We start from the raw sequence: 72,089 nt of genomic DNA on the forward strand, positions 1-72,089 counted from the left end.
GCAAAATTTTGATGCTATAAAACGGAATTCATACAAAATTATTTATTTATTTATTTAAAAAAGTGGTAAGGTGTTCACTTCATATGTTTAGGGGGTCTGTAGTTCAATCCTAGGTCATGCCAACTGAACAAACACTATGTCTGCGGATTCCTTATACTTTTTATACTAATACTACCAATATGTTTCCAAGAAAAAATTCAAAACCCGTACATTAGCAATAGTGATTTAATACTATTTTAATAGAACTAGTAGTGACACCTATCGGCAAAAGTCATAATTAAAGATTAGTTGTGCGTTGAAAGTCCCGCAGTGCTGACGCGTGTGCGACTGATTTCCGTATATTTCTCAGGTGAGTATAGTATATATATGTTTTCATTGTGTAATAAACCATAGCACATATTCACTTCATTCAAATGCACATGCTTGTATATTCTGTTGGTCTTAATATTATATAAAAGTATTGAAAATCAAACGCGTATAAGTAAAACTATTGGGTTAAATACGGAATATAAACCCATGTCTTTCAGTGACAGAACGAGTATTTACTTAAGTGGTGCGGTACCACATCATTTCTGGGGTATGAAGCCCAGTCTTTCAGTGAGGGACCACTACCTCCTCATTTCAGGGGGGATGACCCCTCTACTAGTATTGCTGCATACGTTTACAATGAAATCCTAGTGCCAAAAAAGACGGGGTAGAACCGAAATATCTCACTGCAAAATCCATATATAAAACAAGTAACGTTCAGTAATGGGAGGCATTACTCTTAAACACCTGTATAGTCCCCCTCTTCTCTACGCAAAAGAGTGCATTCAGTAATTGAAAAGTTATGAGGGGAATTCAGTCCGGGTATAGTCCCTTTTCCCCACGCAAAAAGAGCTCGTTCACACTGCATTGGATTCTCTTTCTGCATCCCTAACAAGATATTATGTATTTCATTTTACATAGCCAATATTTATTTTTCTCACTCATTACCTTGCTTAATATAGAGTTAGTATGTACAAAAACCATGTGACTACCATATGATTAAGATTCTGAATACTGCAACACATGTTTAAAATACGCAAGTTCATATTTCTTACCTTTTTTCAAATATATTCCCAACACTTATTCAGAAATAAAGAACATCTACCTTAAATTTCTCTCACTCAATTACATTCGTTTATTCGTCATGTCTTGGAAAAAGAACCGTTTGAGTATTCACTACGTTTCGTGATAGCCAAGCTATTCTAACGCGTATTTAAAGGGAAAAGTCCACCGCTATGATCCAAAATGAATCAATGAACGTAGTTCTTTTCTTGCGAGTCTAACTGTGGGAAAGAAAAGTCTACACATTTACGTAAATATGCAATATTCACATGTATCTTGGAAAATTGCATCCAATACAACTAAGAACTCTTTATATAAAACACTTAATACTGACTGATTTTGTAACTATTAGGGATACAAGCAAAACAAATGTCTATCTTTTCTGTTGAACTTAATTATTTTACACTAAACAATATATTTTGAACATTATCTGTAGTAAATATTAAATATGTATCTGTTCTAAAAGTGTTCTTTATGTGTAAATTGCTTATTTTCCGAAAAGACTTCCCAATATGAATACAGATTCACGACAAATCATTCAGACACAATGTATTTATATAAAATCTACCATCAAAAAAATATTGGACAGTACGCAATTCTGTTTAATCACAATTTCAGTTATAAAGATTCAAAGAAATTGTACACTTGATTTTTGCCGTAAAGTCCGTCAGTGGCGGGTCTTAAGGCACATTGCCAAACGTTTCTAAAACTATAAAGTGTCTCATTGACGGTTCTTAAGGGATGTCACCACGCATTTCTAAAATACCAACTATTATGTATTAAACTATAAAGTATCTCATTGACGGTTCTTAAGGGATGTCACCACGCATTTCTAAAAACGTCAAAAATTCTGTAGTAAACTATAAGTCAATCCGTCATTGGCGATTCTTAAGGGATGTCACCACGCATTTTTTTTCTCTAAAAAGATTAACACTGCCAAGATATTTTCTCGTGTAAAGTTCCCCACATATTCTTAACTATAATAATAATAATGCTAGTTCCATTCTTCACTCTTTCCTGTGGTTAACTTGTCCAAAAACGCAACCGGAACGGAATCAAAACTCAAACATAGTCTTCAAACAAAAGTTTAATTATTCGTAAAACAATTCATGGTGGCGCTAACACCGTCAACTAATCTCTTTTTTAAAAAAAGCAAATATTTCGTTCCTTCGTGGTGACCGTTCAGGAAGCTAGCTTTTCCCGGTGTTGGTAAACCCAGTGGGCGTTATGTCCCATGTATGGTTCCCCCGGTTTTGGCAAACACGGAAGGCGTTATAAGTCAGACGCGGTTCCCCTGTTTGGGGGCCTATGGTCCCCCACAAGTTGAAACATATTGACAAACTCTTAGTTCGTTTCTACACTATGTTAATTATTTTCATAAGAAAAACAATATGTGTTAATTTTCTAGGGGGAGTCCCACCATTCGATACTTATGCAAATATATCTAATCAATTATAATGATATAAAACTTACTTGAATATGATATCTTCTTCTTTGAACAGGACACAGAAAAAAATCCAGAAAAACACTAAAGAAGCAACGCAAAAGCCTTCGCAAGCAAGATTGTCAATACAGAAAATGTGTACTGCACTTATATAATATATTTTTATTTATTTATTAACATATGGGGGATGGAATAGGGGGAGAAAAAAATAAAGTAAATGAACTTGCCTTGTAATACAGCATTGCCTCACTCTGCAAAGAAGAAAACAATTGCGGTATTTCGTTTGTCGGTATCTTCCCGAATCGAAGGAAATATTTCTTTCTTTCTTTTTCTATAGAGGTAATACCAGGGAATTTTCACACAATGCCTAAAGTTTGAAAAACATCGCCAGCATGTCTGAATTCGTACCTCAAAGACGCCAAATTGTCGTATTTTTCACGGCATATAGTTGTTTACCAAGCAATAAAATTCGTTAGCTGGGTTCAGGCGACAATGTTCCTAGATTTTAAAATTCCGGCTTTATTCAGTAAACTATATAGCTATCATTTTCAACATCTGTTTCAATAACTTGTATTTTGCCGAAAAGAACAGCACAATTATTTTATGTGGCAATACACAGAAACCGTTCTACAGGTTTTTGTGTGTTGTTTGGCAGTACTCAATATGAGGCTATCGACATTGAGTCCAAGGCCAGTCTGGCACCATCAACTTGTTTGTTTGTCTGAATGGGCGGGAGAAAGGTTGTTGTTTCCAGAACCAACCACCAGAAGTGGTTTGAAGTAAACATCCTTTGTGACAAGAAATGTATGTCAGTTGTCGCGGGTGGGGAGAGGGTAGAAACCTGTTCACACAAGATGAAGCCAAAAAGAGGCGGGGAAGGGTGGGGACAAGAAATGTATGTGAGTTGTCGCGGGTGGGGAGAGGGTAGAAACCTGTTCACACAAGATGAGGCCAAAGAGAGGCGGGGAAGGGTGGGATCTCCCGCTCACTCAAACCAGAGGGAATGATTGGCAGGTAACTATCTCGGTTTGGTTAAACATTGAAGGCGGAACAACTGGTCTTTCCTGGCCAATCATATCGCAAGGTTGTTTGCATAGGGTGTGAGAAACTGAACTTCATTCTTTCACCATTCAGTCATGCAATGGATGTTGGAGAGAACACAGGACCTTGCGTATCTGCGAATTTTGTACTGAGCACCGCTAAAAATGACAAAGTTAAGAACCACGCAAGCTAAACGAAAGAAGTGCAGTTCGCAACAAAAAAAATAAATGAAAATAAATAAATATTTCTTCCTTTCCTTCCTTTTTCCCCATCTTAATACTTTACTCCGTAAAACAAAGCACCATTAAAAATCATTGCTAAACATTGGAGCTTAAAGGGTGTAATCATATTCATTATTCATAATTTTCTAGTTCAAATAAGAGTGTTCAATTAGTTACGAGCTTTACAAGTCAGATCATAATTAAATTAATGGGGAAAAACCTTGTGGGAGCTAGGGACCGCGTTTTAAGCCATATACTGAAGTTCTAATTATCTAAATCATAGTTTTAATTCTAATTTAATTATAATTTCGATTCAAGAAACGTATTAAATCATGTTTAAAGCTAGGAACAGCGTTCAAAGCCGTATCCTCAATCAAAAATCGTGTTGGATCGCGTTTGAAGCTAGGGATTGCGTTCAATGACGTATACCATTGCTCTAATTATCTAAATCGTAGTTTTAATTCTAATTTGATTATAATTTCGATTCAATAAACGTATAGGTTCATGTTTAAAGCTAGAAACAGCATTCAAAGCCGTATCCTCAATCAAAAATCGTGTTGGATCGCGTTCAATGACGTATACCATTGCTCTAATTATCTAAATCATGGTTTTAATTCTAATTTAATTATAATTTTTAAAATTTCGATTCAAGAATCGTATAGGAGCGTGTTTCAACAAGAAAGAAGGTCATTCCACTTTTCCAAACAACCTCTATTGCACAACTAATAAAACCACTTCCCCCAGAAACCTCCCCCAAGGACGGGGCAACATCCCCAAGGCCGACACGGCCATATTGACATCAAATGTACACTGTCATAAAAGCAATTAAGGGGGCAATAAAAGCTATTGTGGTGTACAATCCTAGACAAGGCTACTTTGGCTTGAACAAACTTTTTATTGTTTTTTTGTTTTCAAAACGGTAGTTTCCGGACACGCCTCGTCATTGTTTCGTGAAACAACGTGTAACAAGTATATACTCAGTACAATTTTGTTCTGAGACTATACCTGTACTTCTTTCTACTGGAATATTATTCGCACAGCTCTCCAAATAATTCCATGGAACTAGAAATACCTGCTGAATCCACCGCTTGACAATTCTTCATTAAAATTACAGTGATTTTGAAAAGCTCAAAATTTCTCAGGCGTGGAAACAATAATAAAATATAATAGTTTTTTTTTAAGATCTTGTATCTCTGGTTGAACTACAATCAATTAAGCAGATAAATTCTAGATCCAGTGTAATCATTTTTTTCTGTAACTGGCATGAAATCAGCTAATCTTTATTTCTTCGGGTATGCTGATAACGAAAATGTTAATGAAGATGCAAGATTAGCTCTCGTTTTGAAGTTACAATAACTTTACATTATTGCCTTATAAGGTTATGCATGTATTTTTCTTGTTATTATTCCTCGGAGAAAGGTCACTGAAAGCGCAACCGGTTTGCCTGGTGTTTGTAGTTTTCTGCTGGTGATTCCCTGATTAGTGTCCAGCAGTAATCGGCTAACATTGATGCACTCCACTTTCCCTGGTATCTCATTTCCACGTTTGAAATTTGCTGGTGGAAGAGTTCCTCGTGTTCGTCGCTTACAGCACCATAGTCGTTAGGAAAAAGTCCTTTTGGGAATCTAAGAAATGTAACTTCGAGGACACATTGCACCCCACTCTATCCCAGCAGTGCAGAAGATTTGCCTCCAGATCCTTACAGTTTCCTGCCCTCTTATTTCCTAGAAAGTTTGTTGACATTTAAACAAGGGCAGGTGGGATAGGAACAGGCAGTCCGTCTGCGTGAGGCACTGGTCGCATGGCCGACGGTATGTTAGCATATATGAAGAAAGATTTCTCTTCTTGGAAATACCTTGTTAATGGAGTTGTCATACAAAAGTAACAATCATTCATATGGTTTGGTGATTCTCGTCAGATCATGGGAATAGCAAGCCCATGGAAGATCCTTTACGATTCAACCACGAATGAAGACTAGAGAAACAGAATTGCAACATACCTGAGGTGCCCAGAGCTTGTCATGGTCCCTGATTTCACAGCCAAAGTACAGTCTGTACGCGTTCCTAATATATGGCGTTATTAGTCTCCTTTGCGATCTCAATGTAGCCTGTCTGCTCTAAAGCAAAAATTGTCAGCACTGTTTACATATTTGCGAGGCATAATGAATCACAGCAATTAGTGACCATACACACTAACTACACTTCAGTAAATCCTTTTTCCAGAACATGAACAGAACAGAATTTGTAACAAACTGAAACTACGCTTAAAGGAAACATGCTCCGCTAGTTGCTATGAGCCTGGGCTAAAAATAGCAACAAAATACACATAGCTATTGTTGCCTGTAGGAAATTTAGTAAGTCTGTCTACCATCATCGAGAATTCGAAGCCTAATGGGAAGGGATTGTCAATGAATGCTAATAAAATATAACACTTATAATTAAATGCACCTCCCCCCTTTATCTTGGAAATGAGAGCTAATTCGAATTTTTCATTGTCGTTTTCGTTATCAGCGTGCTCGATATAGTTAACAAACATCTATTTCATTCCAGTTAACATTTTCACTGTTGGCTAGTGTAATGGAGAGTGAAGAAAGAATGACGCCCTGCCGGATTCTTAGTAAGTTAGGTAAATTAGTTGTGATTAAAATTCACATGTGACAGGTGTGAATCATAGTGTAAATTTAATTTTCAACCCATTTTTCTATTTAAGTAAATCCGCTCATAACATAATTGAATAAATGTATGTTTGAATGTACATTTTGACTTACTAATTCTAAAATATTATTGAATATTGCAGTTTAATTTTATCAATCTCTTCATTTATGACACTATAACACAACCAGCGAACGAGTGCGGGCGGCCGGTTTTGGAACTAAAATGCAAGCAGCAGTGTTTCTAACCGGACTACTTGTAATCAATCTATCACAGTTCTTTCTGTCTTGTTCGTAATAAACCACTTCACGCATATGCTCAAGTCAGGGGCGGAGCGATCGGGGTCTTGAGTAAGAAAACTCTTTTGCATTGACATCATATTCGGATGTACATCAAAAGTTTGGTGAGAGAGGGAACTGATATCTTTCACCGCCACACTCCTAACCGTCTCCCCAGGGGTCCTGGGTCCACCCCTGATTGAGATGGTACATAAAGATAATTTTGTCTAATCTCTGTCATTATTTAGCATGGTTTAGTAATTTAAAAAATATATTTCTGCCACATTTTGAAAACTTTCAAATAAAGTTTTCAAAATGTGGCAGAAATATAGTTTTTTTTTAAAAAAAAAAATACTAAACCATGCTAAATAATGACAGAGATTAGACAAAGTTATTTTTATGTACCATCTCAATAGGGGTGGACTCAGGACCCCTGGCGAGACGGTTAGAAGTGTTGCATTGACGGCGGAGGGGGGCGATTAAAATGGGGTGCCTGATAATTGAAGGTTCCTTATAACTCCAGTAAAATTCAGACAAAATTTTTGAATTACGTAAAAAAGAAAACATACGAAATACATTTTCAGGGTAACTCTTACAGCCATTACGTTATTCTAAGATTAATGTTACTTCTGAAATTGATTAGAGCGAATATGTATTTGAATAACAAAATCACTTTCATAAGTTTTTCAAAGTATCAAGTTTGAAAAGAACGAAGTTTGTCTTCCATTGTTATCTCATTGCTCAAAGATATCGGTGATGAAGTAATTGGCTGGAAATCAATCGGCCGTTTCTTACATCAATTTATAAAGAAGATGAGTGCCAATGTTAGATATGTCAGTTCAGTACTTTAAAAAAAGCCACCCAACCTCTTGCAACCATGCGTAGCGCATATTAATACTTACACTTGAAATAAAAATACAACTGAATAAAGACGACTGACTTTGCCTTTGAATTTCATTGTGAATAACAATATAGGATTTTTCAGATAGAGGACTGGGAGGAGCAGGTTTTATTAAACAAGACCGTACATCTGATATGTTTGAACTATAGGCAACTTGTGTTTACGGGCTAAACTCAGTCCTCTGAAGTCAATCGACAAATACCTTTAAGATGTTCAACAGAATAACGTATCAGCATTATTATATACTACAGACACAAATATAACACTAGGCTCCCAAGTTTCAAAATTATATTGTGTGAAAACAGTTAGTAGATTAAATTCTTTGTGACCTGATAGCTAAAACCTGAGAGAAATTCAGAGTTAGTCCAGAGGTAATTTCTTAAAATAAAATTTATTGTGTGCTGAAGCAATGATACTTCCTCTTACACTACCCATACGCTGATGTTTTATCAATACTTTTATTCGAACTCTACGAAAGGGCTGGATTTCTATAATGATCCTAAAAGAAGGGTGCACTGAACCAAATTGTACAAATCAATCTCTAAAGGCAAGCTATCCAATCCCATAAATCTTTAAAAAATGAAGGAAAAATTCCTTCACCTCCTTTTCTCCCAAAGGGTTCATATTTCTCGAACAAAAAAATGAAATTTCTTTATTTTAACGTCCCATGATTATGTTGTTTATGCTAGAGGAGACAGATGATTAATGAAAGTGAAGGATTGTAAAATTAACTTTTGTTCTCTCAATGGGAATCAAACCCAGAACCACATACAATAAAAGCACATGCGCTGGCCAATATACCAGCGGAAAGGACTTTCACAGTTCTCGAGAAGAAACGTTTCGATATTCCTTCCTGGCTAAAACTCGAAAAAATAATTTATTTGTCAATTGATAAACATCCACTTAAACAGCAGCATCATGAGCCTTAACCTTAACTTGATTTAAACTTACAGTTACAAGATATTGCACAAAACTCTAAGCTATCAACCCAAAATTAATCTTTTAGTCACTGACATTGTCATTCCTGCGTTTTACAGGCTGCTATTGTTTTATAATGAAATCGAATAAAACGTAATCAATTTTTATACAATTTGCTTAATACACGGTAGAAGCTCACTGAATTGTCAATTGTGCTATGTTGTTCTTAAATTGGTAATTTCCATTCATAAATCACTATTCACAATACATCTGCATTACTTCAGGAATGGTTCACTACAATACATACATAAGTTACGGCGTTTTTTTTTTATTATTATTAAGCGTAAAGAAATTAGACTATGCATAACATCTAAACTGCAACTTTAAAAAGCCGTTGGATACACTGCAAAGTGAAACTCTCCGCTCCCTTGTCCCACCGCGCTTGCCAAGAAGCTGATGTAAACACAACAGCAGCGCCATCCTCCCAAAGCCGCACAGCTATCCTGGTCAGGTTATACCAAGATACGATTAAATATGGCTAATGTACCGTACATAACACAGTTAAGGAGATATATCCCAAAATTATGTTTAACTCTAAAGTTGAGTTTCTTTTTAACTAAAATATTGTCCAAAGATGAAAAAGTCTATCAGTTTGACAGATCACTCAAGTTCAAGAAAATGCATATTTGAAGGTAGATTCACAAGAGTAATTTTGGAGAAAATGAAAAGGAAGCAGGCAAAAATACGCTTTTAACTAGCAGATTGTATTTATAGCCATTTGTTTTCATCTAATGATGACTCACGCTCCTAACAGAGATATTAGTCTTTATACCATCTTTGCCTATTTTATATTAAAAAATAATGTACTAATTGCTGAGTAAAGCAATTTAATTGTAGTATAAAACTAACTTGTAACAGTTTTGCCAACTGAGCACTTGGTGATAAGTTTACTAATTAATCCTAACAGTGACACACATGCTCCTAAAAGTTGTGCCCATACTACTTGTTATAACAGCTGTATATGTATTTTGTTATATTTATTTTTATGATTAAAGTATCAGATTTTGTGATTATTTCGCGATTCGCCTCAACACAGAGGACTGAAGCAGAGGTCTGTGCAGTTTATCCTGCGTGACGTCACAACTAAACGATAAACTGCGTTAACTGCGCAGTGTAGCAGGTTTTCACGCAGTTATTTGGACTAAGCAATGGGACGACTAGCAACGATAAATTGCGCAGTGTGAACGTACAATTCTCCCAGTTAGCATCCTGCTTTTATCATGATGGGATCTAGTAAAAAAAAAAAACGACTTACTGGCTTTTATTAAAACGTACCGTTCACTCCCAGAACAATGAGACGTTGAAAATCCACAGTATTCCAACAGCAATAAAAGCACAGTAGCGTATGGTGTTAAAAATCACAAATTTAAAAATTATTTTACCCGACAGTGTTATTAAAAAAGATAGCCTCCGATCAGTCTTAAGGAACTAGTTGAGAAAGGTGAACAAAAAAAAAAAAAAAAAGATCCGAAACCAGTGGGATAATTTATACGTTCCAAAGCTCTGATATGTCAAGGAACTAATTATTGTTTTTGATAGATCAGCCAGCTGCTGAACCCAGCGTGTCCACTGGTACTCTGCAAGGTGATTTCATTGACGACGCAGATCATTGAGACCAGTGGCGGTTCTAGCTCGGGGCCGGGGATCCTAGGCCCCCCAGTTTTTGAATGACAAAAATAATTTAAGCTATTATTTATATATTTTTGGAAGTGTATAATAAACTCATGATATACTTATCATAATCTGGGGTCTGGCTGGTCCCCAGTTTTTACCTTCTAGACCCGCCTCTGATTGAGACAATGCGTTCAGCAAATGGTAATCGGCTCTGTCAAATCAGTTCATAATTGTTTTTGACTACTTTTTAGCACAATTTGACAATACTGCAAAACTGAAAGCATGGTGCCCTTTCCGTTAACCGGAGTAATACTAGAAAACGAAGGATTATTTTTCATTAATTCAATTTATCCCAACAAATATCTTACCATGTGTTATAATTTTGATATTATCTAGAAGCAGTGAGACAAGCGAACCCGGGAAACAATCCAACATGCAAATCCTCTTTATCAATTACCATGCGCATCATTCGGGAAAATATACATAAAAGTAGAACCTATTTGTTTGACCACATAAAAACTGTATGAAACATTGACTCAAATATAACTTTTTGGGTCACGTGGTCATGCTCTTTAGCATAAAGATGACAGATGATGTAAGTGAATGATAATGTGGATTTGTGGAATAAGAATTTGGAGATCCTCAACTAAACTCATGGGCACAATGTTGCCTACCACAAACCCACTTATCCCGGGATCGAACCAGAGGCCTGTCGCACTAGAAATAACAGGTTTGACGCTCTGTTCTCTACCCTTCCTTTCGCTCATTGACCCAAAGTATCTGTACTACAACTACACGATTGGGGACTGAACGAGGGCTCGTACATCAAACGCCTCAGTGCTTACCTAGATACAAAAAGTAATCACTAAAGTAAATATTTACATGGCAAAAAGTATATAGATCTGTAATGTAGCTGCGAAGAAAGCCTCGGGGTATTATTCAAAATCAAGTGGAAAGAAAGAAAAAAGTTTAGTCAAAAACCTTGCGTCTCTGGTTGCGGCAAATAAATGACCTGCCTCTTGCCAAATACTGTTATTTCGTAAAAATTAAAAAAAAAGAAAAGAAAAACTTAATTTAAACCATATTAGCAATTTTTCTCATATTTTCTTATCCTTCTATTTCGTCAGTTCTTCCATAATGTATTGTTTTTATTTTACTAAAATAACTATCTTTCTTTTTTCTTTTTAGATCGATCAAAAGAAAAATATAACAGAAATGAGAGCTTGAGTAATTGCTTTATCTGTGAAACCGTGAGCCACTTTTTGACCTTTTTCCAGTCATTTCTCTACAAATTATGGAGCTGCATGGCACGACCTCAGTTCAACCAATAATTATATACTCCTTAATGAGATTTATCTCTTCAAATGTCTCACACTACTTTTTTTCACGATTCTACTGTCAATCAGACACACCTCCCAGTTATGATATTTTTTTCTGAAGTACAAATGTAGTCTGACTTTCTTAATTCGTCAAATACAGCGCAGTAGCTTAATTTTTTCTGAGCAGCAAGTATTAATACGTGTATTTGGGCCCCCTAGAAAAGTTGTTTTTCTAATTCTTGGACCCCCCTCTTTCCATCTTTCTCTTACTCTTTATGGGCGCCCCGGAGCCTGTGGCCCCTCCCGTACGGCAAGGTCTACGGGATCGTTAGTTGCACCCCTGGACCCGTTTCATACATGACAAATTAATTAAGGGAACAATATTGCGGCAACTCTCAAAGGGGTATGAATAAACACTATTTCTAGGGCCCCTAATAGTATACTTTTTTTTTTTTTTTTTACTAAAATGGACTCACAACTCCTTTTTGTTTTATTTACATGTTCGTATCGAATATGGAGTAAGAAAATTTCATCTTAAAATGGGCCCCACTCGAACGACGGGGAGCTTCCCTGGGGGGCAGTTACGGCCCTGGTAAAATAGTTTACTTTATAGCTTCTATTTTTACTATGAGAAGAACGTTGGAGAGTAGATTGAACAGAATTGTACAATCTGGCTCGAAACAACTGAGAAACGATTTTGCCCTGATAGCTGTCTACTTGTGTCTGTAGACAGCATAAAGGGAAAATTAAAAGAAACGAAGAAGCTATTTTTATTACTGTATGAACTAGATTACCTATTTACTTAGGGTATTTACCTTGTATTTTGATTTATATTAGGGTAACTACTGTGAATATCGCCATCAATTCAGAGTAATGGAAATAATCAATCCATCTTCAACAATAAAGTTAAAATAAACAGTGCATCAATTACCTAGAACCTTGTGCTAAAATGACCACCAGCTGAATGTTCAGTATTTGAATCCAATTTGAATTTATTATTGCTTTTGTTACAGTAGGTAAAACGGCTTTATTGAAAGTATCTGAATGTACAATAATATCGACACTTACAAATCTTAAGATTTAGAAAGTACCTAGGTAGAAACATATATTTGAGTGGTAGGTTTTCAATACTTTTCTTCGGGAATGTAGTAAAGAAATATAAACAGCAAATTACAATACACAGGGGGCTATTAACTATAACAAATACCCGTGTACCAAACAAACAGTATTAAAACAATGAATCTACTGTGTAAATTCACATAATGCAGAGATATTATGAAGCAATATTTATCGCCCAACAGTGCACAGCTGTCTCTATGCCACTCGCAGAGTCCAGTTTCTGATAGACATCTTCCTTAGTCAAAATGTTCGTGAAATTACATCTTGCATTCCATGTATTAAATCCAGAAGCTTTTGTCTACTTGTTGGTAATAAATCTCCCTACAATCACCACAAAATTATATTACCGATGGTGTTTCTTTGTAGTAGGCCGATTTTGACTCATACACACGTTCGGTTGACGAACATCTCTTTCGAAAAAAATGAAATGAAATCTTTAGTTTTACGTCCCACGGTTATGTCGGCTAGGCTAAAGGAGACGGTGATGATGAGCAGTGAAGGAAATGGTGAATGAAAAAAGTTTGAGGAAACGGGATAACCTACGCATAAGGTGTTTGTTCACTACGAAGTTCACTTGGCGCGAGCTGGGATCGAACCAAGGTTCTTATGCACCAGAGGTGAACAATCTATCACTGAGCCACCGCGGCCCCGAACATTTCTTTCGAGTTGTCTGGGCGTTCCAGCTATGTTTAATCTTCCTTATTTTCGTTGAAGTTTATGATTAACCATAGGAAAATCCTTCAAATTCTACCGGTAGTTCCCGTTTCAGACCAACTACTTTGTTGTTAACGATTTTCTGCAAACGTATGAGAAGTTGTCCTCGGGAGTTTGTAAGGATCCCTGATGTTTATCATGATATATAGGATTCTGGGCAGAGGACCCTCTATGCAGTTGGACGTTTTTTAAAGTGGAATCTGTAAGGTTTCTTTTTCTTTTTTTTCAAATCTGCTACAGTCTTTGAACATCTTCCGATATCTCGGAGATTAATCTAGAAGTGAAGGCAATTTCTATGAGCAAGTTTGAATCGTAAGGATTGATTTCTGTTGCTTTAAACTCTGAAATAAGTTTTGAGGAGTTTCAGCCCTCTATCTTGTTTGAGTAAAATGTCTAGAAAACGGATTCCGCAGGATACATTCGACGAAATGTGTTAATGGTTTACTGTCTATATTGAACTGTAGGTATATCCCTTTGAAGTTCACCACACCCTTCTGAACGTTAATAACGTCAATTAATCACATACTTCCAATAGTTAGGAATGATTACAAATATACACTACTAGAGTTAAAAATGAAAAATACAGCAGGGAAAAAGTAAGGAAAAATAACAAATGAATAAACATGTGAAAATCAGAGGAATAGATGCGCACTTATCAACAAAACAGTAGCATCTTATTGCATTTCGTTTTCCATGTTACAATTAACTTGAATAAAGCAATCACTATTTTATTGACAATCCTTTGTTCAAACAAATAACTATTTCATTTTAAAAATGATTTAATCTGTTTTAATTTACTTAAATTGGTTAGTGGCTGACAGGTACAGCCCTTGCAGTCATGTAACAATACCAACATATGTAGCTTCTGTAGGGTTGATAGTTATAGTAAAGTAATATGTTATTATATAATAAGTAAATTATCACTTAATAGTGCATAAAATCTTTTTTTATTAACATGGAACAGAATGGACAATTAAAATAATATTTTTCAGTGCGAATATTTGGTACGTGGAAGGTGAAAGAATAGTCAAAGCATCTAAAAATAAAAATAATCTTAGGTCAAGGTTGTGTGAACTGGAAAATAAGTTTTCTCACAACAAGCTATAACATAACACCTAGTTGACCTCGATATTAGTACAGTAAAATTAGCTCCGAACCCGGGCATCCAAAAAAACAAAGGTTTGAGTGTTCCACATTGTTCATTACACTTTACTTTAAATGTGGTAAAAAGTCTCCGCCAAAAGACTGTCGGGTTTTGGAGGGGAGAGGGGGGGGGCGGGTGTTGGTATGAGTTGTTGAAATTAGTTTAGAAAAATGATAATATTGTTGATCAAAAGCATATTCATAATATAAGTAATACTTTAATATACAATCCTTGACATCTAATCTATATGCTTGACACCTATAAAACATATACAGTAAACTCTCGATTATCCGCGATCTTCTTTACTGAAGAAAATCTACGTAGGAAAATAAAATCACAAAAAGGAAAAGGTATTTTAACACTTAAAACAAAGCCAGTGGACTTTTTTTATGAGAAAGCAAATCAACAAACTTGTATGTTTAGGTAGTAATAATGTTATTTGTAGAGATTCACCTGTAAATTTTAATTCAATTTGACATTAAGAAGAGGTATTCATTGTAGCTCCACATAACATGTGTCTGTTTTCAAATGATCGATTAATTATCCAAAAGAAATTTCGTGTAGATGTATTCTTGTTTGTCTATTTTGTGCACTGTCCGGTATAAGTTTGCCGCGTTACCCAATTACAAGGATAATTAGAGTTTACTGTATGGAAAGCAAAAAACAAACAAAAAAAACATATAATTAGACAAACCTAAAACGAAAATTATTACCTTAACGCATTAAGCACAGACAGTTTTCATTTCTCTTCATCATTCTCATCACTATCTGAATTTGTTTCAGAAAATTCTTGCATATCCTCGTCATCTGTCAACACATCTTCTTCCGCATCAGAATCAGTGGCAAAATCTGTATTACTGCATCCATATCCAGCGCAGTTAGTACACATGGTTGTGCACTGAAGGGCAATTCCTCGGCAATCACAGTCGCTTAAACACTCTTCTGTGCATGAACAAGAGATGAGGCGTAGCAACCATGCTGGAGCAGCAGCAAGAGTTGTTGGTGTTGGACGCAGATATCCACTGACCCTCTTCCAGCCCCATTTTAGTGGTTTTTTCTTGAATCCATTCCACTGTTGCACTTGGTGGTAGACTCTCAGTGAATGTTCCCTTGCTGCAGCTTTCGTTGGAGGTAGAGTAGCTAACTTAAACTCACCCTGCACTGGCTGTCTTGCAACTGTCATTAAATATATCTGGTGACGTAAAGCATCCAAATTTCGTGTCTTGTGGGAATCATATAAAGATAGAAAAAAAATCATGGCCAGTTTCAGCAATATCGTCTGCCTGTGCATTAGGATAATTAAAAATAAGCAATTTTTTTCTGAGTTCCTCATCACTTTTAACTTTTTTAAATGGGGCTGCCTTACCTTTCCTATATATTGAGGACACAGAGTCACAGCCTGTAAAGGCATAATCACACAACAGAACTTCCTTCATATCCCCTATTTCATGCTGCATTTCTTGAATATTGTAAATTTTATTTGACTGATTTCCTTTACCAGGCACAATCATCTTTAAGCGTAAGCTGCAGTATGGGGGAGCAAAAGTAATTAACAAAACCAACAGATCAGTATCATCGCCTATTACTCGCACCTCCATCCCATTTTGAGCTTCTGCGATTGCTGTCGAAACAATCAAAGTGTCTGCATCCCATATGCTTGAAGCACATGACACCCTCTTTCCTTCAAGTGTAATGTCAGAAGGGATATTAACTGTTCCTTGTTGTTCTGGTTGGCAAAAAAATCGCTCTGCCCAAAGGTGACGTGAATGTGGCCTTCTACTTTCACATCTATGTTGCTAGCTGAGCGAGACCTTCGCAGATGTTCCTCATCTTTTGTGTTGAGTTCTTCCCTATAACCATCGAACACGACAGTAGCTCTTCCGTAATGGGAGAGAACATAGTCACTATACTGTCGGTATATTACTTGAAACGTTGCAGGGCGTTGCCAAACAACACGATGTAGAAGATGCCCTCCATCGACCACATATGATACCCTCAGTGCCATCTCATCATCAGGAGGTGGATTGGCTCCTGCACTTGGTAACACTTTTAGGATTGAAGACTTGGTTCCTTTCCTCATCAAACCAGTTTCATCGAATAGTGAGGGAGGGTATGTACATAGTTCATATTTAAATATTTCTCTTAAATGTTCTTCTGTTCTCACAAAACAAACCATGCGATCGAACAACTGGTTGGGGTTGACGTGAGTGGTGTCATTTCGAATGGTGACAGATTTTGTCACGGCTGCTAACGATTTGACGGTATACTTTCTTTTTAAATGGATTTCACTGAATTTCAGCCCTTCGATCTCTTTTATTGTAGAGTCAGCCAATACACCTGTAGAGAGAGAAGACAACTGAGGAGGTTTTGTAAAAGGGTTGTGCAGTCGAAACCAAGTTATTAAAACTTTTAGGTGCTTGGCATTTAGCTTCTGGTTTGCATCACGGACCACACAAGAAACACTGTGTTTTGAAGTCAAATGGAGCATGGGGAATTTGTCTAAGCTCAGGATTTGGAACTGTTGGGGGGTGGCTTGGGTTCTAAAGTGTAGCGCCTACTACACTCCTTATACACTTCCAACACTACTTCCTTTTCGAATTTCGCTTTCACACCATCTTGCTTAATTTCACTACACTCTATTATTCCATCTATCCCTTTTTGAGTTAACCGAATAAGTTCACCACCTTTATCAACACAAGGTTGCAATACACAACTCATACTTACAATGAATATCGTTTTCACGTCCACAAAGCAAATCAAAACAGTTATGAAACAACTACCGGTAATACCACTTCTTATACTTGATCAGTATGCATTTATTTGGAAGACATAGTAAATTATCAGAAATAGGTTTTAAACGTAAAAGGTAAAGTAGATACACAAGAGAATGTCGTTTACATTTTTTTAAACATTAATCTTAAAATAATAATAATGCATGTTGATTTAAAAATAACAATACGCAGAGGAAATGTTGAGATTTTGTAATTTAGAGACATCTGCGGAGCAAAAATATAACTGTATCTTTAACAACGAGAAAAATAATTTTCTAATCTCTTTCCTTCTACCAGCCAAACCTTTGTTTTTTTGGATGCCCGGGTTTAGATGTTTTTCTGCCTAATTTTACTGTACTATATGTGCATTTGTGATCTGATCTATTGTTTGCAAGAAAATTTAACAAAATATCTGATAATATTCTGGTGAACAAATACACGAATTTTCCAAAACTGAACTAAAAAAACAAAAATAACCAACATTTTATATTTATATACATAATAATATTTATCAAAGAACTATTATTTACTGGTCTAAGATTCAAAAATATAGTGCCAACTAGTTGTAACAAACAAGGACAATGATGCGTATAAAAATTAAAACTTCCAAAGCGAATCGATCATTCAACGATCATTCATTCGGCTTCCACCATTTTGGATTCACTTCGTTCCGTTCAAAGCTTCTACATGAAGTCTCTGAGTAGCTGTCATAAGGACATTAAATATAAACTCAAAAATAAAAAAAGAATAACTTACGTATGACAGGTTAAAATTATCTACTGGCAATTTACACGTTTTAGTAATTGTATGCTTCTTTCTTTTCGTGTTTGTTTGTGTATTTGACCTATGTGTAATTGTTTCTTTTACTCTAAATATTAATTACATTATGCATTCTTCTTATTATTTTTATTCAATCTCTTTTATTCTACTATCTGTCACATCTAAATAAAATGTCATAAATCATTTGGGTAATGGTCTCCATATAACAGGCAATACACTATAACTCTAATCCCACTATACTACCCGTTCCATTATTGTGGTATACTAATACACTTTACCTATTACACTGTTATGAATCAATTTTATATTTATTATTTCTCTATATATGTTAATGTAAATTCATAAATTGTTCTTCTTCTTGTTCACCTCAACCATAGGTTGCTGTGCAACATGGAAATTTTAAAACTTTTCTCAAATTTGGGAGAGCTGTTTTATACTTTGATAAGCCCTCTTCTTCGTAACTGCATCTAGATATTCTATTCTTGTCTTCCTCTTCCAGGTTTACCTTCTGCCTTTCCCTCAATCAGCACTGTAAAATGGCCAATCGTGCTGTTTCTTCGTTTCTCTATTATCTTCATGATTTGTCGTCTTTCATTAGCTTAAATTCATAAATTAATGAAAACAATAAAACTAAACAGCGAAAAATAATTGGGTGCACGCTAATAACAAGTGATTGGTGCAATGTAACAATAACTACAAATTAGGTAGTACTTAGTAAAGATTGTTTTTGTCTGTCACAAGTTTTTAATATATTTTTAATTTTTAAATAATTTTATATGATTTATTTTTATTTTACATTTTCCCATCTTATTTTATTTTTATCCTCTTCAGTCCATACATACACATATGTGTACCTCTGGTTTTTATATATTTATTTATTGCTTCTATTCTGAGGCTTGCATCGTAGTATAAACTGCTTTGTAACGTTTGTGTACTTTCCACCTGTGTTTATTACTAATCTTGTTCGTTAGATGGTTCAAGCAATAGTTACAAAAAGAAAATGTGGACCGCTTAGTGCCAGGACTGAAGAGGTTATGAATAAATTGTTAGAAAGAAGTGTACAAAATAGAACTGCAAAAATATTTTACTTTTTCAGGCCAGTCATCCTGCAAGAGTTCCCTCATCCATATCAGATAAATGCCGGGATGGTACCTGATATAATGGTCCCAGTCCATTTCCTTTCATCCCTATTCTTTTCTTCCTCTTCAATTCCGCAAGGTAGTGTGATTGACAAGTGACAAAACTATAAAATGGTTGTGAACTGGAGTACGTTTACTGAATGGAACTGCACCAAAATATAAATTGGGAGTCTCTCTCGCTATTCGAAAAGGATTAAGCGTTTGCCTCTAGGTAGCTTCTTCATAATGCTTGACAATTGATCTTGGTTTCACGTAGGCCTATTTGTACAACACTATAATGATGAAGAAATTGACATTCTACGTCAGGCCTGTTAAGCTCGTGGTCTTTCATTCAATTTTCTGCATCCTGTGGTTTACCTAGACTTATCTCTAAAGTAAAAATTAAGTGAACTGCGTATCTCCGAATTATACAATGTTTCCCTGCGCAAAATCCATAAATTTGCATTATAAGCGATTTCCATCTTTGGTAGTATGCATAAGAAGATTCTCATTTATGAAAAGGAATAAGTCTCTAGCGAAATTCGGTTAACTATTCATCCGACCTCTATTCTGAAAGGCTCAAGTGCAAGGAGTATGTCTCCAGATATCCAACAGTTGGATGCAGAATAAGGAGAATTCACACCTTCGTTGTTGACCCATTAGCAGTAAAGATGATTGAGAATTGACAGAAAAATTCACGTTAATTTTCCACCAAAATTGAATGACTTTATTTTACAAAAGCTTTTGTGCAAAATGTTTTTTTAGATAATATAGTGCACATGTGAGAACAATGGGGATCGGGGTGGATGTTAAGTCACTCTTCATTTCTGACCGACTTCAAATCCAAGGATTGGAGATTGTGGGTTTATTTTACATGTATATATCCATTCATTTTAAAGCCGTTAATATTTTTACGTTTCTAATCTCTAAAGTAAGCATGTTACTTACCCAAGTCTCTTCTTCTTCTTCTTCTTCTTCTTCTTCTTCTTCTTCTTCTTCCTCTTACTATTGCTACTATTATTATTATTTGTAATATGGAATTACATATTAAGAAACTCATTGGGTAAATTTTATGGAGAGGTTTCATCCCGCAACGCGTTGGCCAAGCAATATTTTGGTCCGCAAGGTTTTAGACGGCTAGGTTAAGACCAGGCGAAATTTTGGCCCACCAGGTTTTGGGAGTCGAAATTTAGGCCACACAAAATTTTGGTCCTTGTGGTTTTGGGCGATAAGGTTTTGGGCCCGCGAGATTTTGGGCGGCAACGTTTCGGCTTCGAAATTTTGTCTGTATCCCATTTCATCTTATTTCAAGTTAGCCTTTTTTTAAAGTATTATGTAATATGCAATCTAATGATTAAACAACTTATATATTACTTCTAGGTATAAGTATATTTTTGTCGTTAAAACTCATTTACTTTAGTTATATTCATATTAACCCAATATGAAAATGGCCCCTCACATTTACGTTTCTCCGAATTGTGAAGGGTACCCAAATTTCACTACGATGTATCACTGATACTGTCTTGACAAAAATTTTATAACAGTAAGGATCAAAATTCCTTGTTCAGGTTTTTGTGTTTGAATACAAAATACAGTTTTTAAGATTTACAAGAAAATATCTAAAATAATTCAAATTACCCCGTTGTACACATGGGAAAGAAAGTATTTGACAGTTGACAAATTTTCTTTTGCCAATAACTCGAGAACCAATTAATTAATTATGATCTTTTTGTTGTTGTCCTTAGAATAGTTATAATTTGATAACTTGCCAAAATCGGTACTCTAATAGGTTAATTTATTGTTGATTTATTAGCAAAAGAAATTTTGTTAACTGAAAAATACTTTCTTTCGTGAGTGTAACCAAATTTGTATTGCACTTTTAAGAAGCTATGGAAAGAGCAAAGAAAAATTAAGACTGTCAATATGTTAATCTAATCTTTTATTGTTTGTTCCATCAACATTATAAACCCATTTTGATACAGTGGAAGAAATATACAGATATTTCATTAATGAAACTTGAGTAGCTATAGTATCTATTTCAGCCGTAGTAATTTCCGTATGAAGGATATCCTCCTGGGTACCCAGTAGAGGGATAGAAAGGCATTATTCCTGAATTGCAGTATCTACAATAATTGTAGCAGTTGGATGGTGGTTGATAAAAAATTCTTGAGTTAGTGTTGCAATTATATCCACCACAACCTGAAACAAATTGAAAGAAAAAATAGTATTTTCATGGGTTTTCCATAAAATATAATTTTAAAATAAAGTAATGTTCATTGGAAAGTATTTGAAACTAAACTTTACGAAGTTGATTATAGAAAATTATTCTGTAGACTTACTTAATATGTGACTTTTGCAACCATGCAGCTGCTCAGTTCTGTTGAATTAAACAAAATTTTTGTTTTCATATGTGTTTAGTTAGATTAATTTGAGTTTTTGACAAAGGTAGCTAGAAAAAGCCAAATATTGGTTATTCGCTTGTACATTTTTCACTAATGAAAGAAGTTAAGAAAGCTACCCCAAACCGAATTGACGACATAATTTGCAACAGACTCTACAGTGCAAGAAATGAAGATACTACTTTTAGACACAGTAAGACACTTGACACTCTTTGAACACTTCCAAAAGACACAGATTCACCCCTTTTAGATACTGTGTTGTCAAAGTATGTCCCAGATCTATGTACAAAATGTGCAAACTGTATGTCATCCATTTGTTTTCGAACTGTTTGCCGAGAAGAAGTGTTTTAAATATGCCATACTGTTTTTAGAGATAAACACAGAGATAAACAGTTAACAGTAATTACACTAGCAATAAATATCGGTACTTCCAACTAGTTAAAAGATTTTGCAAACATGTGATGTAGCACTTCAATGTAAATGAATTTATCGGAGACCATCAATGTGTCTTTCCTTGTAACAAAAAAACATTGGATCATTTATTCTGTGTTGTTTAGATAATAGAGAACAATAGAAATGTAATAGATGCTTCCTTTATTATTTATATATTTCAAAGAACGGTATTATTATTTCACAAGAGTAAGACTGTACAATGTCTTTACAAAATTTGGTTTTCACAAAAATATTGTAAGGTTGGGCAAGACATGTCATGAATTCAGAAGTCAAAGAAGTTGACCTGCTCCATTCGAGATCCATAGCGCTCTGAATTGCAATGATGTCTCATTTCCTGTTTGAGTTTGGCATTCGAATACCAGACTAGTAATATTAGATAGAAGAAAGAAAAAAAACTAATAAAATAAAAATAAATAAAATTGAGCACCCTATGCTTTTAACTAGCTCCTATGTGTGGTGGTTACGTGGATTTTGAATTAATGTAAGAAGCAACCTTATCCACATATCTTATTAGTGTGACTCCCGATCGAATGTCTTATTAGTGTTATCTTTGACCGAATTAATTTTCAGTGAGATAATAGAGGAAGACAAGCTTCTCTCTTCTCACATTGTAGAACTTTGGTGAGATTAGCAACCCAGACAAGTTACTATGAAAATTTTACGTGATAATATTATTGTTTCTTAAAATCCATTTTTACCCTAAATAGTTTCATAACTTAATGTTATGACGTAATGTCTATGATAGTTCTCTTATTTCCCTACAAAATGTCTCTATTTTAAACATAATTCAGTAGCTGAATTTCACTGAAGCTATATAATGCTGTTGAAAAACTATTGAGCCTTTTGAGATCAAAATTGAGAACACATCTATTGTTAGTTGTAAATAACATTATGAAAACTTCATATGCACACTAATTTTGTTCGACGACTTCCTATTTTTCTGACGACGCCATAAATCCTTTGCTATAGAACTTCTGTGGTTTCTGGTCAAAAAATTGTGACATGTGTAAGGTTTAAAAAAAAAAACTAACATAATACTGTTCAGGAATTCTGCAATCTCCAGCGAGTTCCGCAATCTGCAATTTTCAGTCGTATAATTGTCTGAAGGTGCCAGGCGTCCAAATTAATGATGGATCGTTCAACACTATGCATTTCCAATGTGATATACGACATCTTTTCTGTTGACCAGTTCCAGCGTTTTCTTTTGAATGCTAAGTGTACTTACGTTAATTGTCGACAATACAGATCGGAGTGTATCGTTCTGTCTAGAGGCAGCATTTTGTGATTCAAAACACCATTCCAATCCCACAAAATACACAGCACACCATTCCTAGGCGTCAATGTTAGCTTTATCACAGACTATAAAGCTTATTCTTGATTTTGCCACGATTTTTCTCTCACATTGTTGTCGCAGGTTTATATCCACTTTTCAACACTCTGAAACCGTTTCAATAATGGCCCAATTTTTTTTTATTTTATTAGAGATTCGCATATTTAAATTCTACCGAGTAAATAAATTTGAGTCATATCATATAGTCCTCAAGGTGTCTTCCTGTTCTGCCTAATGACCCTCCAGCACTTTGTAACGCATTTTTTATTTAATCTTATCTCTAGGCAGAACAGGAATTCCTGTTCTGCCTAATTCACACAAAAAAATATATTTAGATTTGAGGGAAATTTATTAGTACCTATTTCCCCTTGATTTTCAAATATCATTCAAGAACTCTTTAGATTGAACACGCGAGTAGACCAAATACCCCTAAAAATCATTTTTAGTATAACAAATATAGGGAAAGTGTCCGGTATAATGTAAAAAGCAAAACACCACAATTACGTTGAGTAAAATGATTACACAGTTTATTAGAGATAAATACTTCCAAATATCTACAAAGGAAACTTTAGAAGAACAAAGTTTGCTCTAGAATAACAAATTAAAGTATTGGAAACGAAATACAGTTTTAACTTCTTAAAGTCACATATACATCTTTTCAATTTGAGAGAGAACAAAACTTCGAAACCCACACTAAACCCACATACAACCTTCATTGTTATAAATGTAAACTGTAAGCTACAACGTCTACATAGGAAATCAAATCCAATTGACCTGACTCTAATCCACTTTGCAAGGACTTGATTATCTGCTGAATCTGCTGGGTTTATCTTCATTGTACCGTCAAGATATGCAAGTTAGAAGGTGGATACGACGAGCTAGTGCTTTACCACTTGTATCCATTGATAAAATTGGTGGTATGTACTTACATATACAAGAAGATGCACCAGAAGTGCCGAATCGAGACGACTTTCACAATTATTTGGTTAAAACGTGGTTGGACGATGCAGATGCCAAGTTCACACCGTAAGTACTGTATAGTTAGGTTTACTTTTTCTTACGAATTATATAAAACATGTGTAATTAATATTGCAATATTTTTTCCTCATTACCGATTTGGGTTTAGTATATTGGTTCAAAATTGCAATAAAAAAAGAGAGACAAAAATATTTGCTTATGTTGATCAATTCCAGTGTTTTCTTCAACATATAGTTTTCGAAAATGGCTCTGATTGTCACTGAATAAAGTGACACTGACACCATTGTCAAAAGCCCGCAAATTAACTATAGTAATTCATATGAAGGGTCCAGGGGAAGAAACTGATAAGTCCAAAAATCGATATTTTTTGTTTTAGTTACAGTGTTGTTCTATGAAAACGGACGTTTCTGTTGATTTAATGACGAGGGGAACACTAAGATAAGTCCGAAAATATTTACGAATAAAGAAAACCTATCCTGGGGAAGAATATGTTAAGTCCACGACCTTCTGGGGAAAACGCTGTTATTATTGTGTTGTGCAACTGGCAGCATTGATATCTGCCATTTAAGAAATTACTTGTTCACAGTCTCCGTTCAGAACAACATATCAGAAGTAACAATCAAGATGGCGGCATAAATACGCTGCTAATACCAGGTCACGACTTTTCTCTGCATAGACAATGTTTTTCACATACCCCCAGAAAAAGAAATCCAAAGGGATAAGATTTATGCTGCCATCTTGGCTGTTACTCCCGATATGCTTCAACGAATGTGGACTTAAATTGACTACAGATTAGAAGTATGCAGAGCAACAAACTGAGCACACATTGAAATTTACTAAGGTTTGTACAGAAACTTTTACATTTTCTGCACATTTTAAGGCTAAAAGCATTGAAGTACCTTTAAGGGTTTGTTCATAGCAACTAATCAAAATTCCGGCATTCTTTTTAGATGTCCCTGTATTTAAAATTGCTCCTTGTAGTACGATTCATCAGATCGTATTCTGTTCATGATATATATATATCAATGCTCATTGTATATTTCCATCCGATTGTTAAATTAGGTATGTAGGATTGTTTAAATGCTGTTTTATTATTTAGTTGAAGAAGGTTATTTGAAAGACATCAAGATGCAGACGGATAATCATTCGCTGGATATTATTTTAGAAGATTCCGTGTCGAATTCGTTGAACGTCATAAAAATACTACTTTAAGCATTCAATTAACTTCTTAAGAAAATATTTTCGTCAACATTATTTACGAACGTCTTTTTGTTTTTTTGCTTCGTTTGTTCTTAGAAATGTTTCAGCTGTTGGGCAAACATGAACGTACGTAAATTATAATAACAATATTTAACAACATGATTGAATTTAATTGTGATATTACCTAATCCAGAAGAAGGATAATATCCGCTTGAAGTTCCTCCGTACACCCCTGAAGGTGCCTGTTTCTGGTCCAATTTCTTAGGAACATCTTCGCCAAATGTCACACAAATAGTTATCAAAAGAAAAAAGATTGTACAAACCTGAAAAAAACGAACAATTTATTATCTCATGGAGATGAAGTAAACACAGCATTAAAAATTACAATATTCTTATTTGACCATTATGTTAGTAATGCAATATTTCGCTAACGAGAATAATATTCTGATGTAAAACTAAACTAATGGAGCGAACGGAGTCTAGTAGTAAGATTTAAACATCATCCTTACTTCGTAATTGAGACATCTCGGGTTCGAACCCGGTGGCCATCTATTTTGACTGAGAATTTCTTAGAGTTCCTTAAGTTTCATCAGGCGAATGGTGCAAGGTTCTTTCAATATTACCCTTGAACGATTTCCTTCCATTTCCTTTCAAATCCTTGTTATTATCATTGGACATTGTTAAAATAAGAAGTTAAATTGAACTATGGAAATCGTTAAATAGAAACCCTCTTAGAAATCCTATTTTAAAAAGCAAAACATATCAATCTGTGTGTAATGCCAATTTCTAAAAGCAAATGTGAAGCTAATATGTGTCGCTACTTGAGCTGCCTGTCTGCCTAACGCCAATAGATTTTGCTTGCGTGCAGGTAATTTGCAGATTTAAAACTATTGTGGCGACACAACGGGCAAAACGCAACAACTATAAGCCTATATAAGAATAGGAGTTCTTAACTTCATTTTCGTGCAATTTCTTGAGCTGTCATGTCTCTTCTACAAATAACAGTATCGCTTTGAGGACAAGTGGGTAAACGCATGCTTTGTGTATACGGGAACCAGTATAAAGAAATTTGATGACACACACACACACATACACACACACACACACACACACATATATATATATATATATATATATATATATATATATATATATATATATATATATATATATATATATATATATATATCAATATTCAGAGGAAAGGGTTCCTTCTTACCAGTAGCATAAATTCAACTGTGTGAAAATTCCTTAAATTCTCGAAAATTGACACATCTGTTTTTCTTTTTTAATATTAGGCTTTGTTTCACTTACGCAATTGATTACTTCAAGTATGACTAAATCATAATATAAATGAATACAAAGCTCTTAATTCACGCAACTTTTAGATAAAGAAAGAACCAAGGAAAACGACGAAGAAATGAATTATAATCTGGCCAAATTTGTCTCTTCTTTGGAACTAGGACCTATATCACCCGGGGCAAACACAAAATTCAGTTCTTCCCCTCTTAATGTTTGGTAAGAAAAGTATCACTTAGTTACATTAATGCATTATAAATTACATTTTAAATAAAACTAATGTTATGTCGGTTTATAAGTATGCTATTGTAAATAATTTAAAGCACTCGTATATTACATTTGTCATTGATTTCAAAAGTTTTCAGAATTATTTTGTGTACTTCAGAATGGTTTTAATTTTTAAAAAAGTATAAAATTAGGTAGAAAATGTCTCAAAATCATAAAGTTGTCATTAAAAGAAAACATTTAGTGGTAAGAAATGGAATTCGCCCGAGAGGAAACTCATCAATATTATTCGCGAGGAACTGCTGATTTAAAACTTACATAACGCAGTTCAACAAATCTGACTCTTTATCTGGGCTTTGCATAAAATGTTAATTTTCTGAATAAATCGATTACACTTACGGTTTGTCAGTAATCTCCAACACGCAACTTTTTTTCTTTTGCAATCATAATCTCCATTACCATTATACAAGAAAGCAATTAAAAGAAGATACTGACAGGCCCGTATCCAAGGGGGGGTCTAGGGGGCCGGGTCCCCCCTAAAATTTTGCTGGCCCCCTCTAAAATTTTCTGTAAATGAACTATAACATGGTGATGAACTATAATATAGTTGGATCGGGCCCCCCTAACTTCAGCCGGGCCCCCCCTACATTTTTGGGCTGGCTACCGGCCTGGATACTGACACATATACAAGATGCTCATGAACAAAGTGACGATTCGTCGGGGAGTGTTTTCTGACATAGAACAAAGAAAAAAAAAGTAAACATAGAACAACTCTATTATTGATACTATAATTAAGTATACTAGTTAATTAGAGTGATTAGAGTTAATGTCTTTCGCTGGACAGTACATTTTCTAAAGAGAGATCCTATGTGGTACAAAGTCATAAATGAAATAGAGAAATGTTCTTCCAGAAATTATCGGAAATGGCCTGAATTAACTTAATTTCTAAGTTAAAAAATATTTTTCGCATCTATTACGCTCTGTTGTAAAATCAAAAATAGGAGAAAACAGCTTAGATTGATAAGGCATTGTTGTGGTGTCAGTTTGCCAAGAGAGTGTCGGTGGCTTCACTTTGCAACATAAGAAGGTAAGGTGTCTATTTATCTTCTATGGATCTGTCGTATGCACGTCGTATAGAAAGACGCACAGGCGTTTAGTCGGGAAAATTGTTAAGATCATTATCTTAAAGTACACACTATTATCGAACTGTTATTTCTCAAATCAGATAATTAACGTTGTAATTTTCGACATGATAATATATAATTATGTCATGAAAACGTCATTACTGTCTTAATTGGGAAAGTATTTAGTAAGAAGATAGATGCGTGCAGTCTAACATTCAGTGGAGGTGAGTAATTATGTCCAATTTACTATTCTCAGTAAGATTTAGGAATGCGATTACAGTACACTATAATTTTCATTCATATTGATTTTCAAATTGGGTTTACAAGTAAAAGAAAGAAAGAAAGAAAAAAAAAAAACTAAATGAATGGAAATTCGCCGTGACCGTAATACTGCAAATTATGGGTAAGTTATTATATCAAATATATCTTAGTACTTTCCCTAAAATGAACAAAATTTTTAACATGTGGGATCAACATTATCAGCAGACTAAAACCATATCCACGAATAGATTAACTGTTGACTGCAAAAGGGAATTCGTGTTATTATTCAGTCCAAACTCTTCTGTCTTAGTGAATTCTTTCGAAGAATTTTGAGCTATAATTACTCCGCTACACATAACTTGAAACAAATTGCCGAAAATATCACTAAAAGAAAAGAAAATATAATTTCATCAAGTATAATAAATAAGGAAAGTAGAGATGCACAATGCAACACCAATGAAAAAGCCCTTGTATTATGATTTTCTGTGGCCGTGCAGTTTATTCACTGTTTAGAGAAAGAGTTAATGCTGGAACCCTCACCTTTCACTCCTACTTCTACCACTATGTGACATTTTAAATATGGATAATTGTCTACGCCAAGATTTCGAAATGAAATTAAATAAAAGTTATGGGTTTACGTGCCACAGTTATGCTCTTTAGGTTAAGGGAGACGAAAGCCTAATGAAAGTGAACGACTATGAAAGAGTTAGTAGAATGAAAATGTGGTAGAAAACCGGAGAATCCTGATGAAACCCACGGGCACGTTGTTGACAACCATTAACTCGGAGACCGGAGATCGAACAAAGTGATCACAGTCACTCAGAGGGAGAGCTCTCCCAGAGCCGCCGTGTCTCTCACCCAGGATTCCCAGAGTGACAATGAACGTTTTAATTTCTATATAGTCGAGCGAAGAAATAAAACTGAATGCGTATTCTCTAGTTAAACTACATTCAATTGGAAACAATTTCTCATAAGAAATAAAACTGAAAACAATCTCTCGTAAGAAATGAAACTGGAGTTGTACTTACAAGTAACTGAAACAGGCTCATTGTCTTATGAGACATCCTTTTGGGTATTCAGAGCTAACTACTTACTCTCAGAGAAATCTTCAATGTTATATACTAGTAACTGGATTGTTGAGAAAATATGAGTTTCCATTGTATTATTACTCCACCCTGAAAGTACCTTCCGGTCAGGGTTTCCATCTATTGAGCACATAATAATATTCTCCAACGTGATGGGCGTTTGTGCATTGTGACTTAAGCAAGAGGTGTACTTTTGAGTATTTGGAAATGTTTTAAAACCACAATAGAAAAGTGAATCATCGTTTTGGGAAATTCTTTTATATTCATGTTGCTTCTATTCTCTTGTTTGAATATTTTAAATGTTTGTAATAGCGAGAAGACGCTATCTCTCTGTTTCGCTCTTCCTAAGCAAACTATAGTTGCTATAGAATTTGGGAAGTGATGAAACATTCAAAGAGAAACTATGCTTGACAAAGGTGGAGAACATAAAAAAGTCAAAGATTGCCAAACTAACACAATCATACACACAAATAAAAAGAAGAAAGCTCTCTTTCGGACGCAAAATGATGTAATGTGAAATTTTACCATTTTTTTTTTTTTTATCATTATTCAAAATATAATGTAGAAACGAATTTCAGGGTAGGGATCTTTGCTAATCAAAAATGGACAAAGTCCAGCTATATACAAGAAATTCACTTAACATTAATTTCTAATACACTACACTCTTAGTTCTAATTAAAAAATTCTCTTTAAGCATTGAATGTTTTCACATACGGAATGATCAGGTTTCGCGAATCTGGTTGTCATACAACATTTGATGCCATTAATTTATTTCCTAAATATGATGAATATGAAAAACTTGATCAAAATTTTAATCGAGAATTATTAATTATATTAGAAAATTATTACTACCTTATTACATCCGTTCCTCTGTATCGTTAAATAACCTTAGTTTACTAATTTCTACTTGTATAAAGTTCTATTCAAATTCAAAATACATTAAGAACACAAAAAATTAAATTAAACAAAAGGAAAATTGAAAATGCGCTCCATATAGTATAATCAATAACAGTAAGTATAGAAAACGATCTTTATTTGTTTACTGGCTTTTACATCTAACGCAGGCTCAAGATAGTCAAATATCATACAATCTAATTCAAAGATTAGTCATTATGATTATTTTACAATGTTATTCCATCGTAGTCCTGTTTATGTGTCTACATACATAAAACTGACTTCTTTGAAAGTTAGGCTGCCTTCACACTGGGATCTTGCAAGCCATCTCGCGTGAGCCGCTCATATGAGCCTGTAGTGTGAAGGCACTGAATACTTCTGGGCCGCTAAAAACATCGTGATACCAAAATGGCAGCCGTGGTAGAGTCAGAAGCTGTAGCTTTATTCTGGGCGATAAATTGCAAGAAAATAGGAAAAGAAAATATAGAACAATATGGATTCATATTATAAATCGATCAGGACTAGAAGAATGTTATTTTTACAGTCTGTTTTCTAAACTGAGAGAGATGCGAGCGGTTCCGGGTTCGATTCCCGGTGGGGTCACTCAGTCAAAAAAGTGTAACACGCTTTTTCAGGCGAGGCACCCTGAATGAGGTTTTTCTGGGTTTTCCTAATTCACACCAGGCAAATGCCGGGGTGGTACGTAACTTATAGGTCCCAGGCCGCTTACTTCCTTCCCCAATCCTTAATTCTTTCCCTTTCTCCGGATTCTGTGCTCGCCGAGGCACATCATCCCTCAAATCGTGAAGGGCTAAATGGCATTAGGTGCCGAAAGCCCAGAAATTTAAATCCTAAATCCTAAATCCCTAAACTGAGAGAATGTGGAAGATTTGTTTTTCAATTACTTCAGGATGTCTATACCTTCGTTTGACGAACTGTATAATAGTATAAAATGTAAATTTTATCAAATAACAAAATGAGAAAATTTTCAACATCAAATATCTGTACACTTTTCTTCATTCCCACTGAGCTCACGCTCACGTGTGAAGGGCTCTCATAAGACTGTGTGTTATTTTCTTGCCTGCCAGCAGCCCGCTTGAGCCAGCTATTGGCGGGGTGATCTTTATAGCAGTTCAGAGCTGCGACTTACTTCCACCGAAGCACGTGTGTGAAGGCGTATATTTAAGATTAGGTAAAGCTTTCAACTGCAGCTCACGCGAGCGGCTCACAGGTCGTAGTGTGAAGGCTAAGTTATTGTTTTATTACATGGAAATTTTTGTTTTTACACAAGAGATTCACTGAACAATTTTCCGAATAGACAGGATTAGCGCTTAAAACCGGGATTCATTACCCGCTAAGAGGTAAGTTGTAGGTCGACGTTTGATATAGCTTCGGTGCTGAAAGGGAAGTTTAATTAAACTAACCATCTAATCATAACAAGTACGTCTTTTGTTTCATCATAAGGTTTGTAGAGATAATAAAATACTGTAGGTTCTACTTCTTAAATGAGAAGTTATCCCTCGTTTATCAGGATAACGCATCTAATATGAATCCTATCTCTTTCGTTTCTCTTTTCAAAAAATAATTATATTTTGAAACAGTTTAATAGTATAAGTACAGGTGGTAATTAGAAAAATAGAAACACCTGTAGTTGGCAACACGTCAGATGTATGGGTTGGCAGTGGTGTCGTGGCGCCCGCAGCGCCGGACCGCTGGTGGTGGTGTATTAGGTCAGTCTCCATACTACGTCAGGCGCAGTGGAACAGCAGTGTTCAGTGGCTGCAGCAGACGGACGTAGTGTAAAATGGGAGACCTCTCAGATTTTCAAAGAGGGCAAATTGTTGGTGCGCGGTTATGTGGAGTGAGTGTGACGGCAGTGGCTACTGTGTTAGGTGTGTCGCGTGGGACAGTGTCGAAGGTGATGACGGCCTACACAACACACGGAAAAACCACATCGGGGAAGTGGAACAGTGGGCGGAAGAAAATCATGAGTGACAGGTCATTCCGGGTATTAAAGCGCATTGTCACGCAGAACCGTCGTGCCACTGTGTAGCAAGTGACGGAGGAACTCAATCAGAACCTCCCCCACCCTGTTTCGACAATCACAGTCCGCCGCGAATTACATGATATGAACTTACGGGGTCGTGTTGCACGGGCCAAACCGCTCATCAGGGACCATAACGCTTTTGCACGCCGCCGCAAATGGTTCCGCGACCATGCAACTTGGACCGTTGAGGACTGAAAATGGTCGGATGAATCATCCTTCACTCTATTCCCAACCACGGACCGTGTTTATGTGTGGAGAACGCCCAAAGAAGCTTATGATCTGCAGTGTCTCCGCCCAACTGTGAAACATGGCGGCGGCTCGGTGATGCTGAGGGCCGCCATATCATGGTTTTCATTCGGTCCTGTGGTCACACTTAGCGGACGAATCACTGCCATCGATTATGTCGCAATTTTAGGAGACCACTTGCATCCTATGATCCGGATGTTGTTCCCGGACAATGACGCCATCTACCACGATGATAATGCACCCATTCACACAGCTGGCGTTGTTGCAGCGTGGTTTGAGGAACATCGGGATGAAGTTCAACACCTCCCCTGGCCCGCCCAATCCCCAGATCTCAACATAATAGAACATCTGTGGTCTGTCTTGGAAACACGACTCCGGCGACTATTTCCACCTCCATCCTCTTTCACAGAACTGGCCGATGCCCTGCACGAGGAATGGGTTTAAAATTCCACTTGCTACCATTCACGACCTCTATGCCTCCATCCCACGTCGCATCAAGGCTGTTCTGAAGGCGAAAGGTGGCCCGACACCATATTAATCTGGTAAGTTGCAATTTCATTCAGGTGTTCCCATTTTTCTGATCACCATCTGTATATCCACATATTAACTCTATAGTTCATGAAAATGAAAAATTAATCATCGTAGAAACAAATGCCAATGACTTATTACTATACCTTTGCTTCAGTATATATATACCGTAAAACTTTGACATTTAGAGTTACTTTGACATAGAGCGGGGCTACTTTGACAGATGAGCAATTCGTGCTTCCTGTGAGAATTGTTGCATATACTTTTATAGATAAAGGCTGATATGGTGTCCACGGTGCGAATTGCTGAGGGGATGAGAGATTTCTCCCATTGTATTTTTACCCCATCTCAATATCCTTACTGTCCCTCAATATAAAATATAAGGACTTCTAGATCCGCCACTGTTTATTCCCCCCAAAATGAATAATCTAATTCGCACTCTGACGATATATATCAACGTGTTGTGGAAGGATGGAAGAGAGTGGATTCAATGTGTCCTGTACAAAAAATGAGTGTGTGGGTTTTGTAATGGTGGATCAAAAAATCCTCAGTATGCTTGTTACGACTGTGATGTTGACGACTAAGGTTTTTCTTTCCATTGTTACATGTAAAGATAACATACCGGTACATATGTAATTATGTTAAAAGTAAAGTAGAGTAAAAAATAAAGTAAGAATGTGAGGTAAAGCACCGTGATGTTCAAAGTAAAAGATGTTAAAATAAAGCTTTAGAAAAACTTGTATAGTGGTATATAATAATTTACCACAACAAAATAAAGATTTCGTGCGTATCAAGTATACAGCATACCGTACCTTACACATGACTAAAACCGTGTTTTATACACTTTACATAAATTCCATGTCAAAATAACTCCATACGTTGAGTAACTTTGATCTTATGCAGCAAATACATAAGATGTCAAAGTAGCCTCACCCCCGGGGCTACTTTGACCGGTATTTCTTAATTTATTCCCGCCTAAACTTACTTGTAGAGACTTAGGTTTAGTAGTGGATGTGATAGCCTAGACACCTATTGTTATGATGAGAATAGTATAATTCATTGTTTGCAGAAAGTGTCCCGTGTACACATCTAAACTAGTCCAAAACCTGTCAAAGTAGCCCCGTTTTACGGGATATATATATCTTGTGCCGGTGCTGTGTCATCAGTTATAGCTCAGAATACGAAATAAATAAATGCAACCAAATGGGGATGGAACTGATGCACAACACGGTACTTAACTGTAAAATTGTGGTTGAATTTAAATAAAATTCAAATGTTTCTAATTTAGAAAATGACTAGTTGGGGAAAAGAGTGAGAGAAAGAGAAAGGTTGTAATTAAGGAATAGGAATGAGCACTAGCCTGAAAGATCCAACGAGGCTGGCGTCGTCCTGGTCATCTGGAATGATGAATATCTTTCTCTGGAGAAGTCTGGATTAGCTGGAGACAGTCAACATCTGGATCTTAATCCTGTTGAACTGCAAGGGGCGTCGATAATGCTTCTTTACGATAATGTCCTTCTACATCTTCATTCTACTAGACTGCTGGAGCTTGTTGAATCTGCGGTGATAAACCAACAGAATGGTACTCTTTGACTTGTGGAGTCGGTGGTCCTCCAACGGTGGGATCCGCTTCTCTCGTCGATCCTGCACCTATCCTAATCGTGTGTTGAATACCCCTTGTTCTGTTCCTCGTGGTTTTGATCAATTCAAGAATGATGACTTAATCGGGAAGTATCAGGCTGTGCTTGAAGGTATGCGGAAAGGAAAGAAGGAAGCTAGTCGAGTTTATTTAACAAATATGCATTTACAACAGGTGTCTGAGAATGTACACTTCTAGTCAAAGTTTTCTTTCAAAGTTTTCAAAAGTTCATGTTTCTTTATATCCAATACATAGTTACTTCACAATATATAATTTTCGTGAAAAATAAATGCACTATATTTGGTTAATCTTATCATGAGCAGACTTAAAACAAGAGCACGTTGAATTTAGGTAAAATAATTTTCCTGCTCGAACTCTAAAATTTCTCTGTATAGGTTAATTCGAATTCTCACTTTTATGTAGCTTATTACGTATTTATAAAGCAGAACTTTTGATGGGTTTCCTATATTTATTCTTATTTCTATATGTGGGTCTTGTTGGATAACGCCAGATTGCGTTTGGAAAAGCGAAGAATAATAATGCTTGAGCATCCCATTTTATCACCAATAAGAAACAAACAGTAATTATGTATCTATTTGTATGTAAGTAATTTATTTTTGAAACTTCGAATTTGTGGATAGGATTATTCCTGTAGTCTTCTTTTGAAATAAAATTCTCGTACGATAATGAAGCGAAGAAACTACATTTTTATGTTTACTTAGTATCCCAAGGCAACAACAGATTTACTTCAATGAAAAAGTGAGTCGTCTATTTCCAAACTGCATGTTCTTAAAAAAAAATCGAGTTTGAGATATTGCCGTCATTGGATCAATGGTATTGATAGCTTTCATATGATATATGGTTTATAGTTCATCCAGTTTATAGGTCATCCAGTTTCAAACTGGCTCTTGTCCACGTGTAACAAACCAAAATGGCAGAGTAAAAATCTTTATAATTACAGACACAAACGGTTTCTTGTTATTTAGACATCTGTAGTATGTAAATAAAAACAATTTCAAAGCGACTCTCATCCACGAGTCACAGTTAAATTAAACAGAGAATGTAAAATGTATTCTTTTCTCATTGCACAGTAGATTCTAAGGACACTATATTACGTCATAACCGGGTAAGGACAGGTGATATCAGACCATTGTTTCAACTACATTTTGGAACGGATTATCAGGATATTCCTTCCTTGAAATTCTACATGGATTTCAAATGTGATGATACCCTTAAAAAGGAAGAAGGAGCAGAAAATGATTTTGACGGACGAAGAATGGAGAAATTTTAATATACAGCATACTTAGAACGAGACGATTGTTTACACATGTAATCTTTAGAAACTTGTTTACCATGCAAACACGCTTTGCTCACACGATCTTTTTTAAAGTTTCGTTTCGTGAAGTTTTAAGAGGAGTTGTCGTTTGCTTTTAATAATATTATCACCTGCTTCGAAGATTGTTTCAAACCAGTCACTGTTTATTTTATAAGTCGTTCTATTTCAGACATTACAATAATAATTTCTTTTATAGTTACCACTTTTACTTTGTGTCCATTATAATAAACAAATAATTACATGATCATTATATCACTATTGTCTCCGAAACTCCTTATCTCCATGACAAAATGCCTTCGTACAGTCCCAAAACGTATCTTGTCCTTCAAACAGTTCCAAAACGACTCTTTCTAAATTACTTTTTAATACTTCCTTCAAACTATTGCATAGAATTTGTTGAAATTTTTAGCAAACATTTATTTGCCCATGATCAATACTTCTGATAAAAAGAAAAAGCACAAATTGTGAAAATTTGAAGCTCCAGAAGGTTTTTTTTTTTTTTTTTGATTTCTGGAAAATTTTGTTTGGTGGACAAGATGCCTTTTGGAAATGGACGACTCAAGTAAGGAATTCCAATAATAATTCAAAAGAAATTGCAAAATCACAGTATCACTTTTCCAGAAATTAGACCGTACTCCTTGAGAAAGAGAGGTGTTGCCTTTTGTAGTCTTTATTTATAGACTACAAGTTACATTATTATTCATAAGGTTGTTAAAATTGTAATTGCAATAGATAAATGAACAAATACAGCAGTTGGGTGGAAGGTGCTTTAGTCCCCTTCCCTGTGCGTTTAATAACCAAGAAAAATATAACCGATTTTCTGTACAATAGCCTAATATCTTGACTTAAATTCGTTTTATAAATTTCATTTATAACATATCACTTTATATTAATTTAGCCTCATTATCATTATGTGAATGAAATTTAAGGAAACATCTCAGTTCAACAGATCTGGCTCAACATTCTCAAACATGTTTCCTGTACTTTCATCAGTTTCTGATTAGTTGTAGATATAATTTTCAGATGACTATTGAAAAGAAGAAACGGATGGCAAAAAGTATTCTGAAATGTGTGAATGTGGTTTAAGAAAACCGTGTCGTCCCCATCTTCTTCTACCTCATACATTAAAGTAAATAGCATATAACTGACTTACCTTTTAAAAATGATTTGTTTGTGTATTTGTAATGGCGGCTCCGTAGTGTAGTCACAAAGTAACGTGCCTCCCAGTTAATATGAAAAGTACAAATTAATAAAATTAATTATTAATGTTTATTGTATGGGAATGAGGAGAGACCGAACAAAAATTTAAGTTTTATAATATGGGGTCTTCAACTCTGATTGATGTCCAGGTGGGATTTAGCAACATGGCACAAGTCACGATGCTTGATGTTGTTCTGTGTTCATATGTTCTCGTTTAGCTCTTTCTCGCGTTAGTCTCTTTTAGAGAACAGTCCTTTAAACGCCTGTCCTTACATACAGGGTAATCACACTTTTAACGTTACCAAAATAAAAATAGGAGAGGATGCGGACGAAATAGTAGAGGAGGTGAACGGACAGGTGGAATCATTCAGCTTTGTGCTCGCTTAGCGCACTCCACACGATGAAGGTGAGTGTAAAAGGAAAGACGTGCTATTTACGGGAGAAAGAATGACTCGTATTGTTTCAAGCACGACATAACTTCACAGTTGTTTGAAAAAAGTATTGTGTTTTCTTTGCGATGCTTATATATAAATTATTATGAAAGAAAAATAGAATACTTTCTTAATGCACTTAGAATTTTGAAATTTAGTAACACGTGATGTACGTTACTTTTTTATTTGACTTATTATTTAACGTATATAATGTACCACGTGCTTGTGTTTATACGCGCTCCTGTTTATAAACAACAACCATGTGCACCTTACGATGGAGTATTACACCTAACTTTGGTACACTACAAGTTGCAGACGACAGAGCCTACAGTAACACCACAGATCACATGACGACGATGGAACATCAGCGCTACCACCTTCCGGAGCGCATATATAACGGGAAAATTCACAGTCACCAGTTTGCAATTGGTCAAATCCCCTTTCTAAGTTTGCAGTGCAGCCTAGGAAGTGCCTACCCTAACCCAAAGGCTTAGCTTGCAGCAGAGCTAACGGCTCCTCTTCCTGGCTTGCAGTGAAGCCTTGTCAGAAACCTAACCCCTCTCTGCTTGCTGTAGAGCAGTTAGTGTCCTACACTTCCTCACGTAGTTCACTACTTAAAAAATCATTCTCATATCCATCTGGTCAAAAAACACCCATTCCATCCTTACACAAAGATTTACATTATTTTCATATTTCTATGTAAAATACTGTTTATAATATTTCTTTTATAGAAACCAATAACAAGCAATTCCAAAGCAGTAAAGTTACTCTACCAGGCTCTCCCTACAAATATACCAAAAAAAAAAAAAAAAAGTTCTTGGACTGCATTTTCAATTGATTTTGCTATGAAATGTTATTTTGAAAGCAAGTAAGCGAAGATGCAGATAAAAATGTAAATGCCAGACCTGTAATCCAAATAAATAATTATAAAATACCTTTAAGTAGAGAATACCCAATTATCAGATCATGTAAGGTAGGTTCAGTAAGTTCGGTTCCTACTAGACTTGAGACCTTTCACTCACATTTTGGAGCTTTCTTCTGGATATATGGTTTGCAAACATGTCTTCTGCATGGGACATCTGAGTTCGATTCCTGATAGGAGCACGTGTGGTTCAAATTCAACGTTAAACATATGGTTTACGCCTTGATGCTGAAAATCAATGGTGGAATGAATTGTCATTCGAATAAATCTTGAATTTCAATGCATCATGGAAATATTACGTATCTCTCTCTCTCTTTTTTTAAATACAAGATAATAAATATTATAAATATGCGAGAATAAAGTTAGTTAACTTTTCATCATTACTTAGTATCTTTCTATTAGTTTCAAATTACACTGCTAATAATTATGTATGTTAACGAGTATGTAACCAAATGGTTTTTCCAGAATCGATAGATAAATTCATTTTGAAGAAATAGTTGAACAGTGGTGACAACATCAATTAATTTCCATTCTTGAATAAGCAAAATTCTTCCGGTTTAGTAAAGTATTTAAAATAAAGTTAAATAGTTATGTAGAATACGTACTGGATATATGATTATGGAAATTCAAATTCGTTGTTATTTTTTCTGTAATATTTGTACCCTATATCAATATTAAAAGAATCCCTTCAAAGTGAAAAATCGCTAGAGTCCTCAAAAGCGGGGATTGATTTTGCATTGGAGGAGTACAAAGCAGATTTCGCTGTAATTGTCGATGTGATTACCCGTTTGTAGAACTCTGCAGCCGCCACTGTTCAGTTGATTGTAATTTAACGTCCGTTTTCAACATAGAGACAATATGAGTCGTATTCATAGGATGGAAAACTGTATATTCTAGTAGGGAAACCTCGGATTTCATGTACTAAAGGTGAGAACGCTAAATTATGTAATACCCACTTAACTTAGCACAGGAATTGCTCTTTCCATAACAAGCCAGCTCATCGAAAATAAATATAACTAACTAATTAACTCTATGGTCTGTCCTAACAACAGGATTCAGTTTGTACTTAGTATTCCTCTTTCTGGATTTGTTATGATTTTCAACATGGGGGCAATACGTCTTGCTTGTGGGATGGTCCACTCCATACTGACAGCCTGTGGCCTCTCTCACATTTAGCCGTTCATGTATACCTACACGAACTTTAGTGCAATAGGTTCTAAACTCTCTGGACATTCTGTACAGCATATCTTCATTGACGTTGCATTATGCATCTCTACCTTCCTTATATATACATTATTTAGTGCTCAATTGTGTTGCATTGTGCATCTCTACTTTCCTTATTTAATATACTTGATGAAATTATATTTTCTTTTCTTTTAGTGATATTTCCTGCGAGTTGTTCCAAGTTATGAAGAGCAGTGTATTTTAAGCTTGAAATTCCTCGAAAGAATTCGCTAAGACAGATGAGTTTGAACTGAATAATAACACGAATTCCATATTTTCAATTGATAATTAATCTCTTCGTGGTTATAGTTTTGGACTGCTGATAATGTTCATTCCACATAATAAAAATATTACCCTACCCATAATTTGTAGTGTTAGGTTACGGCGAATTTCTATTCATTTAGTTTTCTCTGCATTTACTTCTAAACACAGGGGTCTCTGCAGGGGTTTAATAAAACTTTTCCTTGTGGGTCACATTTAAACACATCTCTAGTAATCTAATTTTCTTTCTCAGAATACCAAAATTGGTAAGAATTTGAAAATCAATATGAAGAAAATTAAGTATGTTCTAATCGCATTCCTAATCTTATTGAGAATAGTAAATTAGACATAACCACTCATCTTCACTGAATGTTAGACTGCACGCATCTATCTCTTTACTAAATACTTTCTCAATTATGGCAGTAATGACGTTTTCATGACATAATTATATATTATTATGTTGAAAATTACAACGTTAATTATCTAGTTTAAGTAATAGTAGTTACATAATATTGTATACTTTAAGATAATGTAAGATAATGATCTTAACAATTTTCCAGAGTAAACTCTTGCGCGTCTATCTGTCTAAATTTTCAAATGAATATAAACACCGATGCATTTAATGAGTTAAAAATATAAGTCGAGTTTTTCTAGGGGGGTAATCCGATGTTCGTTGTAATCGCACCCATACCAACCCCCAACAAATGGTCGTTAGCAGCACGTGTTTGAAGCGAATTAGATGGTACATTGTTGTCTGCTCTGTAAGAACATTGGGTAATTATGCACTTTGTATTCAATATTATTTCCTTCTATTTGACGGCTCCAATTTAGTCCTGGATGTATTTAATGTCTTTGATTACTTTCTATCTTATGTTTTAATAAGATTTATTCCGAGGATTTGATTGGAAGAATGAGCGCGAAAAGTAAAAGGAAATTTGTTTGTATACGAACATAGAGGCCGTTTGGAAACTACACCGAGGCGATAGCATAAAATAGAATGCTCCAAAATATAATGTGGATGAATTACATCAAGTTGGTTGCACAGACATTGCCCGTGTTTTAGTTCATAAATACTAACTTTATTAGATCTGTACATAATACTAACATACTTAAAATTTACGTACAGCTTAATTGGACTACTAGAAAGGAAATGAAATGGCACATACTTTAATGGAAGACATTTATTGTTTATTTTAACTCCTACACACTATTACAAAGTTGCAGTTCGGTCCTCACAACATTGTTTTTAGATGAAATTACTAATAAACAGTAACAATATCTGTGTTTTAATACATATTATCCTGAAATAAAATAATATACTTATGTAACAATTAACATCCTGTATATGCTAAAGATGTTTTTCTTAGAAATGAAATTACAAATGAGTTCATACCAAACTTAATATTTCCAACATGCTATGTTTGTTGGAAGTCGATACATTTGCCATTAACACATTTGGTAAGATTTCACATGGTGTTAGACACAAACTGATCGATTACAGCGGACACAATATGTGGTTGTCATCAGAGATGTTCACCCTCGCGAGGGTGGCCCTCTCGAGGGCATCCTCACCCTCAAGTTCCCTCGCCCACAGTGCCGCGAGGGCGAGGGTGCGCGAGGGCGAGGACAAGCTTCGATGGCGAGGGTGAGGGTGCGCGAGGGCGAGGAAAAGCTTCGACGAAGAGGGTGAGGGTGCGCGAGGGCGAGGACAAGTTTCGGCAGCGAGGGCGAGGGTGCGCGAGGGCGAGGACAAGCTTCGATGGCGAGGGTGAGGGTGCGCGAGGGCGAGGAAAAGCTTCGACGAAGAGGGCGAGGGTGCGCGAGGGCGGGGACAAGTTTCGGCAGCGAGGGCGAGGGTGCGCGAGGGCGAGGACAAGCTTCGATGGCGAGGGTGAGGGTGCGCGAGGGCGAGGAAAAGCTTCGACGAAGAGGGCGAGGGTGAACGAGGGTGATTGCCAAGTGTTACTGCAGGAGCGAGGGACTCGGGATTTTCCCGTTTCCTCCCGTTTTCTCATTCCACCTATTCTTTCATCATCATTCACTTGCAATTCCATCAGTCTCCTTTAGCCATCGATGGCATAACCGTTGGATGTTAAACTAAAGATTTATTTTTTTATTTTTTTAATTTTTTTTTTAAGATTGGTATCTTTGAAAGCGTTTTTAATATATTGTAAGAATATGCAGCGCACAGTCTTGAAAAGGGAGACTATTTTGGGCGTCCAGTAGGCTTCTTTCTGTGATCTGTTACCCTTCATTATCGACGTTTTTATTATTATTTTTTTTCTCTAAATAGGATATTAAAATAGAATGATTTGGTTCTATATCGCAAGTTTTAAAGCTCCCTGACAACTGATATTTAGTCAGCAAAGCATAGGAAAACTTAGAAATAAAGAAGCAAAACTACCTGAAGTATTCGGCTATGGTTCATCTAATCATGGGCGTCGTAACGAGGGGCTTGGGTGGTCGCGTTCACACGTATGTAAGCAAACTAAGAAAATAAAAGCATATATTCAGGGGTGTAGTCGAGAATATACGAAGGTGTATTGCTCAATCTTAGTCATTTGCGCATACTTTCTGCTTCAAGGCGTGTAGTACTATATTCAAAACTAGCATATATAACCTGTGAAATTTTTAAGACTAGCGTATACTCTGTGAAAATTTTAAGACTATGGTGTACGCCGTGTGAAATTTTAGGACTTGAGCAGGAAGTTTTTGATAGTCTATTATTGCTACACAGCCCCTGCCCGCTGCAGCCCCTAGTTATTCGCCTCTACTTTCTAAACATTTTCTATATATTTTACATCCCTGGAGTTGGTGGCCTCGCATCGTGGAGGTTGTGGGGACATTATCTAAGCCTTTGGTCAAGTGACCTTACATTTGGACCTGTCAAGTAACCTTACATTTACATAGATTACTATTGAGATAAGTTAGTAAAACTGCATTCAGGTTTACACCTATAATTTCATGATTCTTAGTGTTCATCCTCCAGAAGGGGAACTTTCGAAGATGTCCTCAATTCTAACTATAGAGAAACGTTCTCACACAACAGAATAAACATAATTTCAAACCGTTCATGATCTATATTTAGAAAAAAATAGCACTCTACTAACGTAATTTGCTGTTTTGGAAAATATAAGTTTTACTTACGAATATCTGGGAATCAGTCGATCTGTCTGTATTCTGACATATTAGAGTTAATGTCCCTTTATAATTCATCACCGATGCCGATGCTAAATGGTACGTGAATCTATAGTTTATGGTAGGATCCGAACCACCATAATGCGTTCAAACTTCACTCAAGGGAATCGAACCTGAGACTTGCTGCAAAGCAGACATGCTTGCTAGACACTATACTAACTTCTTTTGTATATTGCAATATCATTAACTTTCAGTAATCACCGGTAATCGACCTATAACCAGAGTCGAAGACTAAGAGGGAGTTATTGAAAATGTTTAATTATCCTAATTTTTATGTAAATATTTCACTTTAGAATATTAGCGTTTAAATACTCCTCTCCCCCATACAACCATTACACACGCTAATACTATGTAACAAGCAGTAACGACTACATATTATCAGGTGCAACATTTAATCAATCAACATATAACATATAAAGCTTATAAAATTTTAATTAGTCAGCTGGATTACATCTTATGAAAAAAGTTGAATAATTTCCACCTTATATGTTAGTTGTTTGACGTAACGTAAGCATGAAGGTAAGCTTAGATCTTTGTTCGAAATTCACATTGAAATGATATTCGCAAAGAATCTTCAGTGGGCTGAATCTCTATCGTTCCAGGTTGGCTACAAGACTGCGATAATCGTAGGACGTAAAAATGAAGATTTTATTCCCCACTCAGAATTTTTAAAATATCCTATCTCTTCAAGTCAATAATTGTCTGTTTTGCATTATTACTTTTCAACCCACAGAGCAAAATAATTCAGTCCCTCTACTCCCGTTTTAATGATGTATGGCAGCGTGTAACAAATTGTTGCGAGGTCCTGGGCAAGAAAAGTTTATGATCACCCTTTCAGTTTTTAATTGCTAATTATAATAAAATTTCTGGAAATCAATTAATCTATTCATTTAATTATTTGTGCTAAAGAAAATAAAGGTTTGTTCTCTTACTTTCCCGTTCCACCATTTCTTTCATCATCATTCACTTGCAATTTGATCCATCACCTTTAGCAGTTACATAACTCTGGGGCGCTAAACTAAAAAGATGGGACGATTTCATCCTTTCTTTCATTACTACAATCTTAAAGTTTTCACGTATTAAAGTTTGCACGACATTATTAATTGTTGAATTGGTGGATTTATAAAAGTCAGTGCTAAATCATTTTAGGCTCGATAATCTTTCCAAGGCCCCTGGAGGCGCTAAGCTCTGAGCGTGCCATTTAGGAAGGAACAGTGGCTCAGCGATAGAGAAATTACCTTTGTTCGAAGGGTCGCATGTTCGATTCCCGTCCAAGTAAGTTCGTGGTGGAGGACATCGTGTTCGTGTGTTTTCTGGGGATTCTCCAGTTTCCTACCACATTCTCATTCAACTATTTCTTTCATCATTCACTTCTGTCACCTTTAGCATTTAGCTTGCATAATCGTGGGATCTTAAACTAAAGATTTCATTTTTCATTTGCCTTTGCGTATTTGTAGTGTAAGGAATCCTTGAGACAACGTTTGAAAGATATCATTTCATAATTGTGGGAATTACTGAAAATAAACTTTCCAACAATGATAGCTGCCAAAAATGAACCAAGACCAAAGTGATAAAGTGCACAAATTGGCCCCTAGGGTAGTTTCTTAAGACAAAGTTTCATATTTATTGAATTATTGAAAAAAATTAAAAATTTTAACATTGTTAAGGTAGGACAAATGTATCTCTATTAGTGGTGAATATTAACAATATTTGAGCATCGAAATTAACCTTACAAGCACATTGACACATTTCAGTTTATATTTTGAAATACCAATTAACTTAGATTCACATTCAAATCAATGAAGTCATTCATGTTATAGGTTAGAGTGGGTATATATTTCCGAGTGATAATTCAACAATAGTGTTCTGAAGTATTTTATTTGTTTGCTGACGGAGTTTTAAAATTAAGCTCTTTAGATCTTTCCCCTCAAATTTGTTCAAATTCCTCAGTTACGCTACATACATCAGGGATGGCCAACGTGTTGACTGTCAAATTCTGACAGATAGTCCGCGGCAGTCACTCTACCGCCACTCATCAAACCTTGATTTCACCCTCACCCTCATGAGAGCCGCCCTTCTGTGGCTGAATACTTATGCTTGCATCGTAGTTCAAGGAACATTTTGAAGTAAAGGCATTGGATACTGTTGATAAGTGATGTAAACGTCACTATCGACCGAGATCTCCATTGTAACAGTTGTTCCATTTTAGGTGTTCCACAGTAAGTTATACGATGATATGTTTAGTTTCCTTTCTTTAGGACGTATGTTAAGCAAGGGCGGATCCAGGACGGACTTCTCTTGGGGGTGGTGGGTTGTAATACTGCTACTTAGAGCTACTTTTAAGAGCTCCAAACTCTGGGATGCGTTTTATTTGTATATATAAAATAAGGAAGTTTCCTCTTCTTGGGGGGAGCGATCGCCCCGATCGCCCCCCTGGATCCGCCACTGATGATAAGGAAATAATTCAACAAATAGGTTGAATAATTGATGCTCTGATCCTCACAAAGGAGGCCCTCTCGAGGCCTCCTCACCCTCAATTACCCTCGCCCTCAATGATATGAGGGCGAGGGTGCGCGAGGGCGAGGAAAAGTTTTGAGCACGAAGGCGAGGGCGAGCGAGGATAATGGACAACTCCTATCGCGAGGGCGAGGGTGCGCGAGGGCGAGGACAAGCTTCGATGGCGAGGGTGAGGGTGCGCGAGTTCGATGACATTCTTCGACGAAAAGGGCGAGGGTGTGCGACGGCGAGGAGAAGCTTCGATGGCGAGGGTGAGGGTGCGCGAGGGCGAGGACAAGCTTCGACGACGAGGGCGAGGGTGCGCGAGGGCGAGGACAAGTTTCGACAGCGAGGGTGAGGGCGCGCGAGGGCGATGGACAATTCCATTCTCGAGGGCGAGGGTGAACGAGGGCGAGGGCCAACTGCTACTGCGAGGGCGAGGGTGAGTGAGGTCGAAGTAAAATGAACATCTATGGTTGTCATGCGCTTTTTACTGTAGCTACACAGAGGATATAAGTGCGGGACCGGTCTACTTCTTGGCTTCTCCAGGAACAGCAATCTCCCGGTTTCTTTCGCAGAGTAGCATTGATTAAGAGTATTACTTTGAAGCGCTGGACCCCGAGCGATGGCCCAGTTTACCCTATATAAAAGCCTCTCCTGTTCAACGTATTTGCATTTTGCAGGCCTCAACAGAACCGTAGCTAGAGATTTCGGGCCCGGGGCGAAGTAGAATTCGGCGCCCCTCTGCACTCACCCCAAGCTTTTGGCTTGGATCCCTTCTATTCACCTATTAAACATGAAGTTATTGGACGGAGTTAGTGGCATTGGAAAGGTCTTGGTCCCTTGAGCTTAGTGGTGATATCAGAAATCGAATCCTGGCTCCGATTCCATAAAAATAGAGTCCTGAAATGTTGGGCTCACGTGCCTTTCATTATACTAATAAATGTGGAATTCTTGGACGCGGATGGTGCCGATGGAGAGGTCTGGATTCCACTAGCGTAGTGGTGATGTCAGAAATGGAACCCTAGACCCGAGAAATGAGGTCCCGAAATTTTCGATTCGGGTCCATTCTATTTGCCTATTAAACACGGAGTTGTTAGACAAGGGTAGTAGCTTTGGATAGGTCTTGGTCCTTAGTTGCGATGTCAGAAATCGGGCTCTGACCTCGAAGCCTCAGAAATAGGATCCCGAAGTTTTGTGCTTGGGTCCCTTCTATTCTTCTTTTAAACATGGAGTTGTTAGACACGGGTGGTGACATTGAAAAGTTCCTAGTTGTTTGAGCACACGGTAATGTCAGAAATCGTGCTCTTGTGTCAAAGCTCCACAAATGGGATCCCAAAATTTTGGATTCGGACCCAATGTATTTGGCTATTAAGCGTGGAGTTGTTGGACGAGGGTAGTGGCATACGAGAGTTCCCGGTCTTCGTATGAGCACAGCAGTGATGTCAGAAATCGGGCTTGTGCCCTGAAGCCTCAGAAACGAGATTCCGATGTCTCTGGCTCGGGTTTATTTTATTTGCCTATTAGACATGGACTTGTAGAACGAAAGTGGTGACGTTGGAATGTCTTTGTCCTTTGAACACAGTATTGATGGAGAAATCGGTTCCGGGCCTCCAATTTTTGATTTGTGTCGTAAACCTTTTCTGTGGCTTAATCTCTGCGCAAGATAAACCATATTTATAACTGAATTAATGGTTTTATCTCGGACAATCAAGTATTGAGATTGAGCCACAGCAACGGTTTACAACACAACACAAAACTTCGGGGCCAGGACCTGATTTCTGACATCACCGTAGTGCTTAAATGATCAATATCTTTCCAACGTCACTAACTGCGTCCAAAAACACCTTTTTAATAGCCGAATATGAGAGACCCGAACTCAATATTTCGGGACCTCATTTCCGGGGCTTCGAATCCAGGGTCCGATTTATGACATTTCTGTTGTGCTCAGACGATCTGAACATTTACAACGCCACCAACCTCGTACAACAACTCATGTTTAACATTCTATAGAAGGGATCCATACCCAAAACACGGGACCCCATTTCTGGGGCCTTATGGCCGGGGCCCAATTTCTGACTAGGGATGCGCACGAGACAAGATTTGTGGCTGTCTCGTCTCGAAAACGTGCTGTAAAAGTGATGTCTCGACTCGAAAAATGTATATTTCTCTATTGGAAGAGCCGTGTCTCGACTCGAATTTTGTCCGGAAAATCCTGTCTCGACTCGTCTGGTGCGCATCCCTATCTGACATCACCACTGTGCTGAGGGGAACCGGAGCTTTCCAACGCCACCATCTGCATGCAACAACTCCATGCTTCAATAAGAAATAGAATGGACTGGAGCTCAAAATTTCGGGATCCCATTTTTGAAACTTCCAGACAAGGGACCGATTTCTGACATTACCCTTGTGCCCAGACGACCCGAACCATTCCAACGCCACCATCATCCACGTACAACAATTCCATGTTTAATAGGAGTATAAGAAGAACCCATGCCCAAAACTTCAGAAAGCCCTTTTTGGGGTCTCACGTATTGAGTCTCGGTTTCTGACATCAACACTGTAATCAGGAGACCCGGACGTTTCCAACGCCACCACTTGTGTCCACTAATTCTATCCTTACCGTAGTAGATTTTAATGGAATTTTCTCCATGCTCTTTACAACTTAGTGATTCAAGTTTTCTCTTTTTCGTCTATTGGACAAGGAAATGATAATTTGAGTTTATTTACAAGATGAATATTTTCCTAATCGTGAAACTTATGCCCCTGTCATTACCTCCGCGAAGGTTGCACTACCCATATGAACATTAATTATAATACACGCAGAAAACTAGACTTACGTGAAAACAGCAACATTCACAAAGAATGTACAATACTAGTTTTCTAGTAAGAGCACTAATTTTCTTTCTATTTGGTGTCCTCAACACCAGTGGCTGTTATATTGACGCAATTGACTCGACAAGTCACACAATTCCTGGAAAGAATAAAATTATTTACATATGGTTTTTAATTTGTTAAATTATAAATTTCAAAATCACTTTTCATGTTGATTTTCAATCATTCTTGTCTCAATTTTACTGAATACCAATATTGACCATTCTTAACTACAGACATCAGTAATTCTTTCACTGCTTTAGTTCCAAACGACGACTTGAACTTTCCAAGTACACTATAAGCGATACATTCACATGTGCGGAATAGAAAAGTTGAAAGTATAGAATTGCTTGTCATGGTAATGACAACAATAAGAACCGTGACTTAAGTTCGTATGTTTGGTGATTCTGCATTTCGAATACCAATTACAAAGGCATATGCATCTCTGTTGAAATATCAGAGATAGTTCATAATGCATCTCTGTTGATAGTTTCATTCTCCCGTTACTATAAGAGAATCCCCAGTAAAATTTACTTTTTAGCCTTTCTAGCTATTTTGTTATACGTTAATCATTATATTACAGTATATTCTACATCATGGATTCCCTTAAATATAGATGTTTTTGAATTATATCCTCTTTACATAAGTATCGTACAACACTCTTTAAAGAATATTCAGAAAGCTGGGTTAATTAATTACATTGGTATTAGAGAAATTATTTGAAATGGATGGAAGGCAAGTGCGTTACCTTTTTCTTTCTTTGTTTAGCGCTGGGTGTAGTTCACCTGTAATACTTCTATATTTAAACAACAAATTAATATATATCGCAGCAACTTTCAACCTATGATTCACTACCCGCTCGTAAGTGATAAATAAATCTACAGCTCATGAAACTCTTGCACCAAACTGAACTGCTCCAAATTGTTTAGCAATTGTGAATAGCGTAAGGAACAGATATTCAAAAATTTGGGATAAAACATTAAGTAGCTCATATTATTCCTCACTATATGATTGAGGGAAACAAGATATGTTCTTGAATCAAGTGAAAACGAAGATTGACGTATTTTTGGAATTACGGCTTATGTTAATCACCATTTATTTCTTTTTCTTTAAAACAAATGTGTCATATTTATTCCCACAGGACAAAAACTGTTGTTTTGTATCTAAAATCTCGAGCATTTTCGTTATTTTTCTGAGAGCTCGAGTGGATCAAGACGTGGGCGCCAATCCTTGGGGTTGAGAGGGGTCTGGTCCTCTCCAAAGTTTGCTTGAGTCTCCAAGAATCTGCATATATTTGTTTCAATCTTTGTTTCAATAACTTAAGTATACTTTAGTTATACTTTCGCTGATCCATCACTGATCTTCCACTGATCCATCATAATCGCGAAAAAAGAGACAGACTTAACATATCTAATCATTTCAATGATCCATCATAACAAAATCACATGCTTTGTTTACCATAAAAACTTACATTATTTCCCAAAACTTTGCCATACCTGTATGTTCTCAGCATGGGTAGGACGAAGCACTGTAACAATTCGCTTTGTCTGTAATTTTAATAAGATATTGAGAAAACAGTGAACAATCTCATAATTCTTGCTTAAGAGCTTTCTAATACTAATAAGATACTTGAAAATACGAGAAATATCGTATGATAAAGTAATTTCTATTTTTGAAAACATGTTTTATCAGGCAATTGCAATCACTTATGATTAAGGTCTTGGATTATGTAAACCTTTTTTGATGAGCAATAGGCAGAGAAACTGATTTATTAGTTTTTTGTAATACTATGGTAATGTCTGAATCTAAACTAGCTCAACTCACTAGCTGATCTAGTGGCTAGCGTGCACCGTTGTTACACATGGTCCCTGATTCAATTCCCTGTTGTACAGACTTGAAATTTTAAGGGATTACTGTGGTTTAAATTCTACTTTAAACTGTATATTTGTGTCTTATATAGCATCGGTACTGACAAGAGAAGCTAAACTTCAACAACCAACCAACCATCTATATCTAAACTAAAACCTCTGCGTTAATAGTCTATAAGGATTATAGACAACCAAATAGTTTCGTTTAGTTAGGTAATGTTTGTGGCTAGCACGTTGGCAACCATCTGTATTTTTCTAGGTTTCTAAATCGAATTACTACCTCATCAAGTGTTTTCAAGATTGTCTCATGATCCTCGGTCAGAGGCGAATATTCCATACTTATATTGGGGATAGAAACAGAAAGTTCGCGCTGTAACTATTAGGGTACTCGGTAGCACATGTTGTATGTTTAATTTTTTAAATACATTACAGAGGTTGTTCAGCCTACGTTTGGCCGATTTCGTTCCTTCCCTCTCCCGGGCAGAATGGACACACCCGACCTGGCTCGTGGCGTCCTGCAGTGTTGTGCAGTGGATTCCTGGGAACGGAGTTGTTTTTCCGCGCGAACGAGAATAACGCACAAAACAGGACCATTGTTCTGAGTGTTGTATTAAATTTGTTTTCAAGAATGTGGTTTCCGCTCTGTGACCAAAATGCCCCCCCCCCCAAACTAAGCCAGTTTTGGGAAGGCTATGTTACGGCTCTTTATGACGCCCACTTTAGTGTTTCTGTCATTAGAAAACAGTGCCAGAAGAATGGTTGCAACATCGGTTTAAGTGGAATAAAAATGTTATTAAAAGGCTCCGAAGCTCCACCATTTGGATCACCAACGAAGTTGCCTAGGAAGCGGGAATGCACCAAGGCCACCTCCACCATGCAGAGGAAACTTTGCAAAATGGCAATGCAAGAAAATCCGCCAACAGAAAGGTGTATGGCTAATCGTCTTGGCGTATCTTTGGGGACTGTGAGTCAGACGTTACACCATTAACTCAAGCTGAAAAAGTCATGAAAGCTCGCAGCCATCTTCTCACGGATGCCCACCAAAAGGAACGAAAGCGTAACACTCGGAAGCTGTACGAACGGCATCTGGCAAAACAAAGGTGGATGTACGTCGTAACGCTTGATGAAGTATGGATTTACCTTTCCGACTGCGGCAAACCGAGAGCCATCATGTACCGAGAGAAAGGCGCCAAGAACTTCAGAAGGTGGGTCCGTGTCTGGAAAGAATCCTTCCCAAAATGGTTCATGGTCATTACTGGCTAGTTGTTACCGAGGTAAACTGAAGATTCGTAGGGTGCGAAGAACTGCAAAATAAATTCACAGTATTTTCAGGAGAAGATCTTGCGGCCGATCGACGAGCATGAGTTTCCAACAATGTACGGAAATGACGCCAATCTTGTGCTCATTCACATGAGAAAGACCTCATCACATATATCACGATCATCCTCGTATTCTATAGGTAGATGGAGGAGGCAAGTGGTATACAGGTGATACCTTTCAATGAGGTACCTTTTAAATCTTCAGATGCAAGTCCTATGGACTATTGTGGATTTGGATTGCTGAAGCGGGCTTTGGGAAAACTGAGTGTGACAACTGTGGAAGGACTTTGGAAAGCTGTGCAAAGGGAATGGGACAAGATTCCCCTCCCAGTTCTTCAGAGAAGCGTATTACAGTGAAAATTACGCTGTCGGGCTATTGTTAGGAACCAAGGGAAACACAACGAGCACTTACGGACCTGGCGCCATGGATTCTTCTAAATTTTTAGGTAAGTCGAAATTGGCGAAATGTGAACTGAGCTGAGTACAGTGAACTGAGTACATGGTGATATTTTAAAGTGACGACGCCTCTGATTTCCAAAGAGAGCAAATTAATGGGGCTCAGTCATATGGTTTGAGCTTGACGAAAGTGGCAAGTATGTTGGGTGTGTTGGAATGAACATTGTCCAAGGTCATGACATCGTTCATTTTACCTCAAACCGCGAGTCGGATCTATGTATGACTGACGCCCAAAGAAGCTTTGATCCGCACTGTCTATGCCAAACCTTGAAATGTGGCGGCAGCTCTGTGATGTTGTGGGCTGCAATATCCTAGTATTCAGTGTGTCCTGTGCTGACGCTTACTGGCCACTTCACTGCCCGTGGTTATGTCTCTAGTTTAAGGTATCATGTGAATCCTATGTTACAGATGTTTCCGGGCCATGGCACCGTATCCAAGATGATAATGCTCACATTCACACAGCTGAAATTGTTCCGACGTGGTTTGTCGAACTTCGGGATGATGTTAAAATAGCTCATCTGGCCCGCTGAATTCCAGACAAACATAATTCAACATGTGTTTTCTGTTTTAGAGATACAAATCCTGCGCAGATTTTCGCCTCTGCCCTCTCTCAGAAACTAAATCAACATACTACCATTGCATTATGGGCCAGAAGCAGAATCTGACTGGAAAAAAGTAGTTTTGGCAGCTATGTCTAATCTACATACGAGCAGCACAGTTGTTTGAAGTGATAACCAAAGTTTCTTGCTGCGTGTCAGTAAACATGGATAACAGCCTGTTGTGTTGGTCGCAGCACGTTAAAGTTGATAGTTCATGTCTGTAGCGAGATCTTTCGTCATGGTGTAGTTTAATATATGTATTTCAAAATAGTTGTGATCTACTTCATATTCTTGCCCGGTTTTTATATTTATCTTATTTTCAAAGATCTAGAGAGCCGGACATGCTCGTGTGACGCGCAAGGACCTGTACGAAGTGCTTCTTTCTAAACCATTAAACGAAGCACTTTATAATTATGTTACGAACAAATATGGAATATGGAATATGCCTTTCTGCGGATGTTCTTCGCAGTGTAAAAGTGACTTTAAGTGCTTTCAAAAGTGATTTCGCGAAGCGTTGGAAACGGTGTAATAGAATGACTGATAGATTTTACCCAAATATAATGATTGGTTGGAAAGACATATGTCTAATCTCTCAAAATGTGGTTACTACTTTCAGAACGATTTCTGTAAGCGAGAGCATAGGCCTTCGACAGGCAAATCAGTCAGACTTAGTAAACCCTTCGAAGATTCGGGAATGAACTGGTGGAAGAACCTTGTAAAGTCACTCGTTACAAAGCATTCTGAGCAAGAGTTGCTGTTGGCTACCCAAACGTCATTGAGAACTGCTGGAAAAAGAGATGCCACGGGTTGTATTACTAAACAACAATCAAACGTCACCTAAGAGAGCAATGAAATACGAAAGATTTATCATTCGCTAAAAACTTCATCCAAACACTTATTCTCCGGATGAATCCGTGACATTTATTGTAGACATCAACTTATCCAAAAGATTGTGACATATCTCCTTCGTATAATGTGGTGCGGGAAGCAAAATTAAAGTGTCATTCCAGAGAAGAGAATATTATAGTAACTGACATGTCAGCAGTTCATTTACAAGTAATAATAGATCAGACAGTTGACAGCATCGTGACTTTATAGGAAGATGTTATTAAACAGTGTATTAGAGATGGAGTGTGTAATAGTGAAATAATATGAAATTAGCGTGTAAGTGGGGTTGCGATGGAAGCAGTTGTCATAGTGTATATAAGCAGAAAGTTGGAACAGAAGATGAATTCAACAGTGTATATAGTGACTCAGATATTTTTGCTATTTCTTTCGTTCCCTTACAGTTGTATTCAACATCAGGTGGGGAGGTTTACAAAGCAATTTCGTGGCAAAATCCAGACCATTATCGCCTAGATTTTGTACCAAAAATAGACAGCTGAACTGTCGCGAAAGGAGGTACCGTTAATAGAAATGCTTAATTTAAAACCTACTGATGTACTGATACAGGAAGGAAGTAAATGTTATCCCCGAACTTGTGTTCACAATGGTGGATTGGAAGATGTGCAACTCTGTTACAAAAACTTATTCTCAAACGTGCTATATATATGGATCTACTTCTAAGACTATGAACAATATTGAATTATGAACAAAAGCAATAGATAGTAACAAATATTGATTTGGAATCTCGCCCTTACATGCTTGGATCCAGGTTTTCAAATGCTTAATTTACATAACTTATGGGCTGGACATTCATAAATGGCAGGTTAGCAATTCCGAAGACATATTCTCTGCACAGAAGGAGCAAATTATTCAAGAGTTCCCAACGAAAATGAGACTAATTGGAGATCAGCCCAAACCTGGAGAAGTAGGAAATTTTCATGATGGAAACACAGAGCGGCGTTTCTTTCAAGTTCCATCGCAATCCGCTGAGATTACAGGAATTAATGGAGAACTAATTCGGCGATTTGGTATTACATTGCGAATTATATCATGTGGTTTTCCAGGTAATGTAGAAAGGTTTGATGCATTCACATTAGAAACTACTAAACTGTATCTTATTCTATATCCATGGTTCTTCTGTTCATAAAATTCTAATGCTTGGAGGAAGAATTATTTTGGCAGCCATCTTGCCTATCGGAATGATCTCCGAGGAAGCTCAAGAAGATACACATAAGCACATTAGAGCAGATAGAGCAGCTCATGCAAGAAAAACTTTTACAAAAGAGAATATTCGCGGTGTATTGCACATGCTTCTTCTTAGATCCGATTCTATCATTTCAAGTCAATCTCCTTTCCGAAACAAAAACATTCCCCCTGATGTCAGGAAGTTACTTATAGAAGTTACAGTAGAAGTTACAATATTGAAGTTACGCTTCCTTCTCTCAATTAATATTCATAAATGAACATTTAGAATTACTACTCAAACTGAATCTGCTCTCACCTAAGAAGAGAACGCGACCCCATCCTCCTTCGGTCCACTCCTGATGATCGTGGTACCACCATATAAGATGCTGCCGAACATTACTTAAACATTTTTAAGGAGGTCGAAGTTAATTCATTTAATATTATTAATATGTCTTAATAATTTTAGTTATATTTACGTGGATCAAAATAAACTTGGTGTCTTTCTGTATGCTGATCATACACTTTTTAACCAGTGTTCTTAAGGTATTACGATTTGATTTTTTTAAAGTATAATTACTTAGTTGGATACAATATAAAAACTAATAATAATAATAATAATAATAATAATAATAATAATAATAATAATAATAATAATAGAGTTTATTTGTTGTTATAGTAGTTAATAGGTTGCATTTTTTTACTTTTGTTGATTATTATTTTTATTTATATCTAATCTTTCGTCTCAGCTGAACATTAAGGCTTTGTGGAATATGCATTAGATTAATGTGATAACCCAACAAATTATTCCTCTACTGGATATCAGAGAGAAGTATAGTTGTTTATAATTCTCTTTCTAATTATGCATTTCAAAGTGAATTAATTTTATGTATTGTCGATTCAATAAATTACACTATGATTATATACTTCTTTAAAGAAAATTCTATATTAGATAAATGAAAGAAAAATTAACAGAAACGTTTTAGGATTACATTTTCTGAGAACGAAGTTTCAGTCTTAAAATATTTCTAAGAACTAATTATTTACATTTCTTCTCTCATTTTCTTTTTTTGTGCCTGACAGGAAAGACCTTGCACTTTTACTCTCTACAGTCGGTGATTAATAAAACATTTTTTAAAAGATGAACTCCGTTGTACAACTTTTGTCATCTTCTTTAAAAAAAGAAAAGTAATTCATCTTATTCTAGCACTACCCGGTATCTTTTGAAATTAGTCATGAAAATGAAATGTTTTTCGAATTCTTATTAACAGTTAGAACAGTTTATAAAACGTTACACGGTGGAAATGAACAGTTAGTAAAAGTAGTGTTAGAGTAACTGCTACTTTGCAATGCACGTTATTTGCTGTTGAAAAGCGTTACGTCTTCAGCTCATTATTTCTATTTCATGGAAGTGCATAAAACATTTCGTCTGCTATTTAGTACCTCATTAAGCTTGTTATTTTTTCTATTTCATATATATCTTTGTTGCATCCTGTCTATTACCTACTTCAATTAATATGTTTGGTTCATTTAACTCTTTTTTAGCTCGTTACGTTTGAGGGGTAACGTCCCTCGACGAGCACACTATCTGCGGAAGGGGAAGGAACGAAGCGAACTGAAAAATATAAATTAGGTACCATCCCGGCATTTGCCTGGTGTAAATGAAGAAAATCCAGGAAAATCTCATTCAGAGTGGCTGGTCTGAAAAGCGTTTCCATTTTTTTCGGCCGAGTGCCCCCACCGGGAATCGAATCCAGGACAGCCCGCACCGAAACCGAGAGTGTTAGCGACTACGCTACGCGGATCACAATCCATTTCAAGAACGGTATCCAAGTCACTGCAGAAAAAGACAAAACAACTATGTTGACGTCGTGGAACAGAACGGAAATTATTAAATTAATGTATTTCTATGAATTTTTTCCAAATCTTTATATTCTTCAAAGCGTGCATTATCATTAAAAAACAAAAATGAATACTCATACTGGAAAACATTGGGAGTAATCTTGCTGGTAGTATACATAATTTCTTTATATGTACTTGCGATGCTTGTATGCTCAGAATTGTTTTTTAAAAGTATGAAACCAATAATAGGTTTAAATATTAAGTTGAGAATTTAGTTTATAGCAATATGAGCTAGATTTGTGAAGGAAGTTTGAAGCAAACATTGGTAATAAGTCCAGTAGGTAAAAATAATAATAATAATGTTATCATTGCTATCATGTTCTTCACTTGGTTTCTTGTGTTTTCACATCTTCCTTAAAATGAAGTATTTCATAGTATAAATGATGTCAAAGGTCATTCATTTGCATCGTGGTATTGATTCACAATTTTTGGAAATGGTTCTAGAAAATTTTCTTGGATGTCATTCTGATTTTCATACGCTATATGAAGTATAAAATTTAAAACACAATCGAAGTACAACGAACGATTTTATATCGAAGCAGCTTTGTATTCTTTTTAGCGTAAATTAACCTAATCTACATTCTATGCACAAAATGAAAATTTGCTGACGTACCTACAAAACCAAATAACATTTTTTTTAATGTGTAGTGTCATCTATTCCAAATGCCTGCAGAAAGTTCAGCAGGAAATGCTAATATTGTAATTATTTTCGCGCAAATCTGAACTAAATCAATACGCAGTTTAACTTTCACCTGTCTGCATATTTTCGATCATTTGTTTTGTACTGCTACTTATTAACAAGTATATAAAACAGATTTACTACTTACATGAGCATGTATAAAATGGTTTTAAATTAATTCGAGACCAGACAAATGCCGGGTTGGTACCTAACTTATAGGTTTCAGGCCGCTTCCTTCCTTCCCTAACATTGTATAATAGTATCTAAACAATGTTTCTTTCAACGTGTCAATTTAGTTTTCAATGGTCTTGTTCAAGCTTTATTTGACTATGTATAAATCGCTTAAGAAAAATAATTGCTGTGTCTTCGAATACTGACACTACAAATTGAGGGAAATTTCCCTAATCTAGGGAAATTTCGTGGGTAAGCTTAACAAAAAGGAATAAAGAGATTTTTTTTCCATAGAACGTGAAAATCCAGGGAAATTTTCGCACTAACTGTTTAATATAAATGCATAAATTTTTCTTTTTTCTTCAGAAATATACCAACACAATAGCAATATATTATGTGTATGTGTGTGTGCGCGTGTGTCTCTGTTCAAAGTAGCATAATTTGCACCCATTGTTGGCTGGATGTAGTTGTATGTATTTGCTTGTAAATAATAATAATAATAATAATAATAATAATAATAATAATAATAATAATAATAATAATAATAATAATAATAATAATAATAATAATAGAAATAAAAGCTAATGAAAAACAAATGTGATTTGCATTTCCGTTAATATAGCTAAATTAATCTTATCACATAATTTCCGTAATAGAAATTGGACACTCAACAAACTAGGGAAAATTTGGCAAGAAAAGGGAAAATTTTGAGTCAGTTGAGGGAAATTTTTAAATGGAAACCTACGAACACTGAATAGAATGTACCCCGCATTGCAGCTACAAAGTTTCATGTACGTGTGTTGAAAACTAAAAATTTTAGTAGAAAATAGTAAAAGTGTTACAACTATATCCCACCTTCCCTACATATTATTATAATCACTATATTTCAATTTGTTCTTGAACGGTCTTAACACTGTGTGGAGCTAGAATCATAGGTTGTAGGCAGTTATAAATGTAGTCCATTTGTTTGACTACTTTTGTATGGGTGTAAATGTTTGAAGAAAAAAACTATGAGAAAACATAAGGTCGAACTCAGACATTTTTATACAATAGTACTTGCTAAATTCGCTTGGTATGCAAGCAAATAGACATTTTTAATTTGTTATAAATATTAAACAACTTTGATAAACATATAACAGATTAATCTCATTTGGGGGAGTCCCCACTTGCACCGCAGTAGTTAAAGCCTTAAATACCGATAAGTTAAAATTTCATGTTTTGATACTCATTATACATTTTAATTTGCACTAGCATCAATTACTCGCTTCCCTGGGTTAAATTAAGAAAAAATAGTGATATGTTACGTTAGTCAGTCTCTTTTTACTATTACTGAAGCGCTCCTTAATATTGTTCATTTTCGATTATTTTTATATATCCCTTCTCTTTCCCATGTTGCGGGCCATATATATATGTGTGGCATCAGAACTGTCACTGTTCATCTAAGCAACCTCTAAAACTATAGATTCGACACTAAGATCGGTCATTTTTGATTATTTGTAAATGTCTTTCCCTTCCTTTAAGTTCCACCGTCACAGTAAGGTGGGTGCGCCATATATGGAATACGTTCCTAATATGAAATACCAGACTATTTTGTCAGCTATGTGCTGCCACCGAATAGACTTTACGTAAACTTTTGCACTGTGTCAACCTCCGTCTGCGCATGAGTGGTTTGCTGCCGAACGATAACATAACATTTCCTTTTGTTGCAGAATAGTTTTTTGAAGAACTTGAGTTTTTCGGACGTATATTTCCAGGCTGCTGAATATACGCAAAGAGGCATATTGTTGAGTTTGTGATATTTAGATTACATATATAGTGTACCGTAAGGGCATAAAGATTCAGTACACAGAGAATCACGTAAGCGTATATAGGAAGATAGCTATCCAAAATGGCGATTATCCTAATATGGAATACCAGCAGGATCCTAATATGGAATATTCCTAAATAGGTTCATTCGTATGTGAACTAGAAGTGAAGAAGAATAACTGAATTTTAAGTTATATTACACCTGACATTGTTTTAGACCGAGCATCAGGGAAGTCTCCAAGTCGAAATGTTTCGCATTTGTGTTGTCTGTCTACAGGGTGTCCATAAAGTCTGGATACATGGGGAGAAGCACAATTTAGTCAATTTAATGCTAATGAATAATATTTTCTACATTATTTCCGTGCTGTTCAATGCATAATTTGATGCGCTTTGCAAGATTAAGGTGAACTCGATGGAATAGGTCTGAATTGCCGTCGATTTCAGTACACCGACTGGTAATGCGTTCTGTCAGGTGATTTAAATTTCTAATCTTCATCGAATAAACTTTCTCTTTCAGCATATCCCAGAAAAACAAAACAAGTGAAGAAAGGTCTGGCGAACGAGGGGACCACTTCACATGACCTCTTCTCCCAATCCAGTGAGGGGAATTGTCATTCAACCAATCTCTAACAGCTGCAGCAAAATGGGCAAGGGCCCCATCCTGCTGAAACCAGTCTGGAAGTCCCTCACTCAAACGCTCAATTTGAGACATCAGTTTGTCTCTCATCATGTTTAGATAAGTCTCACTAGTTATATGTACATCAAAGAAGAAAGGTCCTAGCACGGAACGGGGTTTGTCCAACATACTGTCTATATCATTAAACTTGGTGATTAATTTCCCGACGGCAGTAAAACAAATAGGTCGACAATAGGGGTGTCGAAGGTTAAATTCTTGCGCATTTTTGTGATACGATCATCCTTTTCGTCCACTTAAAGAGTACCAACTCGACTCGTTCTTCTTTAGTCAGTCATCATTCAATCTGGAAAAATAAAAACAAATTACTAGAATTCCCTATTTGCCCAGACTTTATGGACACCCTGTATGTGGGTATCTGTTTGTGTGTGTCTGTGTGTCTCGCGATAACTCCTGAGCACATCAACCAATTCGAATAAAACTTTCACAGATTAATTATTTGTTCAAATGTCTCAACTGCCATGTCGTATACAGTGTTAAGTGAAGAGTACAGCACGACAGTACCGATTGAAGTAGTGAGTCCTCTACCACAACTACAGCCGCAGCATCGCAGCACACGTAGTCGAAAGCAAGGTGGGCAAAAGTACTTACGAATACTCCGCACAAAAACGATTTAGAAGCTGCCTCTACTTCATCACAACGGGCCTTTACCTCATCATTACTTTCTAAGCCCCAGCCAAAAAAATCCAATCGAAACAGCCAAAGAAAAGGACTTCACACTACTACAAATTAGATAGTTAATCCGAAGAATCAGTGAGTGACTTGAACGAAAGTAGTGACAGTTTAAGTGATCCTACTGATGATGTTGACGATGATGAGGAAAGCGGACATTGTGGTAAATTGTAGTCGCTCAGTGCAGGGGAGGATGATTGGTTAAAATGCCCAGTTTGTAAAAGGTAATCCCACGAAATGTCTCCCGTGAAAGGTGGAGAAAAATATGTTTGTGTCCATTGTTCTGCTAAGTAAAATTGGAATCAAAATTTAGACGCCATAAGACACGCTGATCCAGTATGTTTGAACTTTTTCTTTTATATATTTTTTTTACTTTATTTGTCGCACGTAGTTTGATTCCCGTTCTATTATTTTTATTATTGGTTGTAGCTAGTAAACATACTTATTCCAAGTTAAAAGATATTATAGCTACTCCAAAGGTTAAAATAAGTAGATATTATAGCCTATTACAGTAATTTACAAACATAGATCTAATAATGAAGAAGTCAAGTTCGATAATTATCTTTGTACTACGTAAAATTCTGGTATTTCTGCTGTTTTATATTTTAATTATCTTAAGTATGTTATGTAATTTTATGTGCACTTGTCTTATAGACCTACCGAATATGATATATAGGCTACAATGCCTACAACGCGACATTTGGATAATTCGATCATGGGGACGATCCCTCCTCAGACCACCCATCCTGAGTGAAGTTTTTGTGGTTTTCCTCAGTCCTATCAGGCGTATGTCGAGAGGGTTCTTTCCCTGAGGTCAGGATCAAGTCTTTTCCAATTCGTAGACTTATCTTAAGGGCCAATGTGACCTCGGAGTTGGGCCTTTGCTCCTTTCCTTGAACTAATAAATAAATTTATTTCTTAAATAAGCAAATAAATTGCTCGAATGCATTTCCCATTCTCGAATTATCCAAATTTCGTAGATGCGCATATTTTGTTCTAGTATTCCATTTTAAGAACAGGTAGTGTTCCATATTAGGAGCGGGGTGTGCCTAATATGGGAAATTGAGTTTCTTTCAATTTTGTAATATTGTAAAAAATCAATAATGTGAAACAAACTTTCATACCTGTATTTTGTTTTACAAAGGTACCACAAGTATTATGATGTATAATATTTTTATTATGGAATACACCTTTCTGAGAAATAAAGAAGAAACAAAAAGTATTCCATATTCGGTACTTTTACTCTAATATGACAAAAATCATCTCATGTTCGAACTTCATCTAGATTGAAAATTTGATCGAGATCGGTCAGATGGTTCAAGAGTGAAGTCACATAGACAGTTACTTTCATTTTTATTTTTTTACATACATACATATACATACACACACACACACACACACATATATATATATATATATATATATATATATATATATATATATATATATATATCCGCCTCCCCCCCCCCTAAATTCTACCGTTAAAGTGATATGATAGAAACCACCTCAGGTCCATACCTCATCTATGCTGATTTTTTTTTAAAGAACGGTCGGGTGGTTTAAACGTGATGAAGTCACAAAGACAGTCACTTGTATTTTTACTTTTTTGACATATATCTCCCCCTCCCTCTCCCTTTCGTTGCACTGTAAACGTGAAATGAAGGAAACATCCCAGGCCCAGACTTTATCTATGTTGAAAGTTTGATCAAGACCGGTTGGGTGGTTCAAGAGTTATTAAGTTTTATTCATTTTCATATATTTCCCCTCCTCCCCTCCGCCTCCGCTAAGATCTACTGTCAAAATGAAATGATAAAAAAAACTTCCCAGGTTTGAACTTCATTTATGTTGAAAATTTGATTGAGATCGATCGAGTAGTTCAAAAGTAATTAATTCACGAACATAGTTACTTTTATTTTTGTATTTATTGATTTCTGTATATCTCCCCTTCCACCCCATCCCTACGTTGCTCCGTCAAAGTGAAATGATAAAAATCACTGCAGTCCCGAACCTCATCTACATTGAAAATTTGATCAAGATCGGTGGGGTGGTTCAAGAGTTATTAAGTTTTATTTTTTTCTTTGTTCCCCTCCTCCTCCTCCCCTAAGATGTACTGCCAAAGTAAATAGTTAAAAACACTCCCAGGCCAGAACCGCATTATGTTGAAAATTTTATCGAGATCGGTCGGTCGGTTCAAGAGATTAAGAGTCACAAACACAGTCACTTTCAATTTTACAATATAGACTAGCATCAATTACCCGCTTCGCTGGGTTAAATTAAGAAAAAATAGTAATATGTTTCGTTAGTTAGTCACTTTTTACTATTCCTAAAGCGCTCCTTGATATTAGTCATTTTGACATATATATATATATATATATATATATATATATATATATATATATATATATATATATATATAGAGAGAGAGAGAGAGAGAGAGAGAGAGAGAGAGAGAGATAGATAGATAGATATACATCTCCCTACTACAATCTTTGCGGGGCTGAATTTGGATTTAAATGGCATCAGAAGTGTCACTGTTCATCTCAGCGACCTCAAAAACTATATATTCGACACTAATATCGGTCATTTTCGATAATTTGTAAATGTCTTTCTCCTCCTTTAAGTTACATCGTCAAAGTCATACGACAAATATAATCTCATGTTCGAAGTTCATCTAGGCTGAAAATTTGATCGAAATCGGTCAGGTGGTTCAAGAGTAAAGTCACATAGACAGTCACTTTCATTTTTATCTTTTTTTTACGTATATCTCCGGCTCCCCCTCCCGTTTGTTGCACCGTTAAAGTTAAATGATAAAAATTATCCGAAGCCCGAACGTCATCTATGTTGAAAATTTGATAGAGATCGGTTGGATAGTTCAAGAGTTATTAAGTTTTATTTATTTACATATATATGTCCACTTCCCTTCCCCTCCCCTAAGTTCTAGCGTGAAAGTGATATGATAAAAAATACCCCAGGTCCGAACTTTATCCATATTGAAAATTTGATTAAGACCGGTCGTATGGTTAAAGCGTGATGAAGTCACAAACAAAAGGCAGTCACTTTTATTTTTATTCTTTTTACATATGTCTCCCTCCTTTCCCTCCCTAGGTTGCACCGTAAAAGTGAAACAAAGAAAACAACCCAGGCCCGAACCTTATCCATGTTGACTTTTTAAAGATCGGTCGGGTGGTTTAAGCGTGATGAAGTCTTAAAGACAGTCACTTTTCTTTTTTCTTTTTTTAGCACACACACACACACTCACACACACACACACACACACACACACACACACACATATATATATATATATATATATATATATATATATATATATATATATATATATATATATATATATATTCCCCTCCCACTCTACTTCCTTGCACTGTAAAAGTGAAATGAGGAAAACATCCCAGGCCTGAACCTTGTCTATGCTAAAAGTTTGATGATCGGTCGGGTGGTTCAAGAGCTATTAAGTTTAATTTATTTTTATAGATTTCTTCCCTCCCCTCCTTTTCCCATAAGCTCTACAGTCAAGTTACAGTATGCACCATACTGATTTCTGTAGTAAGGCCGTTCACTCTAGGATGGAAAATTGTTTACAAACAACAATTTTAGTGCGAGCGTCAAAACCTTGCTTCTCACCGATACATAGTTAATTAATGGTTGCCAGGCACAAGAATCGCCGATCCGAATGTACCTACTTCTGCACAGTCATTGACCAATTACTATTACTACATAAATTGCTGCTTTTGAGATGACTGAGACATTAACGTTATGACAAATCGAGATAGTTATTATCTAATACAATCTTACATATAATGCCCTCTCAATTTTGTATAAGTGTTCTTGTTCGAAAGGTGTGAAAACCTTGTACGCCTGGCAATATTGGGAGGTTGCAATTTGTGTTGTAAACAATAAACAGAAAGAGCGAAAACCGTTAGGTTCGCTGGACAGCATTGTTTTCATGATAATGCGACAGAAACGTATTGTATTGATTGTAGGCAGGAATTTCGATGCGAGTACAGGTGGAAATATTCTCGCCACATATTGCCTGTTGGTGAAGGTTTGCAATGTTGCAAACTGCCAAGTCTAGAATTTCATACTAATTGAACGAGCTTTGAGAAGGATAAGTATGATGCAATAATTATAATTACTAGCAACCATAGACTTAAAGTATTAGGAAATAAAGCATGCTGCTGTAAGAAGAATATAATACACATTGAATTACGTGTTCAAAGTACACTATAAAAGGAACTTTAATATGTAAACATTTTAAACACATTTGCCCTGTTTGAGTGCCCTTACTAGACACTGTCCAACACAAAAATGGCATTAAAATAGGTAAATCGAGCGTAAGCATGAACCCGGCTCTGACTGGTATTCCTTATTAAGGTTTTCCTCAGTCCCACGAGGTGAATGCCTAGGTGGTAGCTTCTGTAAGGCCAGAATTGAGCCAAACACTGAGGCTTCAGAATTAGCGGGAGATATATTTCGCCAGAATATTATGTTGCCAACACTTTCGCAAATATTGTGGTGGTGGGTTCCGATATCCTTTTTTCGTTTTATGGCTCCTTAAATTCGTTATGAAGTAAATATAGAGGTGCTTATTTCATTCTCTTCCTTTCTTTCATTTCATCTTGCTCATCCTCGCTCTCATTTCTCCACCTTCTTAAAATCTGAATACTATCCTCCTATAAAACTGTGTTTCTCTCCACGGCCCAAGGTTTAAAGAGACCAACCTGATATAGTTAACTATTAGCAGAACTGTACCAATAAATTCACATTAGAGACACCGCCGTAACTTAAATTTTTTCTGGAAGGCAAGCATTAATACGTGTATTAGGGCCTCCTAGAAAAAGTTGTTTTTTCTAATTCTTGGGTCCCCTCTTTCTATCTTTCTCGTACTCTTTATAGGCCCCCGGAGCCACTGGGCCCTCCCTCAAAGCAAGGTCTGCGGGGCCGTTATTACGCCCCTAGGCCCGTTCCGTACATGACAAATTAATTAAGGGGACAATATTGACAAATCTCAAAGCTATACGAATAAATGTTATTTCTAGGGCATGCAATAATAGACCTTTTTTTACTGAAATGGGCCCACGACTCATTTTTGTTTTATTTACCTTTTGTGTGCTGCTTTGTTTATGTAATGCGGTGAACCTGTTTGATACTTCATTTATAATTTTATGTTCGTATCGTATATGGATTAAGAAAATTTTGTCTCAAAATGGGCCTCCTTCGAACGGCGGAGAACCTCCCTGGGGAGGCAGTTTCCCCTTCTCTGCCCCCTCACAAGTTACGGCCCTGATTAGAGAAGAAATAAACTTTCGAAATTTACGAAACATGCAAATACCAAATCCTACTAGTGTTAAAGTTAGTGGAAAGAAGGGGAAGGACTGCGAAGATTCGCTAGTCAGGTTTTGTGTCAAAATAGCGCCAAGCTATAGTAAACGGACAAATATATTTATACAATATAACGCTGTCCGGAGAACGATATATATATATATATATATATATATATATATATATATATATATAAATCACTTTCTTAGAAAGATTTTTGTTAGTTAATAGTACATCCTTTTTCATTTTGGTACCATTTGGTGTATTTTGATTATTTTTTAAAGGAAAATGTGTTTTTAATAAATATGTTTTGCTTTTATTTTTTCCTGTTACTTTACTACTTACTAGAACTGAAGGAACTATGCTAAGCACCACCGAATTGACGTTTCGCATGAACTAATAATTTCGGCACACGCTATTGCAAAACTTCCAATGAGAAATCTGATTTGAGCGGCTGAGTGTTACAAAAGATAGACTACTTTATAATCTCACTAATAAGATCATATAGCATATCGACCAAATTGGATTCGCACGTCACACCATTGATAGCGTTGCTGTAAGTAGATTGGTGAACATGAAAGCAGCACTCAAGGCCGAAACGTCAATTCGGCTGTATACAATAATATTCAATCTAGAATGACAACGTAGAGATTAAATATAAAAGTCATGATTACGATAAGCAATATATTGATGTTTACATTAGACTTACACAGAAATCGAGCTAAATCACAAGTATCATAAGTATTCATAAGGGAAAAACATATTACGGTATTTCTTGTGTTCTATGGAGTATGTTGATGAAAATTGCTCTCTAGCTAATTATCGCTTCATAAATTGTTAAACTAATAGATTTGATTTCCTATCTATAGTTGCGTTTAAAATAATTCAAAACTCTTTATCTTAAATATGTTATACCATAACTTTTACGTAAAACTAAACGCATAAAATGCTAGTTTGAGAGGCATTGAAGGAGTATCCATCAGATTAATTTCAAGTTTGTAGTTTCTCGAAGAAGGTATAAGTAACAAAGGTGTCTCAAGCAGAGTAATGACTGTGAATTTTAGCACCTTTTGCTTTTCCATTTCTTTGCGTTAAAATTTAGTAGAGCCAACTGTGCACAAACAGAGCAGTGATACAAACACTACACTTCAGTAATCTCTGTCTCAATAATCCGGTTGTTAAAACGATTTTCTTTTTATATCAAACAGGAAACGTGGGACCGCGGTGGCTCAGTGGTAGACGCCAGGATCTTGGTGTAGTGGTTAAGGTACTGGCTTACAAATGCAAAGGACGCCAGTTCGAATCCCCGGCTAGGACATTTTCCCCACTCTCTTCATTTCATTCATTACTCATCATCACCGTCTCCTTTAAACATCGCAGCTTCAGGTCGCGTGTTCTCCTCACAGCACTGTCTCTGCAGCGGTGTTTACAGCGTGTTTTGCCTGTATTGACCTTGAGGGACCTATCAATGCCTTCCCGTGGAATTGGAAATATCCTCACCTGAAAGACGTCATAATAGACATGGCTTATGCACTTTTGGCAAAATGTGACATAGAATGCATATCTGTTAAGGACTTGTATTGGTACTATTTAAACATTCATCCCGCAGTTACGCCACATATAATGGTCAAGCAACCCTCTCAAGGGTGTAATGTTCATGCTAAATTTCTGAACTATACCCACAAATCTCTTTGGTATGTTATTGTTAATAACGAATATGAAACAAAAGAACGTTTGTATCACTTAAACTTGGTGCTGATAACTTATGTAATATTTGTCAACAAACTGACTCTCTTAGTCATAGATTCGAAACTTGTTCCACAGTCACTAGTATTTGGCATCAGTTGTGTGTACTTTTAAGCAAAATATGTCGTCTTCATCCTTCCTCTTTTCGTGCCACTGCTTTAATACTCTACCCAAATTTTAATTACTACCCTGTTACAAAGAATAATACTGTTATTTGGTTTGTGGCACACACTATTGTCTATCGCCTTGGCTTGGAACTCAACTCAAGAAAAATATCTTTGAATCGACTCGGATTGAACTCGAGTCGAGTCGAATTTTGGCTCGACTCCTGCTCATCCCTATTCGTATTTGTATTTTGTTTCCACTTCAACAATTTCTACTCTTTTTTTTCTTCGTTTACCTATTGTTTCTGGATTTCTCTGTCGGTGTCGTCCTTTATTAACACCATGCACTATTCTTATTCCCAGCTTGTGACCCGCTTCAATGTCTTATTCAGTTTAGGCTTTTCTCCTTACATTGACTTGACATGTGATTGATTTAATTCTCACTTTCCGCGCACGACCGATGAAAATGTTTTATTATTTTTATTATTATTATTATTATTATTATTATTATTATTATTATTATTATTATTATTATTATTATTATTATTATTATTATACTATTGAACTTGCACGGCGAAATTACTGTATAATACGATATCATTTCAGTAATTTTATTCCATTGTATGTTATTTAATTTATTAATGGGCACTAAATTGTCTCCAGATCAACGAATAAATTAACTACAGCATGCACTTTGGTGGAAATATCATTACATGAACATGTTTGGAACGATCCAATAATCTTATTGCAATGATATTTCCACCAAAGTGCATGCCGTAGTTAATTTATTCGTTGATCTGGAGACAATTTAGTGCCCATTAATAAACTAAATAACATACAATGAAGTAAAATTACAGAAATGATATCGTATTATACAGTAATTTCGCCGTGCAAGTTCAATAGTATAATAATAATAATAATAATAATAATAATAATAATAATAATAATAATAATAATAATAATAATAATAATAATAATAATAATAATAATAATAATAAAACATTTTTATCGGTCGTGCGCGGAAAGTGAGAATTAAATCAATCACATGTGAAGTCAATGTAAGAAGAGAAGCCTAAACTGAATAAGACATTGAAGCGGGTCACAAGCTGGGAATAAGAATAGTGCACGGTGTAAATAAAGGACGACACCGAAAGAGAAATCCAGAAACAGCAGGTAAAAGGAGAAAAAAGAGTAGACATTGTTGAAGTGGAAACATAAAATACAAACACGAATAGGGATGAGCACAAGTCGAGCCAAAATTCAATTCGACTCGAGTACAATTTGAGTCGAGTCAAAGGTAATTTTCTTGAATTGAGTTCCGAGCCAAGTCGCTGTTTTCGAGGTCGAGTTTCGAGTTGAGTTGAGTTTCAGACTGGAAAGCAAAAGCCATGAGAAATGTAAGCAGTAATGTGGAATACTTTTAGTGTTGCTCACGACAGAGGTGCGTCTCATCTCGTAATTTTAGTGCATCTTGTGGGGCAATTTTAGTGTATCTCGTCTCGTCTAGATAACGAGAAGACAAGAGTTTATTATTATTATTATTATTATTATTATTATTATTATTATTATTATTATTATTATTATTATTATTATTATTATTATTATTATTATTATTATTATTATTATTATTATTACGAGACAGCCTTAAATGTCGTAATCACCAATATAAGTATATACTGTAGTTCTTAAAATCAAGGCTGAGATCTGCACTGTCGAATTCTTGAGCCCAAGCAGAAGACCAACTCGGGTAGTGATATCAACCGGCTCGGCTCGTATCAACTGAGCGAACAGCTCGAGTCGGCTCGGTTGGGATGAGCCGATGACCCGAGCCGGCTTAGTTGGAACAAGCCATCGACTCAGCTCAATTGAGCCGATGGCTCGAGCTTTCTCGGTTGGGATGGGTCACCTACTCGGCTCATGTGAACCGGTTCGAGCCAGCTAAGTTGAAACTAGTTCATCAGCACGTTTCGACTCAGCTCAACTAAGCTGATGGCTCAAATCGGCTCGGTGTGGTGAGCTGTTGGCTCGGCTCACTTCTCGATTCGGTTCGATATTGAATGAGCTGTAAGCCGAGCCGCTCGAGCCGTTGACAAGCCCAAACCCGGTCCCAGCTGTTTTGAATATGTTTGGATGAAGCCTATAACTTTTAACAATTTTTTGCTCGAGCCCGAATACTTGCCCCTTCGGAACTCAAACCCAGAACGTGACCGATGTCCTTGCCTCCTGAAGACTTCCAGACGACCGAGATCGACAGTCAATTAGCTTTTACTATTCAGATACAAACCGTATATCTTTTAAAGATTATACATGGAGTTGATATAATAATAATAATAATAATAATAATAATAATAATAATAATAATAATAATAATAATAATAATAATAATAATAATAATAATAGTTTTAAACTTGCCCTGAAATTTTTGCAAAACTTACTTAAAAGTAGAGATTTCGGGGAAAGGGTTCCGTACCTTCAAGACACACCTCTGCAACTACCAACATTTTAAACTAGAACCTTTTATTGAAGTTTCATTTAGAAAGTTTGTTTTGAGGAAAATAAAAAATAACTGTAATAAATATAACTGAATATCACACGACAGTAAGGCATATAATAAACTAATTTTTAGAATATGCAGAGGTGAATATAAAAGCTTTGCTACAAAAATACCTACACAGAGCATAATTCAATGAGCTCTGAAATAGAATGTAACGAAATAGCCTATGAGATTCAGTATACAGAGCAATTGTTAGTTAGAGAATGGACATACACTATTTCGAGAATCGAGACAAGACGGGAAATGTTTACGATACTTTTCGTCTCGTCTCGATTCTCATCTCCAAAGAGAGACGAAAATTTTAATTTAGCCCTGACCCGTCTCGAATGTAAAATGTTAATTCTCATGTTATTTTATTTGTTTTAGAAACGAGATGAGAAACTCCTCTTCTCGTGAGCAACATTAAACCAAACCGAAATATTCTTTCCAAATGTCACGTTTCTGCTTGTAATGGTATGACCTGAGCGATAATTTAGCTTCTAGCTTTTAATCTTCTACGAGATAATAATAATTATCATTATTACTATTCCTGAAGATTTGATAGTTCAAGTATTGAAACATCCGAGTATTCAAATATCTGAATATAATAAAAGGTATGTTATCGCTGATCAATCGCCATCAAAAATTCTAAAGTAAAAAAAAAAAAAAAAAAAATTGCAATGTGCATTCGCACAAACACCTTGACCACTGAACCGCGATCGCTACGCGGTAAACGATCCATCTTTAGTCTGGTTACGTTAGGTTTCTTTGTCTCCGCTTGCAAACTTGTATGTTATATTTTTCGATTCAAAATGCCTTTCGTATTTCTTTTATGAAGTCGGCAAAGTTTATATTAATAACTTGAGTTTTTCTTAAACCACTGGTTCACAAGTTCGTTCTTTCTCCACACGAAACTACAAATATGACAGATTGAATTCTCATACTCCCCATTTCTTTCAAAGCAGTCGCCATTACCTGGGCAAAGACTTATTTCCGCCACGGTTCATATTAACCAAAATAAATTCATTTTTCGGAAGCGGAACTTTCACTTTCCGGATTTCGCAAAATTATGGAATTCAGTTATACTCCGGAATTCAGAAGAATTTCGGAACTCGGAAAGAATCCGGAATTTAGAAAATTCCGGAATTGAGAAAAAACCCGACTTTCGAAAAAATCCGGATTTTCCGAATTCCGGAATGTTAACGAAATCAGAAATTTCTAAATTCCGGATTTTTCCGAATTCCGAAATTATTATAAAATTGGAATTTTCCGAATTCCGGAATTTGTCCGGCTTTACTTTC

The 72,089-nt window shown here is 36.2% G+C and overlaps 1 protein-coding gene across 1 annotated transcript; it reads right to left on the reverse strand.

Annotated features, from left to right (window-relative positions):
• Positions 1–21,105: 21,105 nt before the first annotated feature.
• On the reverse strand, positions 21,106–29,607 carry LOC145662105 (uncharacterized). The gene is made up of 3 exons (XM_081727439.1): positions 29,480–29,607; positions 25,727–25,865; positions 21,106–21,381 (listed from the first exon to the last, which is right to left on the reverse strand). The coding sequence occupies exons 1-3, from the start codon at positions 29,513–29,515 to the stop codon at positions 21,221–21,223; spliced, it is 336 nt and encodes a 111-aa protein (XP_081583565.1). The 5' UTR covers positions 29,516–29,607; the 3' UTR covers positions 21,106–21,220.
• Positions 29,608–72,089: the final 42,482 nt, after the last annotated feature.

Source organism: Thermobia domestica, chromosome 10 (genome assembly GCF_964235325.1).
Source record: "Thermobia domestica chromosome 10, izTheDome1.hap1.1, whole genome shotgun sequence".
Lineage (NCBI taxonomy): Eukaryota > Metazoa > Arthropoda > Insecta > Zygentoma > Lepismatidae > Thermobia > Thermobia domestica.

Excerpts from the sequence above, each read along its gene's own strand:
- LOC145662105 (XM_081727439.1), bottom strand. The coding sequence starts at position 29,515 with ATGTCTCATAAGACAATGAGCCTGTTTCAGTTACTT. Across the intron at positions 25,866-29,479 it reads TGAGCCTGTTTCAGTTACTT|GTTTGTACAATCTTTTTTCT; the intron begins GTAAGTACAACT and ends CGTTTTTTTCAG. Across the intron at positions 21,382-25,726 it reads TTATCCTTCTTCTGGATTAG|GTTGTGGTGGATATAATTGC; the intron begins GTAATATCACAA and ends AATTTGTTTCAG.